Source organism: Cyprinus carpio, chromosome B25, assembly GCF_018340385.1.
Source record: "Cyprinus carpio isolate SPL01 chromosome B25, ASM1834038v1, whole genome shotgun sequence".
Classification (NCBI taxonomy): domain Eukaryota; kingdom Metazoa; phylum Chordata; class Actinopteri; order Cypriniformes; family Cyprinidae; genus Cyprinus; species Cyprinus carpio.
In genome coordinates this window covers 13,110,609-13,182,697 of record NC_056621.1, presented here as the reverse complement: position 1 = coordinate 13,182,697, position 72,089 = coordinate 13,110,609, and the positions used below count along the sequence as shown (strand labels likewise).

The window sequence follows — 72,089 nt, the reverse complement described above, 5'->3', positions numbered from 1 at the left end:
ATGCCAAATCGCAGGGGCTTCTTGCCTTGCCTATTCTTGTGGGTTAACCATCAAGTGGCCAGTGTCTTTCTGTTTGCACACTTTGGTCGTTGTGCTAATGTGGAGACCTGTCGTCCATCAGCTGACTTCTGTTTCTTACTCCTCTCAATTTACTCTTTGCATTTGTCTTGGTGTTTTTGGTGACAGTAATGATGATATAATCTGCAAAGTCTACGTCGTCCATTTGTGTAAGATGGGGTCCAGTTGGATCCCATTGCGACTGTTGTTCAGTGTGCTTCCAGCATGATCTAGTTGGCCCGCATGATCTCGTCGACTCTTTCGAAGAGGAATGGTAACGAGAAAAGTAGAACCAGCCTTGACTAACTCTCTGTTGAGATGTGAATTGCCTCTGGTCAGCTGGCCTTTATGTATGATTCCTACATTGCTCCACTGCACTTACAGTTATTCATTAATGTGCACATATTGTCCCATCCCCTACTTCCTTATACTGTCATGTTCATAGGTTTTTAGTTCAGGATTAATCCTGACTCCAACAAGTGCACTGCCAAGGAGGCAGATGAGCAAGACGACTGGGAGAGTGGTGAAGCGGAAGGATCTTCATACATGAAACCCCATGTAATCTCAGCTTCATCAGGCGCTTCACGGAGTTTCTAGTTGCTAACTGACTAGATAGCAGGTGGAGGTATGATAATAGCTTTTAATATAATTATAGATACAATTAATAATCTAGGTATCTGTGAGGTTTAATATAATTAGTATATAATTTGATAATAATAATAGATTATTAGGGAGTGCCACCAGATACTGGTATCGATATCGGGCCGATACCTGAGCTTCAAATGTTCGCGTAACTCCGTTAAAAATGATTTTTTACCTCCGATATCAACAAAGCCGATACCAGGCGGTTGGTAAAACAGTGTTTGTTGTTTAGAAAAAGCAAACATCTGAACAACAGAGGGTATAATGGGAGATAATAAAAGGCAGTCTATGAATGTACATCTATCCTTACTAGTGGAATATTAAACGCGAAATATAGAGACTAGGGATGTCAACGAGTAATAGCGACGATCGGATAATTGAGTCGATAAGAGATTGCAATCGATTAAGGCTGTCGATGGTCGGTAATAACCGCATTTAATGTTGGGGGCTGCGTGCGGGCTCGATGCGCAGAACACGTGCGCCGCGCTTGTGAATGTGACGGTTTTTGACGGTAGCAAACGTAAAAACATCATCATTCATGTCACAAATGTACAACATTAATGCCCTTTATAAATGTGATTTACAACTTTAAAAGTAGCCTACATTAAAATAGAAACAACATAAAAGTATATTCAACACATAAAAAGCCTATCATGCGCTTGTGCAGGGTTGCGGGGACAACAGGAACAGAAAGGCTATCCTATTACGCTTTGTTAATTCGTTCCTACGACTTATTAATTTTGTGGCAAAAAAAAAAAAAAAAAAAAAAAAAAAAAAAAGGTGTCCATGTGTGTTTATTAATTTTTTGTTCCTTAAATAACCCATGATTTAACTAATGGAGGGAACAAGACTAATAAATTTCGATACGATTCCCACTAATCTCACTGAAGATTCTTTTAATTGTCCCTTCCCATGGTTTACCACAGTACAGAGATGCGGAAAACGGGTGGATTAAAAGTGAAAGATAATAGAAATAAAACCTGGCGAATTAGAGGACTGTGAGATTTAGGCAAAAGAAACGATGCCTATATGTTATTGAATTTGTGGAAAATTAGTGGATCTAACCGGCAAACAGAACAACGCCGCGTAAATGAAGGCTATGGGCTCTGAGCGCATCCAGAGGCTTTGATGGTCACGGATCTAACATTTTCCTAGTTATTCCTCTCTATATAAAACAAAGCTTTTATACCACACTCTGTCATACATCAGAGCTTATATATAATTTGTAAATAAATAATTGCTGGATTCGCAAACCAAGCGATTAAAAGGACGCTGTGACCGTTACAATGGACGTTTTCACTATAACGGTGACGCCATCGCCTCCACAAGAAAGGTTTCTGCATGGAACTAACTAGTGCAACAGGTTCTCAACAGCCTGGGACAAAATATGAATGCTTTTTAATGAAAATGTAGCGCTAGAATAAGTAATTAGGCCCAACCATAAAAAATAACTTTTTTTTTTTTTTTTTAAATATGCGAAATAAAATGTCCGACTTAATTTAAGTATAACGGATTTAAAACAGAAGTGTGGGCGGCGTGGCCGCCATACGTTCACGCGGAGAAAAAAAAAGGATGGCACCGAATTCTGTTTGTTTGCTTTTATTTTACAAGAGCCACAAATCTTTCTGTTTTTATTCTGTGTGTGCGCACAAATAGGAACCCGTAAACCACTTTTGGGGAAAAGGTTTTTTTTTTTTTTTTTTTTTTTTTTAAATGTCTTCAGCTTGTTTCGGATGTTCGGGCCGCAGCCTTGCTGCAAACACGTATGTTCTAGCGATTCTCAAAACTTACATTCAGTCAGTCTGTTTCATTATCAAAATAAACATAGTCAACTAAAACATTTACAAGGTTACACTGGTCAGTTTTAAATGAGGACCTTGATACCGGGTTCACTCTGCTGGTTATGCCCAAGGACGTTTTTGCTCATGTGAAGGAGGATTATCTTTTCCGTCTAGATGCGAATGCGTACAAGCCTAGTTAACATTATAAATAATAGTGTAATATTCAAATACATTGCAATATGGAAACATTGGGATTTGTGCCGAAATGAGACATGAGCAATAAACCTCCAAATAAATTATAGCCAAAGCCGCGCTCGCGCTCGTCATCGTCTGCACACATGCACTGTCACTATCTAATGCACTGTATGCCGGATTTTTAAAAAACAAATAGGCCTACCGGAATGCAAAAAAAGTTAAAATCTGGACATGTTATAGGACAGAATCCAGCAGGATCAAATTAATGTGAGCAACAGTGTTTTGACTGCAGCAGCGCCGATTTAGTTCACTTAATGTGCAGGCGCAGCCACACGCGCGCCACCAAAAAAAAAAGTTACGTTTGGGATAATTTTTTTTTAAATACCATAATGTCATTTGAAAAACATTGCAATTGTTTTTTTAAAATACAACAACGAGCACCACAAAATCATTTAAAGAGGCGATTTCAGCGGTCTCCGTGCGGGATAGAAAACAGTCAACAAACTAAAATTACCTCAAAAAGTATGGCGTGCTCTCTTTATTTAATCAAATGATCTTAATCACATCTATTCATTTTATAATCCTGCTACTAGCATTTTATTCAGACTAAAATCCCTTTAATTCAAGTGAGAAAGCGTTGTGTGTGTGTTTGTGGGGCTTTGGCACATCCTGTCATACTGCATAGAGCATTTTGCAGCATTATGGTTAACGATTAATCGATTAATTGATCGTTAATTTAAACGACGATCGATCATGGAAATAATCGAAATTTGACATCCCTAATAGTAACACACATTGCTTTGGTGCGCGAGCTGATAAGAGAAAAACGTGCTGTGGCTTGAGCGTGCAGCGGGACAGACGCGTGAGCTAGTCGAGCGCATCCGTTTATCCAGACGTCATTGGAAAGTTTGTAGTTCAGTCAGATGTAAATGGCAAAGAAAGTCAAACAAGACAATGTAGCTTATCAACGTTAACTGACGAGAGAGAGAGAGAGAGAGACTTGTTGATTGCTCTTGGATTGACCTAAATCATATATGTAAGTAAACATAAACTTGTTACCTTATTTATTTAGGGCTGGGTAAAAAAAAGATAGATTTTTTTTATTTTAATTGATTTACAAGATTCTCTTTTTTGCAAAACTGATACTGATTCTTACAACATTTTCAAATCGAGACATCAGTAGCTATATTACTAATATCAGTGATACACGCCGTCATTCATAAAAATATTCCATTAACATATAGGGCTGGTAGAGGTGGGTACCGAAAGCTGGTATTAAACGGGCCCCGGGGCTGAATTTTGAAAGACCGCTGTATCGATAAGCTCGGACGTTATCGGTTCTGCTGTCGGTACTTGGAAAAATACACGTAATGTTATTATTGCTATAAAAGACGTTTTATTTCGCCAACCATTTCTATATACCATAATATTAAACCATTTGTCTGTGATGCATTTTTGCTATTCGCAGTCCAAGAGCGAGAGAGATCTCCACAGCGCGCCACATGACAGCCTAATGAGTGACGATGGAGGACAGAACTAAACATTCAAACATATCCTGGTTACACTTCAGATTTGTGATTACTCTGATTTTATTTTAGGTTTTGGCTTCCAAAGATTATAATAATAATATATTTGAGGTAAAACCATTAAAAAACTATAGCTGCATTCTGTATAGCGCAACTTAATTCCCTTTGCAGCAGTAGGCTACGCTCTCATTTTTCCCTAAAAACTTAAACGTAACGACAGAATCAGATTCAGCATTCAGTGATTGTTGTAAAATGCAGTCTAGCTACTGTTGCTAAATTGCGGGAAGCGTTTAATAATAAAAAAGAGCTATTAATAGCACAAAAATTTGGTCATGAGATGCTGTTCCCAAGCGGTGCACGCAACGAGATGAGCAAATTATACTTTCGGTTTCATGTGCACGTCTAAACTAGCAAATGTACACAAAAAATATGTCTAAAATGGACGTAGGTATGGAAATAGTTGTGAGAAAATATAGTGCATCAGTCGCCTATTAGATCTGCACTCGGTCTTAAAGAGGCAGTGTCTAATAAACATGCTGACGATTGCACCATTACTGTGAATTAAACAAAAAAAAGGCTAAATGAATAACTTCAGCTTTAATAAGCACTTACTCTATCTATGATAAACTATGCAGCATTATTTTACATTTGATTGCTTTACTAGAATTCTGTTTAGACCATACCTGAACAGTAGTAGACCTTCCTGAAATTAAAGCACTGTGTAGGCCTATATAATGTGTATCTTTGTTAATTGTTTATCTTTTTGTTATATATATATATATATATATATATATAAATATATATATATCTATATCAAAGAGTACCGACAAGAATACCATTAAAGTATCGGATCGATCGATCGAAGGCCGTATCGGTAAGAGTAGTAATACCATTAAAACCTTAACGATTCAGATGTTCCAATTCGATTTCGATTCGCAAGCTTTTGATTCTCGATTTTAAATTAATAAAAAGAAATTAAGAGCCACAAACCTGTATATTAAACTCTCTTTTTATTTTAGGTACACTTGGGTACATTAAAAAAGAACCCAAATCTATATTTTCAAATGAATAGACAGGATTTTTATGCAAGTCAGAACAGTCGCTTGCCTTGATCAAACATGATCAGGTTATTTTATGTTTAAGATTAAACATACATAAAATCTCACAGCATTAGCTGTAACATGGAGGGCTGCAAGCCTATGAACAGTGTAGGAAAACTAATACCGGCTTTTGGGTGATAGATAAATATCAGGGCCTGAATTTCTGTGATTTTTTTTTTTTTTTTTTGTTGATTTTAAAATGAGTGATTTGGTTTCTAGAATCTGTGTGGATTAATATACTCAACCTACAGGCTAAAGTGAACCAGTGTTCGCAGGAATTTTACCGCATTATAAGTGGGAGACCAACGGGAATGATTAAAATGATGCGCATAATACCACGCCGAAATTAGAGCCCTGAATATGGAAAAAAATTGATTCGTGGTCCCTAATAATCGATTTTGAATCGACCACGTTTTAAAAAACAATTAATCGAAAATCGAAAAAAAAAAATAGTGTTAAAAGAAAATGATTAACTCACCCTCCATTTTCTCTCAGCCGCCAAAACGAATTTTTGTCCCGCCAAAGCCATTTGAATGGTGTGATGTAGATGACTGCTGCACTTGTGACAGGGCGCCATGTTTTACTGATAGAATGAGCAGAGAGCCTTGGCCGCGCGCGCACTCTCACAGTCGTCAAACTGTCTTGCAATCTCTCTCTCGCTCCCTCAGGCATGTTCCTGTGGCTCAGTGGTAGAGCATTGCGTTAGCAGCGCAAAAAGGTTATAGGTTCAATTCCCAGGGGAACACATGTTAGGTAATAAATGTTAGCCTGAATGCACTGCAAGTCGCTTTGGATAAAAGCATCTGCTAAATGCATAAATGTAAATGTAAATATTAATCAAAATCAATTGAGAATTGACATGATGGTAAAAGATCGGAAGACCGAAGTTCATGTCGAGCATTCAGAGATTTTGTTTCCCCTGAATTACCGCTGGGTGTGAATTGTGCTAAAAAAAAAACGTTGCCTTATGTACTCTGAAAATTGTTCCGCATCAGCTGAAATAAAAACACTTTCAATAAACAAACAAAAAACTATCCAGTGATGAAATGTTTCCTGTGTTGACAAAAATCTTGTGCAATGTCCTAAACTCCCGGGATAATAAAACGCGTGCCATAGTCCGCTAATGACACGTCCGATTCTCGAACTAATGACTCCTTTGAACCGATTACATTTAATGAATGGTTAAAACAACTGATCTGTCCAACACTGAACTCGCGAGTCGTCTGAATCGGTGTATAACAAATTGGTAACACTTTACAATATGGTTCCATTTATTAAAACTCTTGGTTAAACTACATTAGTTAACATTAACTAATAATAAACTGCACTTCTACAGCATTTATTAATCTTTCTAAATGTTAATTTCACTATTTACTAGTAGCCTACATTATTAAAATAAAAAGTTGTATTTGTTAAAAGAACACTCCACTTTTTTTGGAAAAAGGCTCATTTTATAACTCCCCCAGAGTTAAACAGTTGAGTTTTACCGTTTTCGAAACCATTCAGCTGATCTAATGTGTTTTCTTCTTTAATTTCAGGGCTCCAATTAGGATTCTAGGTCTCCAAGGTCAGGGCATGCAAGAGGCCATAGTGGCAGGGGAAGTTTATTTTCCTTTCTGTTTTAAATGTTCATGCAAATGTTAAATATTAAATTTTTTTTAATGTTCAATGTTTTATTTTATTTCAATATTGCCATGGTGTTATTTATTACTCTTTAGAATGTGGGTTAATAATCAGTTATTTGCACAGCTTCAAAGTAGTTAAATTTTTTTGACCGTGTTTGTATCAATTTTGCATTATTGTTCTGCCATAGCAACCAGTCATGTGGAACTAGTGAATGAACTAGTAACAGTTTGCTCTGTAACTTTACAAAACTTGTAATGAAATAGCCTCGTTTTGTAAAATTTTCTTAAGTCAGTAATTAAATTTAGCAACAGTAGAATACGCAGATAATAGACTTCACGCCATTAAAAATTACAAACACAGAATGTTTGTTAACTTTGGATGGTATAATGGCATGTTGTCCAATGTCCATTATCCCTTTATGTTATACCTGTTTTGTCATTCCTGTACAACAAATGTTTTTAAATAAATAACTTAATTTTCTTATTGTCTGCAGTTGATTGCAATGTTTTAGAATATGGGTGATTTCTTTTAAATGATGGCTAATATTAAATCACAGTGATTACAGTATTTAAATTGTACAGTGAGAAACTGAATTTACAATGATTAACTGTTATCTACTGCTTATAGTACTGTATTGCATACAATACATAAAAACAGTGCTTAACTGTTTTTTGTATGTAAATGCAATTGAAACAAAATAATTAATTTTTTCCTCTACAAAACAAAAAAAACAATAAATAAAACAAAAATAAAATCACATTAATTCATTGTTTTTTATTTTACAGTGAATACACAAAATACTGTAAATGGAAGTACAGTACCCTTACTGTAAAACATATTCACAGTAACTTACTGGCAACAATTAGCCAGTAAGTTACTGTAAATACAACTAAAATCACAGTATTTAATTGTTTTTGATTTCACAGTGTATACATAAAATACTGTAAATGGAAGTACAGTACCCTTACTGTAAAACATATTCACAGTAACTTACTGGCAAACAATTAGCCAGTAAGTTACTGTAAATACAACTAAAATCACAGTATTTAATTGTTTTTGATTTCACAGTGTATACATAAAATACTGTAAATAGAATTACAGTACCCTTACTGTAAAACGTATTCACAGTAACTTACTGGCTAATTGTTGCCAGTAGTTACTGGTAAATTTTAACGGTAAATTTTTTTACAGTGCAATTTACATTTTAGAAATGCCAGGTATATGACGTTCATTTATATATTTCAAGGACACATGAGCCTGCATTTATTTGATCCAAAATACAGAAAGTTGCATTTGCTAAAGCAGTAATATTGTATATATATTATATATATATATATAATATATATATATATATATATATAAATAACTTATGTAGCACACAAGTGATGATAAATACAATAATCATGTTAGAAACGATGCTGTTCTTTCAATTAATTAAAAAATTAATTTCAAAATTAATAATAATAATAATAATAAATGTTTCTTTGAGTAACAAATCAGAATATTAGAATGATTTCTGAAAGTGTGACTGGAGTAATGATGCTAAAAATTCAGCTTTGAAAGTCAGCTTTGATTGTTCCTAAAACTGTTTAACTGCACGCTCGCAAGTGAATCTCAAGTTATTTTGTGGGATATTTAAATATATTCTAAATAAACTACAAACCTAAAAATATATACATTTATTTTGTCCTCACATTCTTTCTTGTAACTCTTCCCTCTCAGTCACTCACCTGCCTGAAAGGCTCATTATGCAGCTCATTATGTGGGCCTTTGTCTTCTCTGGTGTGAATCACACAAATAATCATGATAGTTGAGGCCTACTCGCATATGCCCTTTTGAAACAAAAAGTGTCTTAGAAAATTTAAATTAATCTATTGTTTTCTGTGAGCGAGTAAACAAGATGATTTTCACATCATTTTGAAGCAAAAATTCTAGGCTACAAGCTCCAGGTTTGACAGGCCTGTGAACAAATGTTCTGTATTTGTTTTATGACCTTATTTCAGTGACTTCAAAATTGTAGTTTTTTACTAACCACGCATAAACGTTGTTTTCTCAAAAACACAATCATGTACATACATGCTATTTACGTATTATTGTAGCCCAGTTTGTACTGATTACAGTGTTAATAGACTTTAGCCATGTATCTATTTATAAGCAACTGAAAAAAGCACAAAAGTCAGAGGATGTCAAAATTTCTCCAGGCCCCCAAAACCCCCTAGACCTCAGAGGGTTTACTCACACCTGCTTGGAGGTTTCTAGTAATCTTGAAGATCTTAATTAGCTGGATCGGGTGTGTTTGATTTGTGTTTTGTTTTAACAATGTGTTTTATATCTCCCACAAAAATAGATTTAGACCACACTTTTTAAAAGGAAAAAAGAAATTTGGGAATTTTTTGTAGTTTAACCACAAGGTGGCAGCATATTGTGTAGTGTAGAGGTGGTGCTTAGTATTCTCTAAAGCTGGCCACACAGGTTTGCGTGTACGACAGGCACGACCTGGTCGTCATCCTGCAACTGTCACATATACTTTCATCGCATGCTGGAATGTGCGTTCTCTTGGCGTTAGCTCTGACATGGACTGCTTCCAGCTTTGTCTTATCACCTCCTCATGCAGACATATCGGCTGCCTGGCAGCACTTCCACTCTGTTACCACAAAGGCTGCATTCTCCATCTTTGGAAAGCGATCCAGATCCCAGCCTGACTGGTTCAAAACCCATGCCAGCCTGCTCCTACCTGCAATTGACTCTAAGCGTTCAGCCAGACTGTCCTACCTGCAGCATAATACTCGCTCAAATAAGGCAGCATTGAAGCAGGCATGCTGCAATGTACAACGGGTCACTCGCATAGCCATGCAGGCTTATTGGAGCACACTGTGTGATCGTATTGAGTCAAGTGCATCCATTGGAAACATCCGAGGAGTCTTTGAAGGTTTGAAAGAAGCCTTGGGCCCAGTCCCTAAAAAATCCTCTCCACTCTGCTCCTTATCAGGTGAACTTCTGACTGATTTGGAATCTCAATTGGCGAGATGGGCAGAGCATTACAGCCTTCTCTATGCTCAGCCTGTCACAGCTGACACACTGGCAATAACTGCTGCTGTTTCCTGAACTCTCCCCCCTATGTCTAATCTGGATGCAGATATTACCATTGAGGAAGTCAAATCTACAATTAAAGCACTGAAAAATAACAAGTCTCCCGGAGCTTACGGCCTCCCCCCTGAGGCTTATAAGGCAGGTGGTGATGTTCTTGCCTCTGTCCTACATCAGCTGGTTGTGATGTGCTGGAACAGTGGATATCTCCCAGATGTCCTTAGAGATGCCAACATCATCACCATTTACAAGAACAAGGGGGACCGTGCAGACTGTAACAACTTCAGAGGAATATCTCTGCTCAGTCTTGCTGGCAAGATATTTGCTCGTACTATTGTACCACGTCTACAAATTCTTGCTGACCGTATCCTCCCTGAAAGCCAGTGTGGGTTTGGTGCTGGCCGCTCCATAGCAGACATGGTGTTCTGTGTTCGTCAACTACAGGAAAAGTGTATCGAACAGCATAAACCTCTGTTCTTGGTGTTTGTTGACTTGACCAAGGCCTTTGACTACGTTAGTCGATCTGGAATTTTCCTCATCCTACAAAGACTTGGCTGCCCTCCAAAGTTACTGAAGTTACTGGTTACTGAGTTTCATGAGGGCATGAAGGCAACCATACAGTCTGAAGGCACTCGCTCTGAAGAGTTCCAGATAAGGTGTGGGGTAAAACAGGGATGTGTCCTTGCTCCTCCCCTCTTTGGAATTTTCTTCTCTGCCTTCCTACACCGTGCCTTCCCTGATGACTCAGGTATCCTTCTACACACCCGCAGATCAGGAAAACTGTTCAATCTGGCCAGGCTGCGGGCGAAGAGTAAAGTACACCATGTTCTGGTACGTGAGCTGCTTTATGCTGATGATGCTGCCTTTGTTGCCCACTCAGAGGCAGATCTACAACTACCCTGCTCATCTTTTTCTGCTGCATGTCTAGAGTTTGGTTTGCAGATTAGTCTTAAAAAGACAGTTATCCTTGCCCAACCTGCAACCTTGAACCCTACAGTATACATTAACAACATATGTCTATCTGTGGTAGACAAATTCACCTACCTGGGCTCCACAGCATCAAAACTACAATAACCTTGATGGAGAGCTTGACATGCGCATTGTCTCAGCATCATCAATGTTTGGAAAACTGAGCAAGTGTGTCTGGCACAACAAGTACCTCTCATTGCTCCTCAATATCCGTGTATACCATGCATGTGTACTTAGCAATTTACTATATGCAAGCGAGACATGGACAACATACAGGAGGCACGAACATCACCTCAACGCCTTCCATTTTCGCTGCCTTCGCTCCATACTGGGTGTATGCTGGAAGGACCATGTGCCAAACTGGCAAACTGGCACAAGAGAACTGGTTCCAGTGACCTGTACACCATCCTTCGTGAACACCACCTCCGCTGGACTGGGCATATTTATCGAATGAATGACACCCGCCTCCCAAAAATCTTGTTATATGGCGAGCTGGCAAATGCCCCCCGCAAACATGGTCGCCCCCATCTACGTTTTAAAGACGTCATTAAGAGGGATCTTCAGGCCTTCTCCATCAACTTGGACAACTGGGAGGCACTTGCAAATGACAGACCCAACTGGCACGCAGAAATTAAAAACAGCCGCAGAGTTTCTCAGGAGGCTTACAGATCATTTCTGGAAGAGAGACACTCAAAACGGGAAGCAGTTCGTCGTACTCGACATGAACGGCCATAGTAGTAGTAGTAGTAGTAGTAGTAGTAGTAGTGAAATCGTCCCTACAATCGACAAGTGTGTGGTCTCTTGGCCTGGTCGAATTGTCTAGTTTGTGCATTCAGAGGATTATAAGGCTAAAAATAAGTTGAAACTGTCTTCATGTCTGTGGTCTCGCATTGTTTAAAAATCGGTTAAGATTTGAAAATTGTCTAGTGTGTGGCCAGCTTAAGAAGAAGCTGAGAAAGTTATATGTAAAGACCGTAGTAAAGACTACCGACTTCTTTTGGAACCATCACTGACGCTGCTAGCTGCTGACACTGCTAGACAAGCTAGACAACATGTTTAATATTTACGATTCGCGATCGGGGCGGCTCCGACGTTCTTCCGATCAGGTTCGGACGCTCTTAACACACCTCACACCAAGGGAAAATCTGATTAGATAATCTGTAGAACCATCAAGATAATCGGGACATAGCTGGGATTGTCGGAAGGGGGAAAATCAGCCCAAAATCAGCCCGATTATCTTTTGGTGTGTACCCAGCATTACTCCACATTTGTTGCAGCAAGACTTTGGCTCTAGTGGTAAAAGGTAGAAAGAACCCTATAGGGACATATTGGCCTGCAAGGACCCTATAACCATTGAGCAAGGTAAGAGAATCAAAAGCAACAGGACGATTTTTGTAACAGAGGGTATCTCTGGCACAGTGCCATTTTAAACCCAGCATGCCTTCACTAGGATCTGAACAGTCTTGACTTAACCAAAGCTCAGTGTGGGCAGACTTTGCATTGTTGGGCAGATCCTCCACCACCTCTGAAACATTACTTGCCCACTGTCGAATTTCAAAGCCTCCATCTCTCAAATGGGTCCGCAACTTCCCAACCAACTTCTTTGCTGTTGGGATGTCCATAACACTTTGTAGACCGTTATCAACATAAAAGGCCTTGGTGATAGACTCCTTAACATCTTCACAATCCTCTGGTAGAGCTCTTACATGCTTTTGCGAAGGATAAATCACACAGCAAGAGCTACAGGTACTTCCAAATGGCAAAACTTGCCATTCATAGACATCAGCTGGCTTATCCGGTCTCATGTTTTGCCACAAAAAAACGCAGGAGGGGTTTAACAGAAGGCAGCAGACAAACTTGATGAAACATGGACTTAATATCACCACTAATGGCCACAGGACGTTCCCTAAAACGAAGGAGTACACCTAATAAGGATGACCCTAAGGTCGGACCAGGCAGTAGGTGAGCATTCAGTGATTCTCCTTTGAACATATAGGAACAGTTAAACACTAATCGATTCTTTCCATTATGCTTTACAAGATGGTGAGGTACAAACCAGGACTCACTACTTTGAAAGGATTCTTCATGACTCAACTTTCTCACATAACCAGACTCAACCAGTTTCTGAATCTCTCCTTCATGGATAAGGGCCTGTTCAGGATTTCGTGTCAGTTGGCGTTCGGTCTGTCCGAGGGATGACATAACTGCCACTTTAGGAGCATTGAACAGGGGTGCATGCTTCGAACGAAGTAGAGTAGTGGCATATCTAGAGAGACCATTCACAGTCTCTCTTGTTGTCAACCGGTAAGACAATCTAGGGCATACTGGTCTTGTTTGGACCGTATAATGGTCTTTTTACTCTTATAGGGAAACACATCCACTTGCCATAACCGCTCTACATCCTGTTGGAGCTGAGAGGTAATGGAAACTCCAGAAAGAAACAGACATTGGGTTTCAGTCTCATTTGATTGAGCTGATGATACTGGACCTTGAAGAGCCCATCCCAATCTGGTATGAACTGCGGCTGGTCCCCCATGAGGGCTAAGATGAACCTTCTCTACTGAAGCTAGAAGATACAGATGATAGGCACTAATCTAAAGCATAGGCTGGACTTTATTAAAAGTTTCCAGTGGAAGTCCCTTTAGATGGTTGAATCATTTTAGAACGCTAGGAATGGAATATGATTGCTCAGGAAGGCCCAATCCCTGTGCAGTGAAAGCCCCTTGGATCTGGTATTTCTGATGAGAATTTGCTGGAGAAATTGTAAAGTTCACACTGGCTCCTCTCAGGACCTCTGTGTCTTGACGCACAGTTCTTAGCACCAGTGATTCAGCTGTACCCTTCAATCCAAGTTGCTGTGCTGCTAGAGGTAAAAGCATCACCCTTTCAGAACAATCATCTAGGATGGCATAAGTCTCCATACATCTACCATTACAGCTCAGCAGGATTTTAACAACTTTCAGTACAACTCTTGGAGAACAGCTTGGGCGACTAACCAAGAAAACACCAGAGTCTGGCTTCTTCTGGTTCACCTCATGTAAAATTCCCAGGTGTTTACCTTTACATTTAGGACAGCCTTTCTTTAAGTCACACAGAGAGGCCTGGTGAGCCCTCCCACATCTCCAACAGCAGTGATGCGCTTTAATCCATTTTCTCATATTCTCCAGATCAAGCAGGCTAAAAGCTTGGCATCTACTGAGGTGATGATCATCACTTTTACAGAATGGACATGGAAACCTCAGCAACTCTTTTCCTCAAAATTGGAATTTTGGACGGGACTAAAAGAATCACTGATCTTTTCCACTGGACTACCACTACTCACTCCATGAAGAATAGTCGTAGTTGGTTGATACTGCCTTAGTTTCCTCTCCATCTGGTAATGGTCATTAGGTTTCCGGCGAACAACACCAACTTGTCCTACTATTGCTTGACAGTCTGCTTCCTCTTGCAGCCATGAAGAGAAATTCACCAAAGTTATAGGGCTCTCCTGGATCGAGTGGCTCTACAATGCCGGATATAATTAGCAACTTGTTCAGGGGAGAGTTTACTCAATAGTTTCTGTACATGAGAAACACAGGCCAACTCTGCTGCTCCTTCACCTTCACCCCAAGACTGTAACATTCCCACCAAGGCACGAATACGAACTGCTAAGCTACTGAAAGCTTGTGAATCACCAGTTTTAATGGTTGGGAGTAGGGATGGGCGATATCTTATCGTTTGCGATATACCGGTAAACATTCTCCCCACGATAAAAATTAGTCTTCCCACGATAATAACGATAAAGTCTAGTTGATGACATATTTCTGTGTGCGACTGTGTGGAGTGATGTGAAGGAATGCGGACGTGAAATTGAGCAGCTCCTCCTACCATCTGGAACAGGATTTGGATAATGGCTGTACAGTGTGACAAAAATCGGTCTGAGCCTTGAGTAAATGTACTACAGTAGCACGTGTGCAATACAGTTTTACATGTGTAGGAGTTGTTTACAAAACTGCTGTCCAACAAAGATATTATTTATTGACGTGCTTTTTCTCCATATTACAGGGCTCCAAACTGCGACTAAAACAGTCGCATTTGTGACCATAAATATTAATTTGTGAGTGACGTTTTTGCTGAGGTCGCCACTGGCGACTACCCGCAGAAAGCTCCTCAGGATTTAACCGCTAAAAAAGTTTTCTCAGGCGGATAATTTGCTTCATTCTAGCAGTGCCCCGTCTCTGATAAAACGAACTCGAGCCGAAGGTTAATACACACAACTACACCGAGTGTGGACCTGCCGCGTGTACAACAGCTTTCAGCCGAGATCGGCCCATAGGGAAAAAGCCGTCTGTCAGCCAGAAGTGTTTTGTAGAGTCGGCGTGGCTCTGGCCCATTATCTTCTCACTGATGCCAAGACTGAACCGACAGAGACGCATTTCATCCAGATTCAGTCCAAGTGTTATTGCTATCTGGGTATATATTTACATGTTATAACTTAAAAATTTGAATGTAATGCCTTTTTTCCTAATTGATTTGCGATCAGATCTTTTGTTATGTTCATGTATTAAACTGAGACGATGCACATTAAAGTTTTAGTGGAAAAAGAGAGTTTCAAACAGTCCTCATCTCTGCCGCACATCAGTGCTGACGCACACAGTCTGATAAAAGCTGTGCATGGCTATGCGAGAGAGAAAATGACGGAGACGTAAGAAGTTAAAGTGCAGAACATACAGCGTCTATTTCGTGCAAAACTTGAACAAACTAGAACAGGTAAAGCTGTCAGCTGTGTGACTATTGGCAATATCGTTAACAATTCTCGTTTATAATAATTACTAATATGGCTTCTTCTAAACAAGGTCTTGGTCTGTGTTCTTTTAATGCGTGAACTTCATTATTTGAAGTGCAACTGCCGTCCAGTAATCGCAAAAAGCTCTGTGCTTTGTAACTTTTTAATAAAAAGTACCAGCTTTAAAATTATTCCGAATTCATAACGAAACTCAAACAATACAGTTTTGGCGCTCCTTAATGGGGCAGGCGCGGTCACTTTAGCGCCTCAGTTCAAGGGCAAGTGAACCCATTTAATCTCTCTATTACTAATATAGTACATAATGAACATGAATTAACATCAAAAGGTAGGCTATTTTATAAGAGAGCCTACAGTACAACTTACTGAAATGTCTCATGTAGGAGGAGCCCAAGCTACACTCAGTGGCCAAGTGATGCTTATGCTCCATGATACTGGTACAGATTCTGTGTAATAAACAATTCTTTGTGACTGTATATTTCAAGCTGGAAAAGACATTTAGTTCCCACTTTAAGTGAACCTTAGTTCCCAGGTCATCTACAAGATGGATTAAAAAGCTGATAAAGTCAAGAAAAGATGAGACATAAACACATGACAGTATGATTGAAATGTTAAAATGTAAATATATAAATAATAATAATCGTAAAATAAATAAAACACGTTTATTCTGTGGCACCTAAAAAAATTATTTGGCTCCTAAGTTTTTCTTATAGGAGCCAATGGCTCCTTACTCGATTTTTTTGTTTGGAGCCCTGATATTAACCTTATAACAGGTTTCAAATAACTTATTTTTGAGATCAGATGTGGTTTCGTATCACAGAATAAGGCAGAAATCATACTATTTTATAGCATTATATACAGTGATAAAGGCTATGTCGATTACCATTGCATTATAAATATACTTTATTCTTATGAAAATACCCAAGATTGCTTGAAGAACACAGACTATATATTTTGTGCAATTGCATGTTTATTGTCTTCAGGTTTCCTCAGTCAAGATTTCTCTATCTTTGTTTTATTCAGCTTCATCGATCACTGGATACCTCTGTCCATATCAGTGATTTCCTGGAGCATTACTTCTACTGTGCATATGTGGAGTTTCTGCGCGAGGGCGTCCTCCGGCTTCCAGTATAAAATAAATAGTCATGTGTACTGCTCACAACACCCTATTTTGGGTAAAACTAGGAAAGATAATATTTTTCTCTAAAAAAAAACAGGATTCCCTAAATTATCGTCATTGATATCATTATCACAGTAAATATCAAAAATTATTGTGATACATTTTTAAGCCCATATCGCCCTAGTTGGGAGGCTCATAGTCTCAGCAGTTTCTCTCAAAACCAATTGATGTGGCTGAAATATTTCGGCTAGAGGGCTGTTGCATGCTGAATCCATTTTTAAATGGTCCAGGAGAATATGGAATTTGTACTGCTCAGTCTCATCCGGGGGTAGTAAATTCTCCAGAGCCATCTTTAACATTATGAATTGTTTAGGATCCTCTTTATAAATATATGGAAATGAAGGGCCTTCAATTCGAGAAGATATTGGAGGATAACTTACTTGGGCTCTTGGCTCATATCCTGTTTGAGAACTTGAAACAGGCTGGGAACTGAAGACTGAGAAACACAATGTATAGGATTATACATTGTAAACGCTTCATGCTGCACTGTATTTGTTTTGTCCTATCATATGTTGTTGCCTTATTAAAAATATGCTATACATTTAAAAGAAATGTATTTTAATTTTATAGTATATAATTGTATATAAATACATTCATGAATGTTAATGAATGGATTTTATAATAATACAAATTGCAATGTGTAACATTTTTACCATATTCAGGTGCCATATTTTTTTGTTCCCCACAAAATATAATTTTTCACTAAAATGTTTGGATTTCAAATTATTGTGCACTGACTTTTCCTAGAATAACTTTTGCTGCCTAATTATCCACTAACCTAGTTTATGATAAATTTGTCATAGATTATGAATATACATAGGCCTATTTTTTTACATATTTATGGTTTATTTTATTTTTCTTTATAATGAAGTAGTCTGTATCTACAAGATTGTGAAAGAATGATTATCAGCTCCACACACAAAGATATATAAATTGTACATTTATTTGAATGAGGGAAAAAAAACTTCACTGGTATCGGGATCGGTATCAGTATCAGCCAATACTGAACCCTAGGTATCGGAATCGGAGGCGAAAAAGGTGGATCGGAGCATCCCTAGCCGTAATGGGTACAGATGATGAATAATGGTGCCAGATGCAAAAAACGTAGATGGAACAGGTAATTATAATATGGTTGTATTTATAATAGCAATTATAATAGGAGGTTCAGTTCTAACCACTGAATTATGCAAAACCTGCTGTGTAGGAATGGTAGATACTGAGACGATGCCATAAAACCCTGGGGATCTTGTGCTTGTTGATAACCTGCATTCATAGGAACTGACAAATGGCTTGGATACAAAGGACCTGGTACTGCTGGCCAAAATCCAGGATATACTGGGCCAAACAATGATGGATTCATAGCCCAAGGAGGGACTGGTGGTTGCACTGCAGGTCTAGATGGGTAAGACTGTCCTGATAACTGATGATGTGCATCAACCCAAGGGTTTAGAGCAGGGGTAGGCAAGTTCGGTTCTGGAGAGCCGCAGTCCTGCAGAGTTCAGCTCCAACCCTAAAAAAAAAAACTCACCTGCCTGTAGCCTTCGTAATCCTGAAGACATTGATTAGCTTGTTCAGGTTTGTTTGATTAGGGTTGAAGCTGAACTCTGCAGGACTGCAGCTCTCTAGGACCGAACTTGCCTACCCCTGGTTTTAGAGCATACAAAATTAGGGGCCATGAACTGACTTGCCGGATCAGGGGTTTTTCTACAATGAAAATTTTTTGGCAGCCGCCAAAACAATTTTTTGTCCCGCCAAAGCCTTATTTGATCTGTAATTGGGTTTTGTGAGTGAAGCAGGCTACAGACGGAGTGACGGAGTTATGAAGTGTTTTTTTGTATGTGTGTGTGTGTGTGTGTGTGTGTGTGTTGACAAATCTTTGGCGATGTCCTAACAGCCAGGATTCCCACACAACATGTCCGCTAAAGTCAGATTCGCGACCTAATGACTCCTTTGAGCCGATTCATTATAATGAATGGTTAAAGCAATTGGGTACCCGTCAGTGTCTGAATCGGTGTATAACAAATCATTACTTCTTAGAAGAACATACACATCTGAAATGAGAAAGTAAGTGTGCTTACCCCATTTAGCAAGAGTGTTTAGTCAAATTTAGCCTTAATAATCCACAGTATGTATAGGCCTATGACAATGTGTAGTAAATTACCTATAAAATCATTTAGTTTAAAGATAGACTGGAGTGAGATAAACTACAGCAAAGCACAAAGCAAGCTGTTGCTAGCTAGCTGCTAATTTTATTAAATTTTATATGGTAAAAAAATACACTATTACACCTTTTAATGCTACATTTTAATGCTGCTTTTTAATTGATATGATTATACTAAAATAATTATCAGGTCTATCAAAAAAGATTTTATCTTTCAAAACTATGAAAGCCAGTCATGGTAAAATCAAAGCTTTTTTTGCAAAGAGGATAAGAAAGGATGACAGTGAGAGTGACAAGTAATATCGGTGTCTGATAATTGCATAATTTGTAAATAGATAAATTGTGATACCTTTGACATTTCAAATATACTTTGGTATCGATGATGTTTACATGTAAAATAAGTTGTTAAATAAGTTGTAATCACTTTCTTTTACTATCTTGCTTGACAGTGATTGTTTTTTCATGAATAAATAGGATAAGAAAAAAAAAAAAATCACAAACTGTTTCTTTGTATTTATTTTAAATGTAACATTTAATGTCAATATTGGGCTTGCGGATCATGTGGGTACTAGGGTACTACTCTTTTGCTGTGTGGGATGACCATGTCGGTCAGCCACCACCGAAGACCAATTTTGACCCAGGAAAAACCCTGCGGATGTGGTGAAATTCCCATCAAAGTGGACAAATGAGGAGCATGAGGGCTTTGAACTGCGGCTAGTTGCCTTGACACTGGATGGCTAACAACATTCACATCAGTAGGGACTTGATTTACTTGTGAAACATTCAAATCAGGAGCAAAATGGGATTAAGGAGTCAATACCATAGAAGAAGGTGGTGGGAAGAGAGGACGCTCTACTCACACAATGGCAGGTCGGTAACTTTAACTCAGGACTAACTTTCCCATGATGTTGTTCCTGTAGATGAACTCTCAGCTTTTGAGCTAATGCTGCAGCTGAATCAGTTACCGTAGAAGGGACAAAGAGAATCCTTATCAGGTGAGGGCGGGGCAGATCAATTTTGGCTACATTCTTCAGATGACCAAAAACTTCCAGAAGAATGCATCCGATTCACTTTGGAATTTATCTGCTTCACACTTCAGCCTAATTCCATAAACTTCTTCAACTGTTTCATTTCCAGTAAAACAGGGTCACAAGGTTCTGAATGACTCTTTCTGGCATATTCAATACTGCTTTGGACTGGGGCTGAGGATAATGACTGACTAAGGCAGTAAGGTAGTTCATAGTCATCAAGATAGGACTGGAGGCTTGGTCTGTCAAAAAAACACAAAAAAGTGCCTTGTCTGTGTCCTTGCTTGGTGGAGTTGCGCAGGTAGAGTTGATGGTCTTCACACGAGGAGGTCTTCACATGAGGAGGTCTAAACACGAGGGCTGCCCTGCGGTGAAAAAATAACCACTTTTTATATTTGCCTGAGTACTTGTTTATTGAAGTCAGCTGGCCACGGCTTACTATTTAGCAGACCGAACTACTGAAGAGCCCTGCGATAGGCAAACACGAGAACAAAACACCACTTCAGCACGTATTTACCATGGTTAAAAAACCACATTAAAATAAACAAATGTCATGGGTTTTCCAACAGTATCACAAGAATTACCATTGGATGCTGTATGTGGTTTTTGTTGTTTTTATTTGGCATTACCAAAGTGTTGTGAACAAATATAAATGACATGATTTACCATAGCACTTTCAAGAACTTACTACAAAAAATTAAATAAAATAATAATAATAATAATAATAATTAAATAACAAGAATTTGTTATGGTAGTATATTTGTATTGTTTTGTCTGATATTTCCAAACCATGACAATCTGGCTGGCAGAAATATAAAGAAATATGAGTTAAAGTATATTAAATGGGCCTAGTAATGTGACTCATTTTAAAAAGCTACTATAAGATCTGAATTAATTTATAAAAAATGCCAAGCTGTTAAACTGCTAAAGTATTTTTACAATATAAACAAGCAGTCTCACTTTATCAGAACAATAAATTAATTCTCTAGCAATTCTGTCTAGTACATAATTTATGAAAATGTGTTATATTTGACATATCAGCTATAAATGTAATAACATCAATAGTTTATGATATATAGATATATATATATTATATATAGATATATATAATATATATATATATATAATATATATATAGATATATAAAATACTAGTTATATTACACACAAAAATACTAAATTATTATAATTATACACATAACATAACATCAATTCTACACAGCCATTTTATGTTTCTTAGTCAGCTCATTTTTTATATTATATATATATAAATCTGTTAATTATTACCATCATCATCATTATCAAAACCACCGACCTCCACTCGTTGGCAACAACCTGCGACAAAAAAAGCTTCGGTTTAATGCCTGTTTCCATGGCAATGGTTGGACTTCTCTACTTTGGCGCACTTTGGATTTTGGATTTAGACAAATTACGTCCCCGGTGGCCTTTCTCAACCGGGAATTAGAGAGTTTTGTAAAATGTTGCGTTTCTGATTATTAGATTTTTTTCAGAAAAAAAAAAAGTCAAAATAAGTCGTGTTACATGAAGTCGGTCCGTGTACATTTTGATAGTTTTTTTTCCATTTTGAAATGAAATAAGCAGAAAGGAAACAGTTGTTTTCTCGTTTTTTAGTTTGTTTAAAAAAAGAAAAAAAACAAGATTTTGGGGGCCGGTGTGTACTTTTTTGTTCATTCATTATTCTATTCCGGAAAATGAAAGATGACATTTAAAAAAAGGGTGCAGCTTGGTTTTTGTTTAAAAGGGAAAAAAAACAGAAATGGCTGTGTTTTTGTTTTCAAAATGTATTGTTGTTATCAAATAATCAGTATTAGAAAATTGGACGAAAAAATGAAAAAAAAAAGGTCAGTGTATGGTCGTGTACATTTTGATCATTTCATTTCCTATTTAGAATTCAGTAGAACGAGAAATGGAAAAATGGCTCGTTTATTCGTTTCGTTTAACAAACGGAAAATGAGTTTTTGGCTCTATCTCATTTTGTCGTTTGGGGTTTACAAATCGTTTTGGCGCTCAATATTACACAAATACCGCCGCAAACTCCATGGGCGCCGCCATCTTGCCATGCCGCCATAAATGTCGTGTCTGCGACGGTGTGACGGCACTTGACCACTTGCCGGGTGCCCCTCTAATGACATTTCAATGAAAGCGGATCCTGTCATTAAAGAAAATGTCTGGTGAAAGGGAAAAATTGGGTAGATGTATGTCAGGCAGTGGCCCAAACACTGACTGATAAAGGTAATTTATTGACAAACATAATGTAATAATGTCTATAAATATGTAATGTATGAATTAAGAAGGTATTAATTGATGAAACAATAAAACCGAAACGCTGTTCATTACTAGCTGTGTTGTTATATGTTCACAAGCTTCACAAGTTTCAAATAACTATTAGGCCATCCTTAAAAATATTTTTGTGTGCCATGACTGAATGACCCTGTCAATTTAGGACTGACCCAAATAATTATTTTTTTTCCCCTTTTAGTCCGACCGAGGCTTGCCGATTGTAATTGCGTTAAGACCCACGATTTGAGAGACGGGAACGCGAATTACGTCAGCTAAGACGTATATGGGAACTCCTCCCTTCTACCACTTTCGCTGAAATTCTTATGGGCTAACGCCAGCTGGGGGGGAAGCTGGCCAATTGACGCGAAGCATGCAAATACTGACACGTCACCGGGCAGTGTATAAAATGCGTTAATGGGCGTGATGAAAATTACGTCAGAATCACGACAGAAATGCTAGCACAGTGATCAAACAGCAACCACGGCGGGCTAACGTAATGTCTTCGTTCCCGCACTCTCGGGGGGAACCGAGGTTACGATTCGTAACCGGAGGCGTTTCCCTATCAATGGCGGGTAACTCAACATTCACGTCAAGCTAAGACGTATATGGGGAACGTATTAAAATCCCGCCGTGAGAGCAGTGAAGGATAAGCCCTGAACGGGGGACAATCACATCCACACATAAGCAAGACAGTTCCAGCCCAATAGCCCGCGTCGCTAAGAGTACTCGCATCCTGTAGGCAGAACTAGACCAATGAAACATCTGCTGCGACCCTAACAAAATTTGCATATGAAGTCACGAAGGATGCATGGACTAGGGCAGACACAACACAATGAGCCACTCAAGCATGAGAGTTAAACACAGAGTCGACAGCGTTTGCGGGTGACAAACTGAATAATCTTATAAACCATAACACAGAGTTAGCAGCATATGGTAAATACTGTATAGGCTGGTTCATATAACAGTTCACAACATGAATGAAACTTAACTCACCGAAAGTACATGTGACGTACAGAGGGTACATCCAGCTTGTTAACACCTAGTCGAATGTGTTTCTGGCGAAGAGCCAGCCAGCAGCCAGACATAAATCCTGTTGCCTAGCCATGAGGAAGGAAACTGCCTCACCGAAGAGCTTGATGCTTGAGGGGTACAATCTTTCCCATTGCTTTCGTAAGCCAACGTAATAGCGTCCACAATCCAGTGAGAAAGTTCTCTGTTTTGATGAAACAGCACATCCATTATTACATCCACAAAAGCACACGAACAGCTGGTATTTCGACTGAAGAGAAGGCGGCTGGAGCTGAGCTATCGCAGCATATAATCCGCAAACGCCCTTAACAGGCCAGACAGTGCTCGGGAGACTCAGGCAGCACGCTGAGGCTGGCGGCTTCAGCAGATAAGGAGGGCAGGGAAACAACCTGTGCTCTGAAACGGTGTATTGAGTGAATTCGTGCCCGTCATCTGGTCTCGGCCGGAGAGTGTGACATTACAGTCGCCAGGTACCGACAAAACAGATTGAATTGTGCGTTACCCCAAAATGCGTGTAAGTCTCCAATGCGCGTAGCCGAGGCGACGAGCAACAGACAGCTAGCAGGCCGTATCCAGGGAAAGATCTCATACCGCAATCGAAGCTAAGGGTTCGAACGGTGCGTAGAGATAGTGCCCTCAAAACAGAGCTAAGATACCCACGGGACGGTTACGGAGGGCGGCCTTCTGAAGGACACAATCTCCTCGCTCACTGAGAAAAACTGATAACTAGAGAGCGTGCGTAACCCGATCGATTGCCCGTTCAAACCGGGGAACCCCGCGAAAAAGCAGCAATAGCGGCCCACATTACAACACCTCACACAGCGTGGGATGGCAAAACTCCCGCAGATCCAATCTGTTAAAAAAAGAAAGAAAGCGCAAAACATCAGAAACGGAACAAGGTCCCCATGGTAAATCCAACTGTTCCTGGCACCATTTTGTAAAACTCCCCCACTTCAGAGCGTTAAGAGAGGGCGCCTGGTCGACAGCGGCTAGCTGCGGCCGCCTACCGTAAGTGTGCTCAGACATCTGCGGTGGATGCAGAGCATCCCGCTCATGTAGGGTCCACGCAGAGGAGCACAGAATGAAGGTTCACACGTCTCGGGGATGGGGGTGCCCAAGGCGTGCCATTCGCCTGAGAGCAGAAGGACCCGTTTCTGAGGGGCATTTCGCCATGGGGGGACGCCACAATGAACTCTCTCAGGTCCACGCTCCCAGGGCTGATGTCGGCCAGTTCGGGGCGCCCAGAGTATAAATGACGCTCTCTCTATTCCTGACTTTGCACAAAAACCCATCAGCGCAGACATCTTCACCGGCGGGGAATCGCGTAAAGTCTGGCTTCCGCACCAACGCAATGTCAGAGCATCACCGTCCGGCCTGCTGCTGGGGAGTGACGTAGCGAGAAAGAAAGCCCGGACTCGTGAGTGTTCTCGATTGTGGGACAAACAAATACACTTCGCCCGTGCTCCCGAATCGATCCCAAATCATTTGAAACTGATCCGTGGGTGTTGAGCCTCCCACTCTCCTTTAGTAAATCACGGTCCTCGAAAGAATGTCTGCTCCACGGTTAGGAGTACCGGGAATGTGCGACGCTCTTATGGAGAGAAGCGGTAGGTTCCGCCCCCAAACAAGGAGGAATCGCTGCCTGTTTGAATAGAGCTCTGGAATGCACGCCGCCCTGGTGATTTATGTAAGAGGACCAAATGACGTGTTGCCGGTTCGAATCCGTACTATTGGGGGGGGGGGTTTTTTTGCACGCCCAATCACCGAAAAGGATGGTCGGGCGTGAAGGACACCGCTTCCCCAATATACCAAACTGAGGTTAAGTACGGATAGCCGACTTCTCTGTGACTCCGACACAGCAGGCATGAGGGCAGGTATTACGACCCAGGCATAGCTGCCTTCCCTAGCACTGCAAGTTGACGCGTCCGTCGAGACCACGTGTGGCGCTACGTCACTCTACACAAAGGAACTCGGGCGCGCCTGAAATGATTCGGGGCCGCTCCCCGTGTATCCAAGAGTGCTGGACGCAACTCGTGAGTGACCATAATTCGCTGATGGCCTGAATACCACACCCTCGGCGGGGAACTCCGTCTTCCGCCGAAAAAGGTACGCGTAGCGGCCGCATATGCAGCAGACCCAGCCTGGCAAACTGAAGAGAAAGCCAGCGTCGGCCACTGCAGTCCCATAAGGCCTCTGAAATTCCCTACAATGGAAGAAAAACGACCTGCCCGGGCTGGAAACAGGCGACAGAGTCGATGAACTTGACCTCTAGGAGCTCTTGAGAGAGATGAGCCTCGCTATCGCCAACGAGTCAAAGCATTACTCCCAGATATGTTATCGGGTTGGCTCGGTCAAAAACACGCAGTTCTGCATATTCACACGCTAGTTCCCAGCGTAATCAGCAAATGGCGAGTCAAGTAAGGTGTTCAAGTGAAGATTAGCACCTTCCCTTGAGTGGGCCTAAACATAAGCCAATTCATACCAGAAGTACCAAATCAAAGAGTCATGCGAATTTGGGTGCTAACGCCTAGATTGGGGGAGAAAAATGGCGGCACTGCGTACCCGCTAAAGAACCACCGTTTGTGAACGAGAAATGTGCACGGCGGTCGTAGTGGAGGGCGTAGGGAAGTGGGGACAGCCAGAACGGGCGCACTGGAATACTGATATAGCAGTGCATTCTAAAGCAACACCTCAGCGAAGCGCGACATGAATGTATGGCGACGCTCCGCTATTTGAATATGACGTTTCTGCGGTCGTTTTCAGATCCACTGAGGCCGAAACCCGTCTCCCGGGGCCATTATCGCTGCACAAGATCGGATTCTCGCGTTGTCATTCATGAACACAGCGCTTGGTGGAGTTGCTAGGTGGCTGGGTTCTCAGGGCCCGAACGGGACGGGAAAAGGAGATCAACACAGCACAGTCGATGGTGTTCCACGACTTGGGCACAACAAAGTAGCTAGGCTTGTAGCAGCAGGCTTTCCTGACTTGCTTGGAGGGACGCGCTATCTCGCTACTTCTTCTCGAGCCAGACTGACGACAAAAAAAAATTTCCTGTTGCAGAACGGGGAGGTTTTTGGCACAAAGGTCAAGTGACAGGAGACCACGCATTGGAAGCGGGGAGAAGTATGCGTTTGAAACTAAGAGGAGCATATCCATGCTGTAATTATGTACCAGTATCCACGGTGAAACGCCCGGGATAGCGCTCCACGCGTCCAGGAGTGGGTGACACAGGTGGGAAAAACCGGGGGGTCCCCACCCGTTAGCTCTACGGCCACCGTTAACCCACTGATGAGGGGTGGTGTTTGGACCGAAGGCCCCGTCCCTGCGAGGGAATTAGAAGTAGAATCAGGCGGCTGGAGGGCGGGCCGCGGTGGGCAGTGTGTGGTGGTTGGCACACTCTCAGCGCCCTCGGAGAGTGCCATTGAGAATCATGGTGTGGGGGACTCTGGCGTGCTTGCGGGGAGGGGCGGGAGTGACACAGTTGTTGGTGTGCACGAGGAAGAAAAAGTCTTTTTGTGGAAAGGATACATGTTTTTATTGTGTAATTCACACGAAACAGGTTTTCAGTTTACCACCCACATAGCAATCGTCGCCAGTTAGGAAAAACATGGGGAACATGGTTGCTTCTTGAACATGGAGCTTGCGGGGCGGGTCGTCCTCTCAGCGCAGCACGTCTCGAGAACGAGCGTCCGGGTGTGCGGGCGCGTGTCTTGGCGCAACGGCGGGCTATGTTCTACGGTGTGTGATCTGAGCCTGGCGAAGGTGCAAGAAGCAGAGCGGGAGCCTCGGCAGACGGGGAATGGAGCGTGACGGACATATCATTCAGTGGCTCATCGCGCCTGGGGCGCTGTCTGGTGTCTCGGAGAAGAAACCCCAGAATACGATCTGTGGGATTTTTTTTTCGAATCCCACCCCATCGGAGCACCAGAGAGGCCAGAGGGAGTGGCTATTGTTGATTTTTTTTTTGTCGTAAAAAAGCGTTCTTGCGCGTCAGCGGTCATTCAGGCGTGCTAGGGTAAGCCACAGGTGCCTGTTAAGGCCATGACCATGAACCCACGGAGGATCCCCTCCCCCCCCCCCTGGCTCCGGATGCAGGACTTCTGAGCAGATTGCTTACGTATTAGGATCAGCCATCAAGCGCAAGTCTGCGGACCGAGCGCGAAGATCCCTGATGACGTCAGCGCCGATCGCCGTGCGCGCGGCATCGAGGGATTATTGAAGCAGTTTCAACATGGAACACCGGCGCTAGTGTATAGCTAGTGGCGTTGACAGAGCAGAAACTGCATCCCACTGCGCAGCTGTATGGCTTTTGGTCCGCATGGTGGGCCGTGAATCTGACGGGGGCTTGGAAGGCAAGGCTGCGGTCAACGCAACCGCCCCCAACGCAGAGGAAGACGGGCACAGGTGCGAGCAGCAACAGTCTCCTCGACGGGGAGCATGCGCACATACCGGTGGGCTTCCCGCGCCAGTCCACAGTGCGCGAAACATAGCCCTGCAGTGTAGAGAGGTGGACAGTTTGCGCGCCCGGATTGGGGTGCAGCGCCACAAGACTTCACCACCGTTGCTCGGGTGCACATCTGGGAGAGCCCGCCGGGTCTTCTCCCTTGATGGCGGCCTGGCGTAATTAGAGGCGCCCATGGCACTATGGTATTACTTGCCACGGTTGTACGTATGTCCGTATTGGCATGCTTCGCGGTCAGATTTGGCCAGCTGTACCAAGCTGGCGTTAGCCCATAAGGATTTTCAGCGAAAGTGGGAGGAAGGGAGGAGTTCCAATATACGCTCTCTAGCTGACATAATGTTGAGGGTTACCGCCTTGGATAGGGAAGTCCTGTGGTAATCCGTTTACGGCGCCGTAAACATGGGCAGTCCAAGCAGAGCTGCAACAGACGCGGTTCGTGATTGAATTTCACAAAACGGTGCATATTTATTATTAGGTCCGGTGAGGTTTTGTGCTGTTGTTTAAACAAGCCAAGCCACCCAACCACACCCACTGCTGTCTCTGTCCCTGTGGCATTCAACTGGGACGAGCATACGTACTAAAAAAACTAAAGTAAAAATAACTTTTCGCCTACAGCTAACATCTGCTACAGTGACTGCCGGGACTGAACGCTACTTCTGAGTACTTCCTTAGCAGCAAAGGCACGCAGTAATGGCAGCGGACGCTTATACTTCAGTGTTTTCGCCCGGATTGTTCCTATTCAGTTCACACTTGTGGGTGGCGGCTTGTAAACACTGCCTCTCATCTGATTGGTCGAAACGATCCGCCTCCAGCTCTGTCTGTTCATTACTTTCAGGCAGAATAGAGAGGTCAGTACCCATATAATGTCTTGAAACCACCAATCAATGTGTGATTAGCATAAAAATTAAAAAAATTTGTGAATCAGATGTTGCTGGGGAACATATATTTGCGTGCTATGTGGCTTGCAAGTGCAAGTGCCCCTTTAAAATTATTTGCTAGGTTATAGTATTTTTTGAATATTGGTTCCCCACTGATGAATATACAGTGCGTAATAGTGTTCTGTTCTTCCCTTTGGGAAAAAAATAAAAGTTGACATCAGTGAAAATAAAATCCAATAATAGGATCCGAGACAAGATCCATGATAATATGTCTGTTAACATTACCACTCTCGTCTTTCCTTTCGGTCTTCACAGGGCACTAGGTAGGATGTTGCTCCTGTGAACATTAATAGAACTAATTAGTGAAAATGAATATAGTTAAATTTATGAAAGAATGAATTAGTAATATTAAGGTCTTTATTATAACAATGCACTTAAAATTGGGTTGATGTTCTTCTCTTCTTAATTCTTTCGGATGTGGGGCAGTTGAGAACAGCCAAATCTATGTGAACATTATTATTATTTATTATGGAAGTAATTTTACTCACCCGACGTAGAACTTTAATGGTTTCACCAAATTCAGCTCAGATGTTCATTGTTTTAGTGTGACTCGTTGCTGAATCGGTAGTCTGTTATAATGGGATCAACAGGGGAGAGTTCAATTAAGCTTCCCAAAAAAGTCCTACCTAGTGACTATTTGTTATCTGAGCAATGAAGGCGGTAGCCGAATATGTGTACGGGGAAAGTGTCACACTAGAGGGGCTTTTTTCTTTTTTTGTATCAGGACAAAGAAAAATAAAGAATTTCGGCCCCCCACCCTCGCCCTCTACTGCCATGAACGATCGCCATTATCTGTGTCCACGAATAAACTTCCGACACTTGTCAGAGCTGATACAACTACCTTAAAACTTCCCATTCTGGCTTTTTCAACCCTACCTGCAAAACTTTTATATTTTACGATATTGGTGTTATTCACCACTAGTGTATTGCATTTGAAAGGTTTGTCCATCTGGAACTTTTTATTTTTCATGAGCTGTATATTTTAAGATGTACTAGGTGTTGATAAGATCCACATGCACTGAAGGTAAAGAGGTTAATGTCAGGACTCTCAGTCCTGCTCCTGGAGGGCCAGTGTCCTGCAAAGTTTAGCTACACAGAAATAAACACACCCAAAGCCTAAGCAAGGTCTCAGGATCTGTAACAATGTCCAAGCATAGTGTGTTGGAACTGAACTCTGCAGAACATGGTTCTCCCGGTTCAGGAACTGGCTTTTAAATCTATAAATGAATCTGCATGCAGAGGGTACTCAGTAAACGTACAATGGAAACATGTAATATCTGTACAATTTTTATTTAAACAATTTAAACATGCCAAACAAAACTGCACAATGTTTTAGAATGTTTTTCGTCCGCTTTGTAACGTTCAGAGGACATTGTCGCGAGCCCAGTTGCGAAGTCCCTGTTTCGGTCCCTCATCTGCCATTTCCATTAGACACTAAAAACAGAAGCTGTGAAAAATCCAGTCGCCCATTTTAGCTTTACCATCAGACTGACAACTTGCAACTCAGAGGGAGTGGTGTGACAAAATTAATAACAAATATAAAACCCATATTGGACTGTAAAGGGTGCTATTTCGTTATATATGTGTGTCTATCTATCTATCTATCTATCTATCTATCTATCTATCTATCTATTTATTACTGTAATAATAGGAATGCAAAAAGGCCAAAAAAAAACATTTTGTTTTTGCAGATTGATATTATTATTATGTTATTATTATTATTATTTTACTATAGTACATTAGATGTGAATTCATTGTTAAAACAATGTTAAAATTAATTTTCATTTCTGGAAAAAAGAAAATTGAAGTAACTTCTATAATTAAAAAATGTCATCAAATCATGAGTCATTTTAAACAAGCAGTGTCAAAATCATGATACCCTGCAATAATATAATTGAACATATAGGCTACAATTAGGTTTATGCATTCCCCATGGTGTGTGGTGACGTGCACTGGCGCCGTTGTCCTTGCGGCTGCCGTTGCATCATCCAGGTGGATGCTGCACACTGGTGGAGGTTGAGGAGAGACCCCCACATGATGTTAAAGCGCTTTGGGTGTACAACAATACAGAATAAAAGCGCTATATAAATGGATCATTCATTCATTCACTTTCATTCATGCATGAAGAAAATAAGGTTTGCATCCCATAGTTCTAAAAAGAATGCCTATAGAGTGGTGAATGCAGCCAAGGAAAACATGAACAAAAGAAAAAGAAAGTGGAAAAACCCCCCACAGGTTTGTGAGACAATTCAAATTAATTATTTCCATTTACATATTATTAACTGTTGATAAGCCAACAAGAAAAGTTATTTAGGAAAATTTATTATTTTAGTTATTGCATTTAAGAACTGCTATACCACATGCAGCTCAAAAACAAAAAGTGGTTTATCGCTGGCTCCGGACGTTCACAGGGACGTTCACAGGACGGTCAGAGGACATTCAGGAACGTTTAGGGGACTTCGCTTTATATGTCTTCGAATGTCATTTTATTTTACTGATGATTACCTTTACAAATTAAATTAACAGGTTAGGAAAGATTTGAGTGGATGCTTTTCAGTATTAACGCAGAATTTTGCTGTTTTTTTTGGTTTTATTGCAAGAAGAAAACACATTAGATATGTTTTCATGACATGAATGTGTTCCTTTCGTTGTTTTAGGTCAGAAGCACAACAGGAGCTACCATCGGAAATAACGCAGAGACATAGCTGCTTTGCTTGACCCACCCACGCACGGAAAAAAAATAAAAGAAAATCATTTTTAATTTGCCTAATAGTTATGTCATTTAAAATTGAACCTGTATGTTGGTTTTGTGTAGCATTGATCTTTAGATGCAGTTGTTCTCTTTATTTTTTGCTTAAATATACATTATTCATTTTATTTAATTATACATTCTTTTTTTCTTGCAATCCTATTACACTTATACTATGTTTTGTCTAGTTGTATATAATCTTTTATTTCTTAAACATCTAATAAAAAAAAATAAGAAAAAAAACGTTTAAATTGTTTAAAATAAAAATATAGCCTACTGTGTTCCAAAAACTATTTGCATGTGTCTATTTTCTTTTGGTTAGCCCAAAAGTAAAATAAAATGACATTTGAGGATTTAAAGCGAAAGTCCCCTAAACGTCCCGAATGGCCGCTGCACGTCCTGTGAACGTCCTCGTGAATGTCCGGAGGACGTCTTCGCGAACGTCCGCTCGACGTCAAGGGGACCCTAGACGCTGACGTCCAGGGGACGTTCGCAGAGACCATTTAGGGGACGTCCTGGGGACCTTTTTTGTTAGCTGGGTTTAGGCCCTGTCCCAAATGGCGCACTTCATGTGGACTTTCGGTCTCGTGGACTTAAATTGCGCGTGCTCGCGAGTCGTACGAGGTCCGTAGGCCATCCCATTCAGGATTTTAAGGCTCTGAAGTGTGCTCAGCAGCGCCTCCTTTGTACCCTCCCCCCCCCCTGAAGCGGTCTCCCGCGAAGGCCGCATAGATGCATAGCTCAAACATAATAATAGCGCTTTGAATAATTAACAAAATTATGATTCTTTAAATAAACAGAACCGAATGTCAGGGCTTTACTGATCATATGTGTAAACCTAGTATTTATATTTAAACCTGTAAATTCATCTGAAAACGCGCATGCACATGTTTATTATGTGTTAAAATTGTAATCTTAGTTCAAATGGAACATTATGTATTATTACAACTGTATACATTATTTAAATAAGCATTGTCTAATGCCCAGGTGGCATAAGCAAGCAAGCTGTGTTGACATGGAAAAAATATTTGGCAAAAGAAAAGAAGCTGTTCTCCATGCGTCACTGCCCAGAATTGTTTTTGTTATTTCTAAGAAGGAGAAATATATTTGACGTTCATTTCAACAGCACAACCCGGCACAAACGAATGACACCAGTTTTGTGCGATTTAGACGAACTGGGGTGGAGAATGACGTCACGGCCTCCGAAAATATTTTGGTTATATCTACGGAAGGAAAATAGACACAGTGTTTGATTAAACGGCACAAACGGGCACAAATCAAGCACAAACAAAACTGCGCTGGTTTGGAGAGATTTGGGCAACATGGGGTGGAGAGTGACGAATCACGGTCACACGGTCAAAAAAAAACAATGTTTAATCTCTCAAACAAAACTAGCACAAACGTTCATTTTTGCGGCACAAATCAGCACAAACGTAGCACAAACGAATGGCATAGTTTTGGTGATTAGGGGGTGCCAACTTCACGGAGGTTCTAAACCTGGTCTTCTAAAAACAGGTAAATACGTAACGTTACTTTCCCTGGCTTTGGCCACACCTTACTATTTAGCAGACTGTAACTGGAGTCCCGTGATAGGCAAAACGCGAGAACAAACGCCACTTCAGCACGTATTTACCATGGTAAATGAAACAAAAAGTTTCCTAGCAACGACAACCGCGCTGTAATCTAATGATAAAACAAGGTAAAACACTTACAAATTGCTGTCCCTTTTCTGATGCTCGACTGCTTCTTCTAACAAGGTCTTCCAAACAGGTAAATACGTACTTTCACTGGCTTTGGCCAAACACCTTGCTATTGACCGAAACTGGGGAGGTAGTCCCGCGATAGGCAAATGCGAGAACAAACGCCACTCAGCACGTATTTACCACGGTAAATTAAAAAATAAATAAATAAATAAATGGAAAACCAATAAGACACAGTAAATTAACCAACTGTCATGGGTTTTACAACAGTATCACAAGAATTTACCATTAGATGCAGTATGTGGTTTTTATGTGGCATTACCAAAGTGTTTGAACAAATATAAATAACATGATTACCATAGCACTTTCAAGAACTTACTACAAAAAATAAAATAAATAATAATAATAATCATAAAAACAAGCTTCTGGAATTTGTATGGCAGTATATTTGTATGGTTTTTGTCTGATATTTCCAAAACAATGACCATCTGGCTGTTAGAAATATAAAGAAAGTATGAGTAGGCTACAGTATATTAAATAGGCCTAGTAATGTGATAGTTTTAAAAGCTACTATAAGATCTGAATTATATTAATAAAAATGCCAAGCTGTTAAACTGCTAAAGTATTTTTACGATATAAACAAGAAGTCTCACTTTATCAGAATTGAAAATTAACAATAAATTAATTCTCTAGCACAGCTAGTACATTCCCACAAAATGTAAGGTTAATAAATTAAGAATATAAATTATGAAAATGTGTTATATTTTTGACATAACCGCTATAATGAAATGATAACATCAAAATCGTGTGTGTGTGTGTGTGTATAATATATATGGTGATATATATATATATATATATATATATATAATATATATAGATATAAGGTAGTTATTATTACCATCAAATTGAAAAAGGTTAGAGAAAACATACTGTGCCATGGTTACAACAGTAATACCCACTTTCTTAAGAAAGAAAACTCTAGGTTACAACTTGAATACGCAAATGGAAGAAAAAAACTAACTTTGACGTTTTTAGAATTGCGTGGAAAAAACAGTATGTCTAGCTATAGACCGGCTCTAAAAACTGCCAGGGCCGAGCATATCCACAAACTAATAGAAAACAACCAAAACAATCCAAGGTTTTTATTTAGCACAGTGGCTTGATTAACAAATAACCAGACGCCACCCTATCTAAATATTCCCTCACAGTTAAATAGCAATGACTTTAATGATTTCTTCACTGATGAAACAGATAACATCAGAAATACAATAACAAATGTAGATTCTACAGCATCTAATACTTTCGTTTTATCCATCGCACCCAAAGATAAACTGCAGTGCTTTACAACTATAGGACAGGAAGAGCTATATAAACTTATCACTGCATCTAAACCAACAACATGTTTATTAGATCCTGTACCCACTAAATTACTGAAAGAGTTGTTACCTGTAGGAGAAAAACCGCTTCTCAATATTATTAACTCTAAATTATCTAAGCTAACTGAGTGTGTTAAAAATGTAAAAGATTGGATGACCAATAATTTTCTCTCCTATTAAATTCAGATAAGACAGAGATATTCTTATTGGACCAAAAAAACATTACACAGAGTCTCTTAGATTACAATTTGCAATTAGATGGATGTACTGTTCTTCCTCTACTGTCAAAAATCTGGGTGTTATATTAGACAGTAACTTGTCTTTTGAAAATCATATTTCCCATGTTACAAAAACAGCATCTCTTCCATCTTAGAAACATTGCCAAGCTACGAAACATGTTACCTGTTTCTGATGCAGAAAAGGTAGTTCATGCATTCATGACCTCTAGACTGGACTATTGTAATGCACTGCTAGGTGGTTGTCCTGCATCCTCAATAAACAAGTTACAAAGTAGTCCAAAATGCAGCGGCTAGAGTCCTTACCAGGTCAAGAAAATATGATCATATTACCCCAATTTTACAGTGTCTGCACTGGCTACCTATTAAGTTCTGTATCAGTTACAGTTACAAAATATTTTTACTCACTTATAAGGCCCTTAATGGTTTAGCTCCTGCGTACCTAACTAGTCTTCTACCACACTACAATCCATCACGCTCCCTAAGGTCACAAAACGCTGGACTTTTGATAGTTCCTAGGATAGCAAAGTCCACTAAAGTAGGTAGAGCTTTTTTTCGCATTTGGCTCCCAAACTCTGGAATAGACTTCCTGATAATGTTCGGGGTTCAGAGACACTTTCTCTGTTTAAATCTAGATTAAAAACACACCTCTTTGGTCAAGCATTCAAATAATGCATCTCATAATTTTGGACTGCAGTTATATCTGAGCGCATTATTATTCTTTAGCTTGGTTAAACTTATTAATTTTTACCTGGCTGGAACAGCAGCTACGCTAATTATGTCTCTATTTGTTTCTCTGTTTTGCCACAGGATTTACACAAGCTCCAGTCTGGATCCAGAACACCTGAGAAGAGATGATGCCAACCCCTCAGAGGACCTCAGATGATGCTAACCCAGAGATACAGGAAAGAACTACCCATTTTGCTATAAGTTTGATTGCATAATTGCTGTTAATAGTGTTAATCGTCTGTTTGTTTACGTCTTTTATTTGATTTTTTCTGAACATTTCTGCCATATGCACATAAACTGACAGTCACCACTGATAAGCTTCTACTAATATTGTAGAAACTTAATTTTCTGTAAAGTTGATTTGCAATGATTTGTATCGTAAAAAGCGCTATACAAATAAACTTGAATTGAATTGAATTAATTTTGAGATGTAAATCTTCTGGGAGAAGTGCCCATACAAGAAGTTTGACCCTTCATGATGTCATGAAGAGCCATGCTCGAAAAAAAAAAAAAAAAAACCTTTCAGAAACTTGTACGAACCCAGAAGGAGTGTTTTTGACACAGAAATACTGTTCTACATCCAAAATCGTGATAAACTGGGTGTATGGACTTCTTTTCCATGGTTGAAATAAAATACCTTCTGATATTCATTCATGTTTTTTTTTCATGCTTAGTAAATATTAAAGACTATTTGTTGATGTGCCGCTTAAACTGAGGCACTACAGTGATCTGCCATGACATATTAAAGAGCAACAAAATTGTATTTATTGTTTAAATTTCTTATAAGTAGACTTTGGTAGTTTTTTCTTGCTATTAGTAACCTGCTCTGTCTCATCTTTTAGTGTGTAAGTTTCCTCTTTGCTCTGCAATGTAATTACTTAACTGCGTGAGAACATGATATGTAGTATGAAAGCGGCATGACTTGTGAGACATAGCAACAGTAATTAAGGGGGGCAGGTCTTTGTGATGGGTCAGTTGTTCTGTCAAAGTTCATTGTCATCTAGCTTAAAGGGATAGTTTACCCAAAATAAAAAATTCCGTCATCATTTACACTGATGTCATTTCCAAAACCTGTATGAGTTGCTTTCTTTTGTTGAACATAAAAGAAGATATTTTGAATATTGCTGGTAATCAAACAGTTGGTGGTTGCCATTGACTTACATAGTAGTTTTTAAACATAAGAAAGCAACTCATACAGATTTGGAACTACATGACAGTGAGTAAATTATGACAAAATTTTAATTTTTATGTGAACTATCCCTTTTAACATCATCTGACTCCTCCATAACTGTATCTGATCTGGACACAGGTGCCAAATTGTGTGCTATCCCTGACAGAGAAGCTCCTTCCTTCGCCAGGGGATTTGGCAGGGAGGGGCTGGTGGGTTTTTTCATCAAGGTGGCCCAGTAGGGCGCAACCATCATACCTGCTCTTCGTCCTCCCTGATCTTGGGAAGCTCACTGGGGGAAATTTATACTTGCGTATAAATTTTTTAAGTATACTTCTGAGAAGTACATAAAGCCCATTTCTGAGAAGTACATAAAAATTGTAAACTAAATCATCGAGGTAGTTCAGAATGCGGACCTCAGAGGGGAGAGAGCTGCATCCATGCACTTCGTAAAATCGCAAGGAAACCTGTGTGGCAGTGCATCCATGCCGAGGGTTCCCATTGGTCCATCTGGGAGTAGAAGATTGGGCAGTGGAAGAACTTGCAGGAAGTAAACCCAGTCTACCTGGTTACCTCCGAATCAACTACATACAGCGTCTCCATTATTCCAGTAGGTGGTTGTGAGAGCTTGTCTACTGCATGATTGATCACCCACCTAAACTGAATGCAGTATTGCCAGCAGCTCGAGGCATCTGATATGCCACTGCAGTCGAGGTCCTTTCCAGGAGCCCTCCTGCCCATAGAAAAAAAATAAAAATTAATCACTGGAATGCAGCAGGTGTATTGGACACAATTTGATTCAAATGGCTTTACATTTATTATTCTGACAAAAAAAACAAGCAGGTCAGTCATTAAAGAAAACGTTATTTAATTTTTAACAAATCACACAATATAGTTGAAGCACTGAAGCTTTTAGTGATTTAAGAAAACAAACTGGAGGTATCTGCCCTCTAGATTTGGCTTGGATACAAAGTACAGCATTAGTGAGCAACACGGAAACAATCATGAGATGCAGATTAATTCAATTACAAGGCTAAAAGTTATTAATTTAGAAATGGTCACAGGAAAGTTTGACAAATTGAAAATCTAGCAATATATCAAGAATCAAAGAATCAAAACATTGTTGTCAAATCTACCAAACCTCCATAGAGCAGTTGTCAGATACATTATTAAATAATATTATTATGGCAGATTTAATGTATTTTCATATAATATCCTAAAGTCAACAGATCCCTCAAATAAATTCAGTAAGTGCTGCCTGAGCAGCACTCAGACGATCCAAGCGGACTCGTAGATCTTTGCGTCTTTTGCTGACATCAGAGTCCTCAAAGAGGAGCTCGCTCACATTTGCCCCGTCCAATAAACCTAAAATGTCAGTAGACAAGAACTCAGCAGTTTCCTTCAGCATGAAAAGGGAAATCATCATGGGCAGTTGGTCAGCCATCCTCTGCACTACAATCTGAAAGAAAACAATAAGATATGAGACATTAAGTTACTTCCACACACCACAATCACTGCATTTCAATTTGTTACTGAAACCTAGACATATCTACCTCATAATGCGCCTCCAGCATATGACTGTACTTGCACTTTTTGTCAAACATAGGTAACTGTTCTTCTGAGAACCGCTCATTGGTAATCTCACTCAAGATCTTCAGGAAGATGGGATCTTGAGTGTAGATCAAGTTTTCCATTTCAAACTGCTCTAGGATCCTCTGTTCTGCCTTCTCTTGCTGACCTGACAGAATGTTGTTGATTTTACTCTCTATAGAGACAAGTGAAGAAGGACAGAGGAAAGAAACCTTGATCAAACTATATTAAAAATTGGCAATATTGCTATTAATTATGAGAAATATATACCACAGTTATGTTTTTAAGGACAGGGTAGTTTCTGGAAACAATGATTGACCACGTCAAGTAAATGTTCGAGGATGATGTCTTCAGGAGAAAATGCATAAATCAAGAAGAAAAACCAGCCACATGTGCTAAAATTATTAAAGTTATTCAGAACCAGAACATCTTTAAACACAAAGTTTTGTGATGTACCTTTCATACTGCTGAGTAAGTCATTGGCTGGTTTGTTTAGTTTGGCCACATGTTTTTCTGAAGGACAGTCTCAAACACTTTGTAGTTGCTGAAGCCGGGCAGTTCCCTCCCTCTGTTTTTCTGGCTCACCGCTTTTGAATTAGAAACTTTTTTGGAAACCACATGATTTCTTATGAAATTAATTACTGACTTTTTCCATTTTCATTAGAACTAAAAGCAAAACAACAGTGAAATCACACTTATGTTTCTTCAAATTGAAAATATACTCACAGGATGTCTTTAAACGATTAAGATGATCATTCCACTTCTTGAATTCAGCACGAAGCTGTGCAAACAAATTTTCTTTCAAGATCAGCTCTCCTGATGATAAGGAGTTGATTTGATCATTGAATCTTTTTAAGGTCTATGAGGGAAAAAAATTACATTTGTTTTATGATTCTGTTACATTACCATCAAACAGCAAAAGCATATACTACTATCAGCATAGTTGAAAAGAAACTCTAGACAGTACTATAAACAGAGAAAGCATAGCATAGTAAAGTTGCATGGTATAGCCTGCTAATGCTATGGTAGATTTGCAGTACCCAAGCTTCAAAATATACATGGTGCCATAATATTTTCCAAACAGTTGCACCATAAAGCCCGAGACTTAATATTCTCACATGTGTTTGGTTTCCTTCCACAGATCATCTCCCTATTGAAGAGTTCAATGACTCCCAAGACCCCCCTCAGTGAAACACCCCAAGTGTTTTGTGCAATATTCTGCAAATTCACCACTGATCTATATGAGTAGGGCTGCGTTCCAGTTCACTTTTAGAAATGCACTCGCAAAACTTCCCTAAGCACTTACCCTTGGGGGAATCCCCACAGCCATTTTGAAGTGCATTCCACTTCGTCAAGTGGACCCCTCGACCCCTCGATTTTGACAGAGGGAGCGAGTCTGCTTTATATGCACGCTTCAGGCCAATCTATAGACCACAAATGCAACACAACTATGATGTCATCGAAGATCGCTTTTAATTAATCCCCACCCCAACAACTCTAAAGTATTACACGAGTTCACGCTTACATATTATTAGCTGAGGTTTGGAATGCGTCTTTGGCGTGCTGTCCGGGGAAGGGCTCCGAGCTCGGGAATGGCCCGAACCTGGAGTACTCTCCCACCCCCCCACTTCCCCGTCTAGTTGTAAAGTGAACTCAAAGTGAGGAGATGGGGTGGAGGAGGGATGCTGATAAACCGTCAATTGATAGAGGTAAGTCAGCGGTATTTATACTGTGGTATTGATTACTTGATTGTGGTCCACTGGTGTTGATTAGGCTAAGTATCTGACGCGCTCCTCCCGAACCTTGTTAATAAAACAACATTTTACGAGTTCACGCTTACATATTATTAGCTGAGGTATGGAATGCGTATTTGCCATTACTGCATTGGAACGGGTGAGCCCTACCGGCCGATGAGGAGGAGCAGCGTGGTTGTATAGCCTGACCGGGAGGGCCCGAGTTGCCACAGGCTGACAAGCCCCTGCTATTCAGTGGGGGAAGGGCAAATGGCTGACCGAGAGGGCCCATGAAGCCTCCAACTGGAGATTAAGACTCAGGACAACGGACGACTGGGTCCTTTCAGTTTGGCAGATAAAAAGCTTTGGGCTGACCGACAAGGAGGACTCTTGCGACATCTGACGGGAGATCAAGACTCACGGCATCGGATGGATGAGACTCGCTTGCGGACGACAAGTATAGAAACCCGACCGGGAGAACTCTCGCCAGATGTCTGAAGGGAGCATATGCATCAGACAGGTAAGCCTCACCGGATGGGGAGAGTGAAAAGAAAACCCGACTGGGAGGGCTCTCGCAGCATCCGATGGGGTATCATACTCAGAACATTAAACGGGTAAGCCTCGCCAGGCGGGGTTAAAAGATGTGAGGATAGCTGAGAGGGTTTTAGGCAGGGTTTGGCGCGAGGTCGAGACTCATAGCGTTGGACGGTTAAGCCTCGCCTACCGTCAAATGGAAAGGTAGGTTGCATGGCCGGGAGACTCTTACCGACATCCAAAGGGAGCACACGCATCAAACGGGTAAGTCTTGCCAACCGTAGAATGGAAAGGTAATGGTTGTCTGGCCAGGAGGCTCTCGCCGACGTCCGAAGGGAGCACACGCATCGAACGGGTAAGCCTCTCCGGATGTAAGATGGAAAAGGTCAAATTGAGTGGCCAGGAGGCTCTCACCAGCATCCAACAGGGACTTCCTGCTCACTGTATCGGCTGGGTAAGCCTCGCAGGCCGTAGAATGGAAAAGGTAAGTTTGTGTGGCCGTGAGACTCTCGACGACATCTTATGGGAGTTCGCTACTCACGGCATAAGACGGGTAAGCCTCGACGACCGTAGGATGGAAAAGGTGGTTTTGTGTGGCCGTGAGGCTCTCGCCGATGTCCGATGGGGGGCTTGATAGTCGCGGCATCGGACGGCTTGCATATTGGGTAGACCAGTTTGGTGACCGAAAAACATGGGAAGGTAACAGTTGTCTGGCCAGGAGGCTCTCGCCGGCGTCCGATGGGAGCACACACATCGAACGGGTAAGCCTCGCTGGCCGAAGGATGGAAAAGGTAAGGTTGTCTAGCCAGGAGGCTCTCACCGACATCCGATAGGAGCTCAGCTCCCGGCATCAAATGGGGTAAGCCTCTCTGGCTGAATGATGGAAAAGGTTGTCTAGCTGGGAGACTCTCACCTACATCCGATGGAGCTCCAACTCCATGCATCGAATGGGTAAGCCTCGCTGGCCAAAAGACGGAAAAGGTAAGGTTGTCTAACTGGGAGGCTCTCACCAACATCCGATGGGAGCTCCAACTCCAGGCATCGAATGGGTAAACCTCTCCAAGCGTAAGACGGAACAGCAATGTAGAGTAGCCGGTGGCTCTAACCTACGTCCGAAGGGAGCTCGAGCTCCTGGCAACGAACGGGTAAGCCTTGCTGGCTGCAGAATAGAAAAGGTAAGGTTGTCTAGCCGGAAGGCTCTGATCGGCATTCGATGGGAGCTCAAGCTCCTGGCATCGAATAGGTAAACCCTCACTGACCATAGAATAGAAAAGGTAAGGTTATCTAGCCGGGAGGCTCTCGCTGGCATCCAGTGGGAGTTTAATACTTGCAACACCAGATGGGTAAGTCTCTCTGACCATGAGAGGGGAAGTTAAGGTTGTTTAGTTGCGAAGCTCTCGCCGTTGTTCAGCGGGAGCTTAATGCTTGCGGTATCGGATGGGTACGTCTCGTTGCTCAAAAGGATTTATATATATGTATATATATATATATATTTTTTTTTTTTTTTTTTTTTTTTTTTTTTTTTTGTGGCCGATGAGGGTTTGGTGGGCTTTCTTTATGTGGAACTGGTTAGTTCTGATATAGCTCTGGTACGCTTCTAAAGACCATCTTCCAGTAGTTTGGATCTGCTGCTTGGAGAGGCCTTTTTGGGCTGCTGAAGTTGCTGCCCCGATGCGAAAGGAATGGGTGGAGAAATTGTTTGCCGAGATACCCGATAATTGCAGGACGCATCTGAGGTGTTTTTGGAACCAGAATCGAATGACTGCTTTTTTATAGTCGTCGATGAATAGTGGTTCTTGCGGGGATTTTGCCTGAGAATTCCTAAGGCGTAGGAATGCCAAGATGGATTGGTAAGGCTGGATTGGAGAGGGAAGATTGAAAATATAAATAAAATGACCTTCCTTGGCTTGGTCTGTCTTGCTTTGTTTGATTAAAAAAGCGATTGTTTCGTCGTCGAGTACGGTTAGGTCTGATACGTTAGGGTTGATTTTTGGATTGAAATTTTAAGAGATCGTGAGCTTGAGCACCTAAGAAAACCGAAAAATGCTAGAATGAACCTGGTGTCGAGCGTGTGGGCTATGCTGAGGGGTTGGTAATTTGTGCTGAGGGTGTGGATACGTTTTGTGAGGATATCTAGCGTTATGGGTTGTCTAGTGTCGGGATGGGTGGGCTGGGATCCCTTTGATCAAGAGGGAGGTTTGCGAATTGTTTATTTCAGGTGAGGGAACGGCGAACATCAGTTTGTGAAAAAAAAAAGACCCTTAACGCCATTGAGAAACGAAATAAAAGAGGTGATAGAGGAGTGGTTTTAGAGGGTGGGTTACGAGAGTTATGAGAGGCTGATCATAAACCCTTCTTTAATTCATGCTGCCTATGGAGGAAAGCTGAACAGATTATTTCAGTGAAATGGCTGAAAGTAATAAAAAATGGCAACATTTGATGTCCGCGTTCAAGGATTTATAATTGCTGTAGCATTTCTGTCATAAAGACTTGTCCAATATTAAAGATTGTGTACATTTGAATTGAAAGTTTAGCCAAATGAGGATTAGACTACACAGTGACATGTAGAAACAATTGTCGGGACATTAATGCCCTTGAAAGCTTTTGATATAATGTGCATTAGAGGTGTAACGATTCATCGATATGGATCAATACATCGATACGATGTCTGACGATACGTTGCATCGATGCCACACGTAAAATATCGATATCTGTAGTATAAATAGGCACCTTATTTGGCACTGTACACATTTTCACATAATGTCCGTCTATGCATTACCGCCAACAACGCGTGCATTCTCGCTCAAACTCGCGTATCAGGACTCGATATAAGGACTGCCCTTGCCTGAAGGCAGAAGGTGAAGCATAAAAGACGCTCGGGATTGTTGGTTGTTGGTTGTGAATGTCCCAACTGAGGTACAGAATGTAAAATTTTCAGGTAAATGTTCTTGTTATATATTTTGGTTGCATTTGTGAGTTAATAAAAATGTAGATGGTTGTTTAAAATAGATATAAAATATCAAAATATCGATATATCGATCGATACACTCCTGTATCGAATCGAATCCTAATCGTATCGTAGAATTTTTTGAGGTATCGGAAAATATCATATCGCTGGGTAAGAGAATCGATATCGAATCGTATCGTGACGAACCATCCGATTTACACCCCTAATGTGCATGTACATTATATTGTTTAAAACATTATGTTAAGTTTTGATCAATAGGACAATATCAGTAATTGCTTTTCATACTTCATTTAAACCAATCACCACGGCCTAATTGTTAGTGATGGCCTTAGATGAAGGATCTAATTCTGCACTTGCCAGGATTTGTGCCCGGAGGTTGTGAACCATTGGAGGTGGCTCTGAGGCAACAGCATTTGGTGGAACGGGCAGTGATGTTGCTATAAAAAAGAGAATATTGTGATTTAAATGAAGTAGAGAGCTGAGAGGGAGAGGAGCGGGGGCCACGCTTGCTTCAGCTGCAGGCCACGCGAAATGGTGGTCTGAGACGTTTTGACAGGAAATGCTGAAATGCCCAGGTAGCCTGCAGTGTTCCCAATTTAGCCATTTGTTGTTTAGATTTATCAATTTCTTAAACTACAAACTAAAAAAAAAAAAAAAAAAAAATTAGAGGCTCCTGCAGGAGCGGACACTGCTGCGGCAGTGGAAAAATATAGATAGAGGCTCCTGTGGGAGCAGACACTGCTGTGGCAGCAGAGAAAGACAGAAAAGGCTCCTGTGGGAACAGACACTGCAGCGGCAGGGGGGGAAAATAGGGAAAAGCCCCTGAGGGAGTGGGGCTGCTGGGGCAGCGGAGAGATATAGATACAGCCTCCTGCAGCGGGTTTTTTTTTTCTGGCAACTTTAAGGTTATTAGGTTTAAAAAGACATGCATTTCATCTTAATCACGCAAAGAAAAAAGTATTGAAAAGCTAGCCGATGCGCACGTGGCTAGACTTGGAGAGAGGTGCCTAGTAATACTCACATCACAGGTTAATTAGGTTGCACTTGTTGATTGTTTCTTTGTGGTAAACCTTATGTGCCTATAATCGATAGTCATTTAGGTACATATTTGAAATCATTTTCTCACAAATCAATCTTTTTCATTCATTTATCTGAGTGAAATCTAATTTAAAATACAGGGAAAAAATACTCGTGAAATTAAGAAAATTGTCGCCGATGACACTTGCGGTTGGGGATAAAAAGGTGTCCAGAACAAGCAGGAATCCGTTAAAGCCAGTTTTATCAGGCAGAAAGTGTTGAAAGTTCCACAGTGCAGGGAAAAAATAGTGCTACAAACTAAAAAAAAGAAATAAATAAAACTTTGCAATATTCACAGCAAACACGTTCAAAACAGCAGTCTATTGCTGCACTAAACGGACTACTGTAGTGCTCACGCTGTCTCTGGTCATCGAGCTTCGACCACGCTCACGCAACTTTCACCTGTCTACTAATTGCCACGGCCGTCATCTTAATGTCTTGACCCTGCCTACAGAACATACCATACTATCGGTAAATCTAACATAACATTTCACATACATCTAGTCAAGCATTTCTACACAGGACATAACCTGAATATAAACACAGTTTTTCCTATAAGCAAAACAATAACACAAGAAACAATCAGATATACATTTGTTCACAGATGTAACATGGATTCGCCCAATGACGTCCACAGAAACCATGAATGATATGCATAAATAAGCCAAGGTTTGAACAGCACCGGTTTGAACAAATTATGCTTCCAACTAATAAGAATATCCATTGTACTTGCTTCAATAAATGACTTAAACTGTATTACTGTGTCCCGTAGTAATTCGTAAACCCAAATACTAAATTAGTTAAATGTTAATTGTTAGAATATATAACAAAACATGTACAGACTTTTACACTAGAGACACATGATAACCAGACACATATTACCCAGACAACCCTTTTATGCCCCCCCAGCACTCGCCTAAAGGATTATTAGGAACGCCATACTAACTCTGTTTGACCCCCTTTCGCCTTCAGAACTGCCTTAATTCTACGTGGCATTGATTCAACAAGGTGCTGAAAGCATTCTTTAGAAATGTTGGCCCATATTGATAGGATAGCATCTTGCAGTTGATGGAGATTTGTGGGATGCACATCCAGGGCACGAAGCTCCCGTTCCACCACATCCCAAAGATGCTCTATTGGGTTGAGATCTGGTGACTGTGGGGGCCATTTTACAGTGAACTCATTGTCATGTTCAAGAAACCAATTTGAAATGATTCGAGCTTTGTGACTGTAATAATATAAAAACTCCATAATTACGGGAAGAAGGAGGCAGGAACCGGCGAACATTCAAATAAAACTTTAATTGCAAAATAAACCCAAAACAGCACGACAGCCCCTCACGGTCGACTGCTGCGCACAAAAAAAAACCAAACACAAAATAAAGCCCAGGCCTGGTCCTCTCTCGTCCTTCACTGTCGTCGCTCCTCTTTTGTATCCTCCCAATCTCCTCCGTGGGACTCGAGACCGGTGAGTGGAGCAGGTGTCGCTCATTTCCCAATCACTCCACCGGCCTCGCGCCGTTCCCACGGCTCTCGGCCCCGCCCCACTTGTCACATACCCCCAACGCCCCTCGCAGGCCGGGGGGTACCCACGAGACTGCGCTCTACCCAACCACCCCCCCTTCCCTCCAGGGGGGGACCGCTCACGGTGGGTGCGGGGACCTGGGGGTAGGACAGACGAGGCGAGAGAAAAGGAGATGGAAGGAAGAGGAGCGACAGAGACGAGAGAGGGGAGAGAGGAGAAAAAAAAAAATTCTGGTTCCCAGACACGCTGCAGCTCGGCCCTCCACCGGCTGTGTGAACTCCTCCGCGGTGCCTGGCGGTGGCACTGGACGGCCCTCGGTGGACGGCGACGGCTCCTCCGGTTTTGGGCAGCCGGCAGGAGTCCCCCCTGTTCCCTGCTCCTCCTCTTCTATGGGATGGCAGCAGGCTCCGGCCCCCTGGCAAACGGGGCCGACTCCTCCGCTCCCTCACGGACGGCAGCCGCCCCTCCACATTACGGCCGGCCGGCAGCGAGTTCGTCCGTCCCCGGCAACTCACTCCAGCCCACCGCCTCGAGCGCCCATGGTGCCAGACTGCTACGCCCTGCTCCACGGCACCGCGGATTCACCCCAGCGGCAAGGGATCTTCGGCAGTGTGTCCCTCCTTCCTCCCGGGTTTCGGCACCAGTGTAACAATATACAACTCCATAATCATGGGAAGAAGGAGGCGGGAACCGGCGAATACTCAAATAAAACTTTAATAACCAAATAAACACAAAACAGCGCGACAGCCCCTCACGGGCGACTGCCGCGCACAAATAAAAGCAAACCACAAAATAAAACCCAGGCCTGGTCCTCTCTCATCCTTCACTGTCGTCGCTCCTCTTTTGTATCCTCCCAATCTCCTCCGTGGGACTTGAGACCGGTGAGTGGAGCAGGTGTCGCTCATTTCCCAATCACTCCACCGGCCTCGCGCCGTTCCCACGGCTCTCGGCCCCGCCCCACTCGTCACAGTGACATGGTGCATTATCCTGCTGGAAGCAGCCATCAGAGGATGGGTATATGGTGGTCATAAAGGAATGGACATGGTCAGAAACAATGCTCAGGTAGGCCGTGGCATTTAAACGATGCCCAATTGGCACTAAGGGGCCTAATGTGTGCGAGTTTTGCCCGATGTATTGGCCGCCCTGTTGTTGTGGATTTAGGAGTGAGGTTTGGCGGATTGCTGGGAGACTAATGACTTAGATCGTACAGATATGCTTTGTTTACTTTCGCAAGGACGGAGCATTGGAATTAATCGCCGTTTGCCTCAGGATTAAATGCGGTCCAATTCCTGATTGGATGAATTGAAGGCACAGCCGAAAGATAAAAGGACGCCGGGGAAAAATTGGCCAGGGAACTGAAAAATCCCCATTATAGACCTCGTCTTCTAAATGGGAGAAGCTGTGTCTGCCGTATAATGGTAAAAAGTGCAAACCGAATACTGATAAACTGTCAATGGATAGAGGTAAGTCAGTGGTATTTATACTGTGGTATTGATTACTTGATTGTGGTCCACCAGTGTTGATTAGGCTAAGTATCTGACACGCTCTTCCCGAAAATTGTTAATAAAACATCATATAGATTATTTATATATATTTTTTTTTTAATTTATAACAGCCCAAGCATACCCATATACATATAGAAGGATATTATTTGGACATATTTGGATATATAGATAAAATGTATGTAATGTATGTGTGTATATACAGGTGCTGGTCATATAATTAGAATATCATAAAAAAAGTTGATTTCACTAATTCAATTTATAAGTGAAAAATTTGTATATTATATTTATTCATTACACACAGACTGATATATTTCACATGTTTATTTCTTTTAATTTTGATGTTTATAACTGACAACTAAGGAAAATCCCAAATTCAGTATCTCAGAAAATTAGAATATTGTGAAAAGGTTCAATATTGAAGACACCTGGTGCCACACTCTAATCAGTTAATTAACTCAAAACACCTGAAAAGCCTTTAAATGGTCTCTCAGTCTAGTTCTGTAGGCTACACAATCATGGAGAAGACTGCTGATTTGACAGTTGTCCAAAAGACGACCATTGACACCTTGCACAACTCTCTCTTTCGTGTGTCGTCAACAAAAAAACAGCCCAGCACATCACAGAGCTCTGTGTCCAAGCACATTAATAGAGAGGCGAAGGGAAGGAAAAGATGTGATAGAAAAAAAAGTGTACAAGCAATAGGGATAACTGCACCCTGGAGAGGATTGTGAAAAAAAAACCCATTCAAAAATGTGGGGGAGATTCACAAAGAGTGGACTGCAGCTGGAGTCAGTGCTTCAAGAACCACTACACAAAGACGTATGCAAGACATGGGTTTCAGCTGTCGCATTCCTTGTGTCAAGCCACTCTTGAACAACAGACAGCATCAGAAGCGTCTCGCTTCTAAAAGAACTGGACTGCTGCTGAGTAGTCCAAAGTTATGTGCTCTGATGAAAGTAAATTTTGCATTTCCTTTGGATATCAGGGTCCCAGAGTCTGGAGGAAGAGAGGAGAGGCACACAATTCACATTTCTTGAGGTCCAGTGTAAAGTTTCCACAGTCAGTGATGGTTTGCGGTGCCATGTCATCCGCTGGTGTTGGTCCACTGTGGTTTTCTGAGGTCCAAAGGTCAACGCAGCAGCCGTATACCAGGAAGTTTTAGAGCACTTCATGCTTCCTGCTGCTGACCAACTTTATGGAGATGAAGATTTCATTTTCCAACAAGGCTTGGCACCTGCACACAGTGCCAAAGCTTCCAGTACCTGGTTTAAGGACCATGGTATCCCTGTCCTTAATTGGCCAGCAAACTCGCCTGACCTTAACCCCATAGAAAATCTATGGGGTATTGGGAAGAGGAAGATGTGATATCCCAGACCCAAGAATGCAGAAGAGCTGAAGGCCACTATCAGAGCAACCTGGGCTCTAATAACACCTGAGCAGTGCCACAGAGTGATCAACTCCATGCCACGCCGCATTGCTGCAGTAATTCAGGCAAAAGGAGCCCCAACTAATTATTTAGTTCTCTACATACTCATACTAAGTTCATTTTTATACTTTTTAGTTGGCCAAGATTTCTAAAAATCCTTTCTTTGTATTGGTCTTAAGTTATATTCTAATTTCCTGAGATACTGAATTTGGGTTTTTCCTTAGTTGTCAGTTATAATCATCAAAATTAAAAGAAATAAACATTTGAAATATATCAGTCTGTGTGTAATGAATGAATATAATATACAAGTTTCACTTTTTGAATGGAATTAATGAAATAAATCAACTTTTTGATGATATTCTAATTAAATGACCAGCACCTATATATACTATTTCATCAGCCTTTACTCCAGTCTTCATTGTCACATAATTCTTCCAATATGTTGATCTACTATCAGTGATGTTCTCTTTAGCTTTCTATTCATCAAATAATCCTAAACAAAATGTCACATGTTCCAAAAAATATTAAGCAGCAAAACTGTTTCCAGCACTGGTAATAAATCAATGTATTAGAATTATTTTTTTGAAGGATCATGACTCTGAAAACTGGAGTAACAGGTGATGAAAATTCTGATTTGCACCACTGAAATAAATTATATTTTAAAGTATGTATTATATATGTATAAATAACCTCTGACACAGAGAAGAGTGAAAACTCCTCACATGACCGCTAAGTTACCGAACATCTGAACATAACGAACCAATTGCACACTGACGGATCTTCTTCTGTCTGTTCTGCAAAATGTAAACAAATGTATATTTCTGCAAGCGTAAATATTGTGGAAATATCAATGTTAATTGTGTCTAGGCAAAGGCATTCCTCCTGGAACAGAGCTAACGCGGGTTCGGAAGGTATTTATTTCACACTCTGTGACAGCTTATTAAATGTAAAAATAATATTTTATTTAATGTATAAGTTACACATACAACAAACTAATGTCATAGTGGTATCGTGTACTGTAATCAAATGTAGCCTAAGTTATACCTGTTGAACCGTAGACAGCACACGCGGTGTTCATCTAATAAAGATATTCATCGCAAGAAATCAATAGCCTTTGCATATTTGCTTTCAATTCAGTGCAGATCCAAAGCCATGTTTTCAAAGCTCTTGATGTTCTTAAACTTTCTGTTACAACTCTGAGTGAGAACCGCTTCAGACGCTCAGCGCGCATTGCAGGGAACTAAACAAATCATACAAACTGATTCACAAACCAATTCACTGTTTAGCCAACTGGTTTGATCAAGCCTTTGAACAGAATTGACACAAAAGAATGAATCATTCGCGAATGAGCATCGCTCATTGCCCAGAGAAAAGTAGACGGTGGGTTTGGAATAAACTGAAGCATTTATAACTTATATTGCATTAAGTTAAAGTAATGAGAGGAACGTCGCCCACAGTAACGAAGTAAAAGTACAGATTTCCCCCAAAAAAATTTACTTAAGTAAAAGTACCAATCTTTAAATATACTCCAAAAGTATTAGTTACCCAAAAAATTTACTCAAGTAAATGTAACCAAGTAAATGTAACTCGTTACTACCCATCTCTGGTGGATTCTAAGTGATCAAAGGCTTAGGATGTTCCAATTCATTCCATTCCAAGGGTTCCGCCAGTAGTGGGCACTCATGCAATGTAATCAATTAAGTACATCCGAGTAAACGAGTGTAACATATGTATCCGCCATTCATTCATCCAACCAACAGAGAGAGCCGTCTCCCGAATACTGAACACTGCCGCTTCTTCTCTCATCACTTCCTGCCTGCACCTGTTATAAGCCATGTTGTTTGTGCATTATGTTGCGAAGTATTGCCAGTTTACCCTGTCTCTACCAAGTGTATTTCATAGTCATGGATTGTATGCTTGTGTATGTCTTTTGCCTGCCTTTGACCACGTCTTTTGGATTACTGATTTGGATGTGTTTGCTATCTGGACTGCCTCTATTGTTTGCGACCCTTTGCCTGCTTATTGACCACGATATCTGCTCTCCATTTGCCTCTGTTTGTGCTGTGGTGCTTAATAATTCTCTGCACATGGATTCAAACCCACAACCGAGTCAGTCCTCGTTACAACGAGATGGAGATTGCTTATTACATTCTAAACTACCATTAGATGGTGAAGCCACTGGAAGTGTTCGAGTGGCCATATTGCCATTTATCCATATAGCATCATGAGAAGTCTTCACCATGAGCAATCTTTATAGATCAGTAAAAATCACTCATATTCATTCATTTTATTATCCATAACACTAATATGTAAATAATCTTTATATATTTTTTTAAATAATTTGACTTAACCAGTCTTCATATTTTTTAAGATTTTTATTCTTAAATTCTTATTGTTCTTGTCTTGTTCTTATGTGTATATTGGAAGCATCATTACTAAGAAAAAAAAAATTGTGTGCACTTGGCAATAAGCTCTTTCTGAGATTGACACTGAATTTATAACTTTGATTCAAATTAAATTTGGGTGGTGCAAAGCATTCATTCAGTTCTCTTTGAAAATGAAGGCTAAAAGATTTTAGCAAGAATGTTTTGCAATGTAGGATGAAAGTAAAGAAATTTATATATACACATTCACACCTATGAAAACTTTTTGTATGAATTCCTATATTTAGTGTAATGATCAAAAATTGAGACAAAATTACAGTATTGTGACAACTCTATAAACACTCTATAAAAAAGGGTGCTTCACGATGCCATAGAAGAACCTTTTAATCACCTTTTAGGAGTGTAGTACTACTGTATGATGTTTTTTTTTTTAATTGCATGTAAATGTAACTGTTACAAATGGCTTTGCTAATGTAAGTCTTTCATTTGGCATTCCAATAAAAGGTGTGTATGTATACATGAACAGGGGAGAAAAATGTAGCTGTAGCCTGAACTCCAAAATGGGGTAGAAGCTCCAAAAGGGGGTGGGACTTATTATATAAACTATCAGAGAAGACTCTAACAGACCTGCTCCCTTTTAGAGTTCTTCTGCCCTAACAGAGAAATACAGGAGGAGGAGAAAATCAGAACCAACACAATGGAGATTCAGCTTGAACACACTAATTCAGAGAAGCAAGCAGATTTGAAGAAGTCATCAGCATGAAGTGATGATGTGAGATCCTACTTGAGTAAGGAATTGTTTGGCTCCCTTAGGGTCTTGTGGAGGTCCACCCTCACACTCCTTGAGCTCATTCCTCGTGTCCCACAGATGCTTTTTTATCTTCTCATCAAGCTGTGGCAGGAATTTCTGACAAAGATGGGTAAGATTTAATTTAGTACAAGTCCCTCAATTCATCCTGACACAATGTTCACTGTACAACTAAATTCATGCTGAGTTTGAAAAGACTTGAGAAATTTAGAAACTTACTTTGATATGATCAACAAGTTCCTGAGTAAGTTTGATGGCAAGACATTTAATAGTTGCTTTATCTTTTTTCAAGAGGCATCTGTAAAAAAATAAAAATAAAAGTCACTTTTATTAAATATCATTAACCAAAATGAGTGGCACAAAAACCATAATAAAAGCCATTTTTAAGGGTCCATTAGCAGAGACAAACATTTACTATGGGGTCAGTGCAAATTCAGTTGTCAACTGTCATTCAGTTTAATGACAAATATGTATTTTTTTATATTTAATGTAAATAAATGTATTTTTTAAATTAATGAATTATTAATTTTAGGGAGTCATTACACATCATTTTATAATCTTAACTAACTTGTCATAAAAATACCAAAATGATCTGATTTTTGGTAAGATTATTCACTTTGATTATTTTCCCCTGCATGCTGGTTGTGGCATATGACATCTGACTTTGACAAAAGTTTGAAAATTATTTTTCCAAAATGAAGCTTAAATTTTGTTGAAATACTTTTTTCTATAAAATACTAATAAAACATGATACCAAAGTACCAATGGGAGGTGTAACTGGGAAATTAATTTATGAAATGTTAGTTCAGAGAAGAAAAAGTAACAGCAAACTAAGGGAACAAAAAGTTATTCTCTTCCGATGGTAACCTGAAATAATCATGGTTTTGGAAGAAATCTCTCTCAATTTGTGTTGCCTCCTCAAGAGGAATATGATCATCAATCTGCTGTTGTCCTCTACACTTCACCATGATGTAACCTTTGCGGAGAGGAATCACTTTGTTCTGAACAACAGCCAAAACACTCTTCTCCGTTCCCTTGTCTATGAGATCTGGCTTGGTCAGAATGGCTGTGAGAATGAAAAATAGTTATTTCATATAATGTGTATTCGCTGACAGAAATCAGATATTTGGTGAGATATTAGTTGTTAAGTGGATAATCTGCTTCATTACCAACAGTTCTTTTGCCCTCAGGATCAACTTCTTGTGCCATTTTTAATGCTTCTGTTGTTGCAATGTCAAGTTTACAAGGGACCACAACCAGGTTTATAGTCTCTTGCTTCTCAATAAATTTAATGATCAAACGTTTGATCTACAAGAAATACAGTTTTAAAACTGGACTGATATTAGCTTGATATTAAATATGAAATCCAAAATCAGATCATACTGCCTACCTGCTCTCCAATGTCCTCTGGCTGTCCTTTTAATGGGACTCTGGCGATTCCAGGTAGATCGATCAGTGTGAGGTCACACACATCTGGTGACATGACCTCTAAAGTGATGAGGTCATCAGATATTCCTACCCCTTTTCCTGCCAGTTCGTTCTGGGCTGTAACACATACACATAATTAAATATAAGAAAAATGTCCTTTAACAGTGTAAACAATGATATTGATCTTCGAGCATTAAAGGGTTAGTTCACCCAAAAATGAAAATTAGGCCATAAATTACTCACCCTCAAGGCATCCTAGGTGTATATTCTGTAAAAAAAAAAAAAATTGTTGTTGATCTTTCAAGATGTTTGATGGCACTCAGCGGGTGTTACAGTGCTTTAGTCCAAAAGAAGTGAAATAAAAAGCACCCAAAAAAAAAAGTCTCACGCAGCTCCAGGGGTGAATAAAAGCCTCCCGAAACTATTTGATGCATTTTTGTATGAAAAATAACTTCTCGGTTACGTATGGTAACCCTCGTTCCCTGAAGGAGGGAACGGAGATGCCACGTCGGCGACGAAAATGGGATATCACTTCGATAGACCAATCTACAATCTACTCGAGTGTAAACTAAACGAGCCAATGCACATTGGCATGCAATTATTGCATCCAGCTGCCGCTGATCACAGCGTGAGTACAAGAAGGCAGCAGGTGCAATGCATACCAGCTTTTCGTTGAGGAGCCGAGCCAGAGACCCGGCAGCTCAGCGGCGGTACAGAAACCATGGCGACGGGACGTGGCGTCTCCGTTCCCTCCTTCAGGGAATGAGGGTTACCATACGTAACCGAGACGTTTCCTTTCAGTCGGTCACTCTCGACGCCACGTCGGTGACAGACGAAAATGGGATCCCTACCAAAGCGCCATGGGTGCTGCCCCTTCCAGTGCCCTGTGCGAGCTGCCTGCGCCCCTATTAGATGTAGGCCGGGGCTCGGAACAAGTAGTTCCACTCACCATTGTCAATTGACCGGCTCTATCGCGTCCTTCGCCAGTAGGACTGCGATCTCTTCCCACAGAACAGGGGCATCGGATGCTTTCACTGTAGTGAAGCGGATACCGCTGAACTTGGGGTACGCCGGGCGAACTGAATCGCATAGCCGAGGCTGATGGTCCGCAGGAGCCAGCGAGACGGGCTGGGTAGCGCTGACCAGGCGCTTAGAAACCGTACAAGCAGGAACAGCGGAACCACAGCCGTACCCGCAGTGGGGCAGCGAGGTGGAACACAGGGACCCATCTCGGGCAGATTGTGAGCAGGCCTGAGTGTGGTGTGAGTGTGGGGTGCAGGGCTCACCTGGTTCCACGGGTCTGGGTCATCTCTGGGTCGCCTGTCTCAGGGCCGCTTGCTCTTGCGTTTACCACCAGGTTTGGCAGGGGCCTGGACAGGCTGGAGGCTGCTGCGGCGCGGGAGCGCCGGCGGATGGGTGGAGGCAGCAGCTGCCCGCTGGGGCAGGATGTGTCAGATCGCCTCAGTCTGCTTCTGGGCGGCCGAGAACTGCTGGGCAAAGCTCTCCCCCGCGTCGCCTAAGAGGCCGGTCTGGGACACAGGGGCATTGAGGAACTGGACCTTTTCGGTGTCCCTCATGTCTGCCAGACACAGCCAGAGATGGCGATCCTGGACATCGCACGACCCAGGGAACTCGCGGTGACCTTCGTCGCTTGGACCGCGAGGTCAGTGGTGGTTCGGAGTTCTTTCAGAAGTTCACCGTTGGCAGTTGAGGTAAGCAGAACGATACTCTCGCTCGGCTTCGAAGTGAAAAGCTGGTATGCATTGCACCTGCTGCCTTCTTATACTCACGCTGTGATCAGCGGCAGCTGGATGCAATAATTGCATGCCAATGTGCATTGGCTCGTTTAGTTTACACTCGAAGTAGATTGGTCTATCGAAGTGATATCCCATTTTCTTCGGTCACCGACGTGGCGTCGAGAGTGACCGACTGAAACGGAACCATATTCAAAACAAAATAATCAATTGAATCTAGCTTGCGCTCACTGTTGTACATGGAAGCAGCTCCGGGTGGATGACGTGTGAGGTCGGCTTTGCATATGCACTGCTCAGAAGTGACGAACACGGAAGCGCAGGGGAGAGATCAAAACAATGGTCACTAATTAGAAGTACAAAATAAGGATTTGTTAAGAAGAATATCGAAGGATTTCGATATAAGCCAGGAGGAGACTGGTTTTCCTTTGCTAAAGTATGGAAACTTTGCTTCCTTTGCTCCTGTTAACAAACAGTGGTCTTCATGATACTCACCAGTTCATGCGCAACACCAACCTCACATGTCATCCGCCTGGAGTTGCTTCCATGTACAACTGTTAGTGCAAGCTAGATTAAAGTGATTATTACATTTTGAATATGGATATTTTTCTTACAAAAACACATCGATTCGCTAAAGGAGGCCTTTGTTCAATCCCCGGAGCTGTGTGAGACACTTTTTTTTTAATGGATGGGCGCTTTTTATTTACTTCTTTTGGACTGAAGAACTGCAACACCCGCTGAGTGCCATCAAAGAGTTTGAAAGATCAAAGACAACTTTTAATATAACTGATTCGTCTGAAAGAAGAAAGTCATATACACCTTGGATGACTTAAGGGTAAGTAATTTATTTGTTTGAGTTATCTCGTGTAGATTATTGTGATTAAACTTTGTGTTGGAATTTATTCATCTTCATTGCGTCTTCTACACATCGTAACCGAGAATATGTAGGAAAGCGTTTTCGCCTATTCTTCCTTCACATTTGTCCCCCCACTTCCTTCCTTCACAAAGTTCGCTCAGAATGTTCAATTGCAAAATATAGTGTTCTACACACTAGTGATGTGTAGAACAGTGATATTCATTCATGTCTGATGTCATTTGAAATGTCTCAGTGTGACTGGTACAATGGTCTAATTCCCAGAAGAAATAAACTAAAAGGTAGTAAAGATTCTAGGCGTTATTTTGTTTACTGTATGGTTGTGCTCATACCCAATGTCTTCAATGCAAATTACCATCTTCCCCAAAAGGTGTAAACTCCCCATGTCCAGCCCTTGATCAATGCAAATTCCAAATGTTAGTTTCTGCCTCCATTTGGAAAATGTGTTTTTCTTTTTCCTTTCTTTCTCCAAGCAAGAAAAGTTTAAATGGTTTGGATACATATATAGTATTACCTATATAGTATTTACCCAATATTTGTGTTCTGTATTTGCACAAATGTATGAGATTTGTGTAATTTTTATAATTATTCATAAATCACACTAGCTTTGCAACATGCAGTTTTACTAACCTGTTGCAACATGTCTTTCAACTGAAGAAGGATCTTCAAATTCTAATTTCTTCTCATTGCGAGTTGACCATGCTGCTTGTCCACTTGCCTGTTTGCCGGCTTTAACAGGCCCTGCAACATGGTTACAATTTTAAGCCAACTGCAATAAACCCCTCAAGTTAAGAAAAGAGATTGCAAGCAGTTTTACTAATCTTGTGCAACTGATGTTAAATCCATAAATCAATTCTTCTTACAGTAAGTTAAAACAGCCTTCCAGTTGACTCCGGTTACCTTCTTCAGCCTTAGCTCTAATGGACATCTGGTCACAATTCCTATCAAACACAATTGAGTTAGCAATCAAAAGAAAACTAGCAGTGGAAAATTACTGAACAAGTGCTTTATATATTCAATTCAATTAAAAAAAAAAAATCTTAAAATTAGCATTCAACTTGAATTTACACTTAGTGAGGTACTACTAATTGATGCAAATATCTAATCAACATAGTCAAGATGTTAAGTTTCTATTCAGACCAAACAGAGGAATGGGTAAGAATAACTGAATCTGATAAGTGAATTAAAACAAAGGGTGTGACGGATTGCCAAACTTTTTTTTTTGTGGTCACGGATCAGATGATTTTTCAGATAAGCAAAACAAAAATAAAATTAAAAAATTGCGGAACAAAGTTACAAATAAGACACTGATAGCAGCAGGTATTTATAGGCTATTATCACTTTAATACCAAATGCACAGATCCATTATAATGATACACATCCAATTTTTTATTGTTTACATTCACTTTGCTTAAGACATAACCAAATGTGTTTATGAGAATATTTGCTGAGATGGGTATTTTGAGAATTTTTTGGCAGAAGTGTCTGTTCAAGCACAAGGAAAGGGAACTGAATTCTGTGCCAAAATCTTTATTCGTTTGCCTCTTCTTGAGCTTCAATGGTTTAAAATCACATGAAAGGTTTAAATCTGCAAGACTACACATGCAAATTATAATTTCACTCTATGATGGTTAAACTTTGTTACTAATCCACAAATTACATGCATGCTGAACTGTGGGGCCTGTTCCATTCAAATCATGGATCAACTGCAATTGAACCACTTCTTAAAATTGTGGGGTTATTTTAAAAAAAAAAAAAAAGCCAGGCAGTGGATCAAAACACTGCCTATAGTCTGATGAATTCTTGATTTCCGCTGCAACATGAAAATGGTAGGGTTTTCCTCCAGGACAGGTTTGGGAAGCACTGAAGTTTCACTGTGGTGAAACAGGACCTTACATCAACATCAATGTGTAGCTGACAAGTCTGCACCAACTGTGCAATGGTGTCATGTGATGCTGTAACTTAGTATATCAAAATAAAAAGAAAATTTCCTATGATTATGACTATCTCATAATGAGATACACTCTCTCAGTAATGAATGACTTAGTTTCTCACAATGAGAAACTTACTCATAAGCATAATAATTTTCACTTCTCACAATAATGTGAACATTTCTAGTAGTAATGACTTGGAATTCATAATGAGAAACTTTATCATAATTACTTAATATATACACGTACAAAGCAACAGACTAGAGGAGTGTGATACTAGCATGCAGGGCCGGCCCAGGCTCTGTTAGTGCCCTAGGTGAGAAAAAAAAATTAAATTAAAAATTAAAATAAAAAATAAAACTGAAAATGCAGATTTTTCTAAACTTTACTATAATATAACATACATAAATACTGATAAGCTATTAACATACATAAGTAGTAAATAAATTGTGATAAATAAATGGAAATGTTTAAGCACCTTGTAGGTATTTTATGAGTGAATCTGTTAAAATAGCCTATTGACCAGACATGAGCTACTCCCACAACTATGCCTACAGTGACGAATACTTATTACAACGAAGAGAAATATGAGCAATATGAAATGCCTAAAAGTCTAACAGACAAATAAGGCAACAAAATAAAGGCAACATTTTGTAATTTATTTGTAGATGTTAGCCAGCTAGCTAGCTAGTTTGTCTAATTACCATATCCATACCTTTCTTTTCAATTTGGTGCATACAGTAGTTCAGTATCTCAGGAAATTAGAATATTGTGACACCTGGTGCCACACTCTAATCAGCTAATTAACTCAAAACACCTGCAAAGCCTTTAAATGGTCTCTCAGTCTAGTTCTGTAGGCTACACTATCATTGGGAAGACTGCTGACTTGACAGTTGTCCAAAAGACGACCATTGACACCTTGCGCAAGGAGGGCAGGACACAAAAGGTCATTGCAAAAAAGGCTGGCTGTTCACAGAGCTCTGTGTCCAAGCACATTAATAGAGAAGCAAAAGGAAGGAAAAGATGTGGTAGAAAAAAAAAAATTGTGTACAAGCAGTAGGGATAACCGCACCCTGGAGAGGATTGTGAAACAAAACCCATTCAAAAATGTGAGGGACATTCACAAAGAGTGGACTGCAGCTGGAGTCAGTGCTTCAAGAACCACTACGCACAGACGTATGCAAGACATGGGTTTTAGCTGTCGCATTCCTTGTGTCAAGCCACTCTTGAACAACAGACAGCATCAGAAGCGTCTCGTTTCAAAAAGAACTGGACTGCTGCTGAGTGGTCCAAAGTTATGTTCTCTGATGAAAGTAAATTTTGCATTTCCTTTGGATATCAGGGCCCAGAGTCTGGAGGAAGAAAGGAGAGGCACACAATCCACGTTGCTTGAAGTCCAGTGTAAAGTTTCCACAGTCAGTGATGGTTTGCGGTGCCATGTCATCCGCTGGTGTTGGTCCACTGTGTTTTCTGAGGTCCAAGGTCAACACAGCCATATACCAGGAAGTTTTAGAGCACTTCATGCTTCCTGCTGCTGACCAATTTTATGGAGATGCAGATTTCATTTTCCAACAGGACTTGGCACCTGCACACAGTGCCAAAGCTACCAGTACCTGGTTTAAGGACCATGGTATCCCTGTTCTTAATCGGTCAGAAAACTCGCCTGACCTTAACCCCATAGAAACTCTATGGAGTATTGTGAAGAGGAAGATGCGATATGTCAGACCCAACAATGCAGAAGAGCTGAAGGCCACTATCAGAGCAACCTGGGCTCTCATAACACCTGAGCAGTGCCAAAGACTGATCGACTCCATGCCACGCCGCATTGCTGCAGTAATTCAGGCAAAAGGAGCCCCAACTAAGTATTGAGTGCTGTATATGCTCATACTTTTCATTTTCATACTTTTTAGTTGGCCAAGATTTAAAAAAAATCCTTTCTTTGTATTGGTCTTAAGTAATTTTCCTTAGTTGTCAGTTATAATCATCAAAATTAAAAGAAATAAACATTTGAAATATATCAGTCTGTGTGTAATGAATGAATGAATATAATATACAAGTTTCACTTTTTGGATGGAATTAGTGAAATAAATCAACTTTTTGATGATATTCTAATTATATGACCAACACCTGTATTTTAACTGCGTCCACCATGCATAATTAATGCATTATGATGATATATTATAATTATGTCATGACGCAGAAAGTGTTTAAATTAGTCCAACATGACAATGTCAAATCTTATGATTTTTTGTTGAGGTCAATTTTATTTTATTCTAACATTATTTTAATTAGTCTGATGACCAATCAGTACTAAAATTATTTTTGCTAAATATGCATGTAGGAGCACACGATGGTCACAAGAGGGAGCACTTCCAAAGTTTTTTTTCCCCAGAAAAAACAACAAACTTTGTGCAGTGCCCTCCAGTCATTTCGCGTCCTTGGCACAGCCTATGTCACCTATGCCACGGGCCAGCCCTGCTAGCATGCTGTTTACATCCACTGATCGAAGTCGTGTAAATGTGAGAACTCTGCATACATGACACGCTCTGCAAAACAATTGTTAAATTATCTGTATACAGTCTTGCAATGCTATGAGAATACTTTTTTTGCACAAAGAAAACAAAAATAAATTACTCGACCATTTTTCTCCCCTGAGTTACATCTTCCACCATTTTGGAGAGAACCTAAGAACGTATAGGACAGAATCTACGTTGTTTACATTCAGGGGGAAAACACGCGCATGAATGTAATCTGCATAATAAGCATTGTTTACACTTAGGGGAAGCATGCATATGCATTGTAATTCTCTCTAAAATGGCGGAAGAAGAAAAACAGTTAAAAAAATTCTTTATTAAATCATGTTCTCTTTCAAAACTTAATGAATAAATCACGATCCAAATCCACAAGTTTTATCACTGAGGTTATATGTAAATTTATTTTCACAGACGTCCATATGAGAAAAAAAATTACCATCCAAATAAGGCTTAAGTTTAGTTAGTTTATGCACACCTGGACCAACCAGTCCCTAGTGAATTGTGGGACTGAAAAAAAGAAAGTCTTCACTAGCACTCTACCATCCATCTCCAAACCTGTTCCTGGAGGTTTTTGTTCTGACCTACAAAATTTAGCTCCAACTCTAAACACATGACGCAGCTGACTAAGGTCTTCAGAAACAAGCAGGCAGGTATGTTGAAGCTGGTTGGAGCTAAATTCTGTTGGACATAACATCACTCTAGTTACTTAGTAGTTTCTGCATAGGAGAGAGTAGAACAGAAAAGTTGCAAGTGTGAATGCACAACTGCATTTTCTGCAACAGTTTGCTGACATGCAACTCACACTTGCAGTGTTAAACAGGTGTGATAGCAGAGATAACAAATGAGAGTAAAACCAGTCCTCACCTTTCCCTCTTGGTAATGCAACTCCAGACAGTGCTTCCAACACAGAGCTTTTTCCAGAACTCTGATCTCCGATCACTACAATAGTCGGTAATGCCAAGTCCTTCTGAATGCCAACTGACCGCAGACTGTCAATCAGATCAATATATGGACGAATGTTCTCCTCTAAATGACTGTGAACCTCTCCCATCATGTTGTGACTATAAAGATAAAAATGTACATCTTATTTGTAGAGCGTCACTGTTTGCACTATATTATTAAATTCAGTTTATGGCCTTCTATATACACTTTCTCTTATATATTTTAATCCATTGACAAATCTCCAACAGTAACACTGACAGCCAATCAGAATCCATCCTGCCTTAAAAAGCTTCAGCATTTAAAGCAAATGACAAAACCACAGCAGGTGTTTATAATTTACCAATCACCTCATGTAATGATCTATATGTATGTCTCTTTAAGGCTGTTTGATTTACTAAACAGCTGTTTGACAGTTCACTAAAACACTGAATCATTTGCAGCTGTTTTCATACAAAGATAGTAACGTGATATTTTGTGACACAGAAAACAAAAAGAACACTGGATGAAATATTTGGATACATAGCTACTTATAATACATAATACCTTGCAAATGTCTTTTCATTCAACAATCAAAAAAAAACAATCAACAACAAAAAAAATAACAAAAAAATATTACAAAACAACTTTTACTTTTTTTTTCAAAAACAAAAATATAAAAGAAAGAAAAATCACATGTTGGTAATGTATTCATATAATCATAGTGGTCTTCTGAGGGCACTATATCCTTTTATCATATTTCTCAGCACAAAACTTTTGTGGAATGTGCCAATTTATGATGTAATAGTGTGGCTAAACTCCACCTCCTCAGAAGAAGATCAAGACCTGCTTCTACATCAATATCTGTTTAGCCCTGCACACCGATTCGTGCTTGTATTGTAATCAACAAGAGGCAAACGCAGGACTATTCAGAAATCAATTGATAAAGATGCCTCCGAAGACAATGAGATGCTGTGCAGTGCCAAGCTGTCGAAAAATAGTATTTGCATTGACTTCCTTCTGATCCCAACATTAGGAAAGATTGGATGAACTTTATTTTTGATGAAGATCCAGACCTCGTTAGTAAGAACTTGGTCCTTTGTTCACTTAATTTTACAGCTGATTCGTTTACAAACAAGGCACAATTACAGGCACAATTCAAACCACCACGCCTGTTCAAACAAAGCCTTCCGATGAGGGGTGTCAAAACAGGACAGAAAATAGATTATTACGTCTAAATTATTATGTATTTTGATGTAAACAATTTGATACCATTATAAATGGACATCAGAGAACGGCACAAAATAAAAGCAAATGCAGTTCATGACCCCATTAAGTTTTTTAAATGATTGCGAACACAAATGAAGCATGGAAAAGCAAAATTAATAATTTTATTATTATACCATATATGAAACCACAAAGCTGTCAAAGATTTTTATACAGAAATTACAGTATGACGTTATGATTGTTATTATATATTCTACAGTTTGGTTAGTGTAAGATGAAAGCATGTACTGTAACTCTGCAACAACTCCAGCTCACCTACACACACTGAATTCACTCACTTTTATTTTATTTACTGTTTGCTAATAGTATACCAAACTCCCCTGCACTAATATACAGTCAAACCAAAAAATGTTCAGACACCAGATATAATATTTCATAATTTTTTAGTGAGTGCAGGACACTATAGTTCATTTACGTAAGTGAGGATAGCAAAATAAAGTAACCTTTACATATTCTTCATACAGTGGACTGCCAGTAAAATTGATTAAAATAAAAATAAAATAAAAAAATAGGGACCAAATATTATTCAGACACTTTGGCCGGACCATGGTTTGCTTAAGCATGTTTTTTTTTTTTTTTTTTATACAACAGACTGAACAAAATTAAGCATTGCTTGGTAATTGGTTGACCTAAATTGGGTACTTAAAGTTAACAGCTGACAGCTATTTAACCTAATTTATTACACACCTTTCTATCAAAGTTATCTGACATAATCAAGATGAATTGTTCTGACACTTTAACTCTGACTTTGTGTTATATTTATATTTTATTACCATTTTCTAAACTATAGCAAATAAACTGATAATGTGAGAAATGTTGAAGGTGTCTGAATTTTATCTAGAGCTCATAGCAAAAAAAAAATTCTAATAACATAAATCTTTACCTCAAAATAAATTAACTTAATTCAATTTTAGCTTAATAGGCAAAATAAAATATATACTAACCTTTCATTTTGAGAAGGATCATCATCATGAGCACTACTTTGACTTGGAGATGAGAAACTGCCTGAGGTGAGCATGTTGTTCATTGTGCCTGAACTGGATATTTTCTTGAAAATGAAAGAGAAAAAATAAAAAGTTAGTTCTTAAAAATATGTCCTTGATAATATCCTTCCTTATGAATATCTCTAATAAATTGTGCAATTTAGGTTTCCCCCAATGAATTTATAGTGTACCACACCCACCATAAGAATGTGAATGTACACACAGATTGAACTAGTCAGAACAAGTTCTTGACTAAAATTTGTTCTGCCTGTTGTAATGTAAAAAAAAAAAAAAAAATTTTAACACTGTCTTTACTGATTTTAGAAACATTAAGATAAAAAATATATATAAGAAGAATTTGGCGGTTTGGTTTACAGCAGAAGTCTCAAACTCAGTTCCTGGAGGGCCATAGATCTGCAAAGTTTAGTTCCAACCAGCTTTAACTCACACCTGCTTGGAGGTTTCTAGTAATCTTGAAGATCTTAATTAGCTGGATAGGGTGTGTTTGATTTGGGTTGTGCTGATCAGGTGTGTTTGATTGCTTCCAGAAATTGAGTTTGAGCCCACTGGTTTGAAGGGACACAGGAATTTGGGGAGTTTTGTAGTTTAACCACAAGGTGGCAGCATATTGTTTAGTGTAGAGGTGGTGCTTAGTATTCTCTAAAGCTGGCCACACAGTAGAGGATTTTAAGGCCGAATTTAAGCCCGATTTGAACCCCCGAACGATCGGGGTCTCCCATGGTTTAGATTTGAAAATTGTCTAGTGTGTGGCCAGCTTAAGAAGAAGCTGAGAAAGTTATGTGTAAAAAATCTAGTATTTGATGAATAAAAAGCCTAAAGATATTACTTGTTCAGCTGCTGTATACTAGAGAATACAACAAATTGGCAGCAATCGTATGCCCCAGCAGTGCCGCTGCTATTACTGTTGTGTGTCAGGTGGAATAAGCACCTTAAAATTTGGACATGCTAACTGTGTAAAGTTGTTCATGCCATGGCATCCAAGCTGTTTAAGCATCAGAAGAAGAGGTTGCCACCTTCTGATGGAGCGAAGCCTGTTGACAGTCTCTACACAGTGTTCATTGCTCCCTACTCCCTGAACACTGAAAAAAAAAGTTTATTTCACTTCCGAACTTTCATTCATGGATTTGTGCTATGCTGTGGCTTGCAGTGTCTTCACACACAGACAAAACTTACTAGAGAAGTGTGACAATGTACCTCTCTAAATTCACGTCTTGTACACTTTAATGTCCTTTTAATGGAAAATTTACGCTCCCTTCAAACTGGAATCATGGCGGAATATCCTGTAATGTCCACTTCGCAGGGCACTTGCAGTCGAACAGATGTCTGAAGTGACAAGAGATACATACAAAAAGTGCAGAGCAGTGGGGTCACAAGGACTGAAATTGAGAGCCACTGTTCTAAAGTATGGCGTTCTTCTGTGGATGGTAAGTGGGTCCTGATGTTGTTGTTCTTTTGACTGATGTTGTGAATACTTGTGCAGACAAACCTTTATGTAGTGTTCGCGTTACAACATCAAATGGACTTTCATCTGAGACTAAGGGTGTTTTCACACTTGAGTTCTCTATAAAAGAACCAAACCCAGACCCTTTAAGTGGACCAAGAGGTGGACCAAGCAAAAAAGGACCCAGTTCTCTGTGTTCACACTATCAGAATTCCTGAAAGAGGACTCGGATCCTTTGTTGGTCCACTTCAGTAGTGATGGAATCTCAGTCCTCTTTGTGTCCATACTGTTTCTTTTTGACAATCATGCTGTCTAATCGGCATCTTGATATGCCACACCTGTGAGGTGTATGGATTATCTCAGCAAAAAAGAAGTGCTCACTAACACAGATTTAGACAGATTTGTGTCTACATTTTGTGTACATAGGAAAAGTCTTAGATCTTTGAGTTCAGCTCATGAAGAATGGAGGCAAAAACAAAAGTGTTGCGTTTATAATTTTGTTCAATGTATATACACTCACTGACAACTTTATTAGGTACACCTTGCTAGTACCGGGTTTAACCCCCTTTTTATCTTCAAAACTCCCTTAATTCTTCATGGCATAGATTCAACAAGGTGTTGGAAACATTCCTCAGAGAATTTGGTCTATATTGACATGATAGCATCACGCAGTTGCTGCAGATTTGTCGGCTGCACATCCATGATGCAAATCTCCTGTTCCACCACATCCCAAAGCTGCTCTAATGGATTGAGATCTGGTGACTGTGGAGGCCATTTTAATAAAGTGAACACATTCAAGAAACCAGTCTGAGATGATTTGAGCTTTGTGACATGTTTTATTATCCTGCTGGAAGTAGCCATCAGAAGATGGGTACACTGTAGTCATAAAGGGATGGACATGGACATGAACGATACTCAGGTAGGCTGTGGCATTTAAATGATGCTTAATTGGTACTAAGGGGCCCAAAGTGTTCCAAGAAAATATCCCCCACACCATTACACCACCACCACCAGCCTGAACCGTTGAGATAAGGCAGGATGGATCCATGCTTTCATGTTCTTTATGCCAAATTCTGCCCCTACCATCTGAATGTCGCAGCAGAAATCGAGACTCATCAGACCAGGCAATGTTTTTCCAATCTTCTATTGTCTAATTTTGGTGGGCCTGTGCGAATTGTAGCCTCCGTTTCCTGTTCTTTGCTGACAGGAGCGGCACCCGGTGTGGTCTTCTGCTGCTGTAGCCCATCTACACTCACCTACGACATGTTGTGCATTCAGAGATGGTATTCTGCATACCTTGGTTGTAACGAGTGGTTATTTGAGTTACTGTTGCCTTTCTATCATCTCTAACCAGTCTGCCCATTCTCCTCTGACCTCTGACATCAACAAGGCATTTCCGTCCACACAACTGCCGCTCACTGTATATTTTCTCTTTTTCAGACCATTCTCTGTAAGCCCTAGAGATGGTTGTGTGTGAAAATCCCAGTAGATCAGCAGTTTTTGAAATACTCAGACCAGCCAGTCTGGCACCAACAACCATTCTTCTTCTTCTTCTTCTTCTTCTTCTTCTTCTAGGATTTTATGGCGGTTGGCAAACCAACTTAAAAGGTGCATTCCCGCCACCTACTGAAATGGAGTGTGAAGCGCATATTGGCAAGGAAGTTTAAGCTAGATCTACTCTTTCAAAAAAAAAAAAAAAAAAAAAAAAAAAAAAAAAAAAAAATTTTTTCATATATATAAGAGTTTACACAGACGGGAGTTTTACATCCTATTATATAATCCTGTTTCCTTTAAAAATATAAATAACTCATGATAAATTCTTGATTGTTTGGTACCTTCTCCTAGGAGAACCTGAAGTGTCAGCTCATTGATATCTATATTTCTTAAAGCATGTCTTAGCTGGGACCGCTCTCTTTCATAAGCTTCGCATTCTATAAGCACATGTTCTACAGTTTCAGCTAACCCACATTTATCACAATTTCCATTCTCATGTTTACCAATTCTTTGTAAGCATTGATTTAATAAACAATGTCCAATACGCATTCTTGTGACTAAAACGTCCTCTTTCCTGTTTCCGAATCTTCTTCTCTCTGAACCAACTTTTCCTTGAATGCAGTAAAAATGTCTACCTTTTGTTCCTTCATTCCATTCCTTCTGCCAAATTTCCTGTATTTGTTTCGCTATTATCACTTTAATTTCTGTTTTACTTAATGCCACTTCAACGTCAATTTGTGAATGATTTAATGCCTGTTTAGCCAGATTGTCAGCCTCCTCATTTCCTTTCACACCCATATGCGATGGAACCCATTCAAAATTTACCAGAATTCCATACTGTCTTGTTCTGTAGAGACTCTGCATTACTTGGTTTATCATGTCTTGCCTTGCTGATGATGTTCCACTTTCCAAGCTATTTAGAGCTGATAGAGAATCTGTACAAATTACTGCCCTTGTTGGTTGTATTTCTTCTATCCACTGAAGTGCTAGACATATTGCTATTATTTCTGCAGTGAATACCGAAATATGATCTGAAGTTCTTTTTGACATTCTAATGTTAAAAAGTGGAATATATACCGCTACTGCTGTTTTCCCAAATTCTGGGTCTTTTGAACCATCAGTATATATTTGCACTGCACTATAATAAGTTTGATCTATGTATTGCTGTATACCTACATTTTCTAATCTATTTGTATCGTTATGCTTTTTCTTTAAGCAATTGGATATCAATCAAAGGCATTGGGAAAAGCCAAGGAGGAATTGCTGACCTAGCCACAGTAGGGGCAACATTGAAATCACTTAATCCTATTCTCCGGGCTTCCTCACTGGCCTTCCATCCAAAACTTGATAACTTTTTATGTCCATATTCCCAACAGTCCTCCAACACCATTTTAACAGGGTGACTGTCCGAGTGTCCCTTTATGCTTATGAAATACCTCATCTTTAACTTGAGCCTACGAATTACTTGAGGCATTAAACCCATCTCTACTTGCACTGCTGATATTGGGGAGGATCTAAACGCTCCACAACAAATTCGCATAGCTTGTGACTGAATTGCCTCTAGTTTTACAAGTTGTGTTTGGATGCAGTGCAATATACCATACTGCCATAATCTATTGCCGATCTTATTAGAGCACAATATATTACTTTTAAGGGACTGGCGACATGCTCCCCAATCAACTCCTGCTAAACACCTCATAATATTTAATGCTTTTTTTGCATTTGTCAACCAGTTTCTGTATATGTATACTAAAATTCAGTTTCAAATCCATCCATATACCTAGAAACCTCACAACTGCTGTTTGCTTCACTTCTTGTCCATACAATTTAATGCTAATTGTAGGGTTACTTTTCCTTTTTGCAAAGCAAATTACCTGAGTTTTATCTACTGAAAAACGAAAGCCCCATTCATTTGCCCAGTTTTCTACCATTTTAACAGCATTCTGCAAACATTTTTACACATACTTTACATTACGCCCTCTTTTCCACAGCGCTCCATCATCTGCATATAAAGATCTTCCAATGCCCCTATCAACCTTTGTAAAAATGTCGTTAATCATAATGTTAAACAGAATTGGACTGCTAACGCTTCCCTGAGGTGTTCCATTCTCTATTGTGTGTATCTGGGAAAAAGCAGTACTTACTCTTACTTGTATAGTTCTGTTAAACAAGAAATCCCTGATCCAGTTATACATTCTTCCTTTGATTTCCATTTTTTTCTAACTTAATTAAAAGTCCCTCTTTCCACATCATGTCATATGCCTTTTCGACATCAAAAAATACCCCAACTAAAGCTTCCTTATTTACCTGAGCCTTGTCTTATTTCAGATTCCAGGCACAGTACTGAGTCCATTGTATTACGTCCTTTCCTAAATCCACTTTGGTAAGGTGATAAAATATTATCCCTTTCAATGACATACACTAGTCTACTCATAACCATACGCTCCATTATTTTGCATAAATTAGATGTTAAAGCTATAGGTCTATAGTTACTTGGCTGTGTATGATCCTTGCCTGGTTTTGGAATTGGCACTATGACCCCATGCTTCCAGTCATTTGGTAACTTTCCTGACTCCCAAACCTTAATAAAAAAGCCTCAAAATTGGCTCTAATGCTGTCTCTGATAAATGTTTTACCATCTCATAACAAATGTCATCTCTGCCTGGAGATGTTTGCTTAACCCCTGCAAGCGCTTTTTTCACTTCATACAAGGTAAATTCTGAATCCAACGTACTACCCGAAAGTCCTTTTTTCCTCCAATAAATGAGGATATTTTACTTAGTGTCTGGTCCCTAGCTTTCCTCACATCCTCTGATAAATTTGAATTACTATGAACTTTAACGAATGTTTTCTGCAAACACCTCTGCTTTACCGCTTTCAGATATAATTTGTCTATTATTATATTCTAATACAGGTATGTTGTAATCTCTTTGTATCCCGCCCATCTTTCGTAACATATTCCATAACTCACTTATTTCAATGTCTTCCCCTATTCTATTACAAAATTCCCTCCAATAATTTATTTTAGACGTCCGAATAACTCTTCTCACTATAGCTTGTGCCCTTTTATAAAACTAACTAAATCGTTAAAGTTAAGTGACCTTCTTACCCTCTTGAGTGCTTTATTTCTCCTTTTTATTGCCTCATTACATTCCTCATTCCACCATGGCATAGCTTTCCTCCTGGTGCCTGCCTTCCTCTTACCTATTACTTCTTCAGCTGTACTCTGAAGAACTTTGCATATTTCTTTGTTAAAAACATCAACATCTTCTATACATTTACTTATTTCCTTCATTTTGCTTTCACATAACTCCTTATACTTATCCCAGTCCGCTGACTTGAACCTCCACCTAAGCATTCTCTCCCCCACTCTTTGTTCTATATCTACTCCAACTTTACTGCAAATAGGAAAATGATCACTTCCTATTGTACTTTGTATTAGTACCTTCCATTCACATTTACTCGCTAAGCTTTCAGAGACTATTGTCAAGTCTAATGCTGAATGCCTTCCCTTATACAAATCAATTCTAGTATGACTTCCATCATTAATGCACACTAATCTTCCCCAATCTAGCATATCTTCGATGATCTCACCATTATAATCTGTTTTTTGCGCTTCCCCATATTGAACTGTGAGCATTAAAATCACCACACCACACACCGTTTTTTTGACTTCCATTCCCTCCTATACTTTCTAGAATATCCTTGCTTAGCCTATCACATGGATTGTAAAAATTAATTATTCTAATACACCGTGATCCTTCCCATATTTCCACCACCACAACTTCTATTTCCCTATCTACCTCAACTGTTTTATACCCAATTCCTTGTTTTATAAAAGTAGCTACTCCACCTCCATTCCCTTGATGTCTATCCCTCCGAATAGTAATATAGCCCTGTATTAGAAAGTTATATTGTGATTTAAGCCAAGTTTCCCTGTATACATATAATATCTGGGCCATTCTCTTGGTTTGCTATAAATTTCTTAAACTCCTGTCCATTTGCTATCAAACTTCTTGCATTCCATTGCAAGATAGATAACACCATTAAGATCCACCACATGTTGTCTGACCTATCTACTGTTTGAACTATTTAATGTTGGAATCTTGAGCCTTTCATTTATCATGTCAACAGTAACATTCCCCAGATCCAAGTACTTTTCTGCGGCTCTGATAATGATTTTGATTCTTTCAGTCCTGCTTTCAGTTTGAGCTGAACAGTTCACTACTTCAGCAATAAATGCTACAAATGCCACCTTTATCATCCACTACTACCTTTTCATCTCTTTGCTCTTTCCTCTGTTGTTTTGAATGAATTTCTTCATTCCTAGTTTCATTTGTTTTGGGAGTCTGGTTTACTTTCTTCAATGCCTCAGCGTATGTTATCCCTTCTGTCATTCTAACATTTTGAACCTTGACTGCTTTTTTCCGTACCTGACAACCACCGTATCCTGCACTATGTTCCCCACCACAGTTGCAGCATTTAGGATTTACACCTTGCCCACACTTGCCGTACTCATGTTCGCCTCCGCATCGCGCACATCTCTGTTTACCTCTGCATACTGCCGCTACGTGACCGAATTTTTTGACACTTATAACATCTTAGCGGTGGAGGAACGTATGGTCTTACCGCATATCTTACAAATCCTAAATAAACTTTCTCTGGCATTTTATTTTCATCAAAGTTTATCATTACTGAGAGGCTGTCTGTCTTTTCGTTATTTCTAACACACTTGAGCCGTCTGACAAACTTTACCGCTGCTCCTGTGATATTCCATTTAATCTTCTCCTCCGTGACATCTGTCGGAATCCCTGATACAACACCTCTAACCCAATTCTTTTCTTCTGGTATCGAGCATATCACCTTATGTCCAATCATTGTTTTTTATACCCAGAGCTGATTTTTGCTGCCTACTGTCTTTACAAAACAGCATCAGATTGCCATCCCTCAAAGTCTTTAATGCTTTCAAACCGTCCCTATCGTTTCTTTCAATGTTTTCGTCAGCTTCAACGGATTAATCGCATTTACCGAATCAACAAACTTCAACAGTACCTTA

The 72,089-nt window shown here is 40.1% G+C and overlaps 2 protein-coding genes across 2 annotated transcripts in view; one reads left to right on the top strand and one right to left on the bottom strand.

The window, feature by feature from the left end:
- The window catches only part of LOC109074886, a 14,562-nt gene extending 7,592 nt beyond the window's left edge, over positions 1-6,970 (top strand). Inside the window, exon 5 of the mRNA XM_042753340.1 lies at positions 6,840-6,970. Within this exon, the coding sequence (XP_042609274.1) occupies positions 6,840-6,945 (106 nt within the window). The 3' untranslated portion in view covers positions 6,946-6,970. The remainder of the gene's footprint in view (positions 1-6,839) is intronic.
- A 30,695-nt stretch (positions 6,971-37,665) lies between these two features.
- On the bottom strand, positions 37,666-65,080 carry LOC109095153 (interferon-induced GTP-binding protein Mx3-like). Its single transcript, XM_042753017.1, is given in 17 exon segments — positions 37,666-38,281; positions 38,376-38,585; positions 38,683-38,709; positions 38,711-38,760; positions 38,869-38,923; positions 38,926-39,014; positions 39,139-39,271; positions 52,348-52,470; positions 52,591-52,669; positions 53,239-53,437; positions 53,541-53,679; positions 53,762-53,916; positions 57,055-57,165; positions 57,288-57,365; positions 61,754-61,950; positions 64,039-64,142; positions 65,027-65,080. Coding segments are annotated over 17 exon segments (2,013 nt in total). The 5' UTR covers positions 65,066-65,080; the 3' UTR covers positions 37,666-38,056.
- Between the last annotated feature and the right edge of the window lie 7,009 nt (positions 65,081-72,089).